Genomic DNA, 72089 nt, shown 5'->3' with positions numbered 1-72089 from the left:
TTCTCACACCCCCTGAAGAAAAAATGTGAGAGAAGTCAGAATGTGCCTCACGTAAGCACCATCCATGGAGCTACTGGTTTGCACTAACCAGTTTGATTGTTCTGTCATCATCTGCTACTTTCTTGACAGAAAAGAAAGACGTGTGACCTAAGTCCTATGCTTGTGTGAAGCGGTAAAACATTAATAATGTTTAAATGATGGTGTCATCTATCAAACATCTAAGTCCCGTAATGTGAAAAAAGGTGAATAAATCTCCTGATTAGAAATGAGTTGTGAACAACTATTCCACACATTCTTAATTTTAATAGTGTCCACACTCACTTAAAAGAAGCAGCATGTTTAGACCATTTTAACTTGAACGGCTGCCATGTTTTATTGCCCAATTAGTTTTGGGCAAATTCATCAGGGCACGGGGATGCCTCTCCACCTCACTAATGCTATTGATCTGTAGTGGTTGCTAAAAATAATAAAATAAAGAAAGAGTGATAGTGCCAGAGATAAAAAGAACAGAAATTGTAGACAGATATCATGTGTTGAGACTTTAAATTGCGACACATCTCATATTTTGTGTCTTCACAAAATGACATAGTTACCGGGTGGTTGCCAGGTGGCCTCCTACCAGCAACTCACCGAGTGGGCTCTCCCCAATCCCCGAATGGATTCAGGCAGTGTCACCGCTAAGAGGTGCTACATTTGATTGGTAGCAACGGGATCCCAAGGCAGGATTAACATAGCAGCAGTTCTTACTACACCCGAGTTGTTATGCTCGGTCATAGCGGGTGCCATCTTTTAACTGTTAAAGCGTTAACTGTTGGAGCGTTACAACTCCTGCCCTGGGAGCCCTTTGCTACCGATCAAATGTAGCACCTCTTGTTCACTTTCGGGATCGGGGAGTGGCCTCTGAGTGTGGAGAACCATCTCCCCGATGCCCGCGGTCACCAATTAGCTGTGACGCTGCCTGAATCCATCTGGGGATTGGGGAGGACCGTCCCACCGACTTCCGGGTCGTGGTCTGGGACTTCACAGTGCGCTAAATTCTAAGGCCCCTGTGGAGCATCGGAACGCATACTGTCGGCATGGCGGTAAGTGACTGACTGTGGGCTGCTGTCTGTAATATGTTCTGGGTGGCAATGCGAGACGCTTAGTCTTGTTACAACTAGCGGTTGAATGGGACTTTTTAACTAAACAGCAGGACAAACAACAGGGTAATTCTAAGTGACACACTATGGCATACATGTTTGGTCCTCACTTTAAGAATATTTTAAGTCCAGATGGCATGCAATTTGAATATACCTCTAAACCTTAATAATTAGAAGATGCTAGAGGTGAAATAAGAATCTAACCATTACGCCATCACCATTCTGGACGGTAAAAAGTATATGTGTCCATTCACAAGTACGTTGCTTTTTTGCTGCACTGTATCCTGCGGAGGAGGCTAACTTTCAGTGCCCCCTTAGTGAGTTGCTGGTAGGAGTCCACCTGGCAACCACCCGGTAATCATGTCATTTTGTGAAGACACAAAATATGAGATATGTCGCAATTTGAAAGTGTCAACACATGATAACTGTCTACAATTTCTGTTCTCTTTGTCTCTGGCACCATCACTCTTTCTTTTATTATTTCTGCCAACCACTACAGATCCATAGCATCAGTGAGGTGGAGATGCGTCCCCGTGCCCTGAAGAATTTGCCAAAATCTCTTTGGGCAATGAAAAATGTCGTCCATTCAAGTTAAAATGGTCTAAACATGCTGTTTCTTTTGACCGAGTGAGGACACTATTAAAATCAAGAATGTGTGGAATAGTTGTTCACAACTCATTTTTAATCAGGAGATTTATTCACCTTTTTTCACATTACAGGGCTTAGACATTTGATAGATGACACCATCATTTATACGTTATTATTTATTCACCACTTCACATGAGCCTAAGAGTTAGGTCACACGTCTTTCTTTTCTGTCAAGAAAGTTGCAGATGATGACAGAACGAGCAAACTGGTGAGTACCAACCAGTAGCTCCATGGTTGGTGCTTACGTGAGGCACTTTTGGACTTCTCTCACATTTATTCTTTGGTGGGTGTGAGAATAGCGATGAATGGTTGATAAGATTTAAATGAGGAACACTTACAGGTGGGCATGACTAGATAATTTAGCAGAGCCATACCTACGAGTACTTAACACCTGCTTATTAAACTTTATAAAGACTACACCGCGTTTTCATGATTTCAGTCAAAAGTGTCTATGGTGTCGCAGCACCTTCCGCAGTGAATACAGCAGGGCCCCAAAGGCTCAATTTCAGTCTTACCTTCTCTGGCGGTGTGGCAGTGTTCAGAAGTTCAGAAGTGCAGCAAAGGCCCTCTCCTCAGGTTCTCCCAAGTCTGGGTCCTGAATGGTGAAGTTGGACCGCGCACGATGGATGAGGCAGCACCCAATGGCGCAGGCTCTTCCTGTCGAGCAGCACTGCCAGTCACTTTTTAGTGATTGGAACAGCTCCTGCTCGGCGGACATAAAAGGGAAGCTGCCCTTCCCCTTAACTCCTGATGAAGGCAGTAACATTCCACCACTATAAGGGTAGTGCTTTGGGCGCCCCTCCCAGTCCAGCGGAACCACCATCTGTGAGACAGGCCTATGTCATGGTGCACAAGCATGATTCGTGTTCGCCTATGACAATAAAAAAACAGCATTGTTCATGTAAATTCACTAGAAAACAAAGACTAAGGAATTAAGAAAATATCTTTTGCCAAATGTTGTTATATACAATTACTTTTCAACACACATTTACAATATACATTTCCATCTGGAACTGTCTCTCAAATGGCAAAATCATTCAAACAGTTTGTTTTGACCACTGCAGGGATCCTCAGGGTGTCAGTCCCCAGGGCAGTGTGAGATGTAGAGCATTATATGTGATATGCTGACAGCCAATATGTTCATTCCAATAATGCACAATGTGATGCTAGTAATGTAATTACAAAAACAACAGTTGATGGACAGAATGCAGAACAATGTCATACATTCACCCCAGTACAGAGATCTGGGCCTAAATCCATAGTTTTTTTGCTCACCATGCCTGCTCCAGTTTGAACCCAGCCATATGCAAATCAGTCTTGACCCTGTGCCTCATGGGAATAGTCCAGCCCGAACTGCCAAGCCAGGTCCTCCCTGGACTGGAAACAAGCATCCTAGGACCGGTTTCGGAGTTTCACCCCTCTTTAGCCAGGATAGCTTGAATCCAGAGGCATGGAGAGTACGGGACCCACGTCTGGGAATACCCTTCCCCCTCGGGGTGACAAATGCAAAAACAACAGTTGATGGGCAGAATGCAGAACAATGTCATACATTCACCCCAGTGCAGAGATCTGGGCCTAAATCCATTGTTTTTTCGTTCACCTGCCTGCTCCAGTTTGAACCCAGCCATATGCAAATCAGTCTTGACCCTGTGCCTCATGGGACCAGTCCAGACCGAACTGCCAAGCCAGGTCCTCCCTGGACTGGAAACAAGCATCCTAGGACCGGTTTCGGGGTTTCACCCCTCTTCAGCCAGGATAGCTTGATTCCAGCGGCATGGAGAGCACGGGACCCACGTCTGGGCATACCCTTCCCACTCGGGGTGACAAATGCAAAAACAACAGTTGATGGACAGAAGGCAGAACAATGTCATACATTCACCCCAGTACAGAGATCTGGTCCTACATCCATCGTTTTTTTGCTCACCATGCCTGCTCCAGTTTGAACCCAGCCATATGCAAATCAGTCTTGACCCTGTGCCTCATGGAAACAGTCCAGCCTGAACTGCCAAGCCAGGTCCTCCCTGGACTGGAAACAAGCATCCTAGGACCTGTTTCGGGGTTTCACCCCTCTTCAGCCAGGATAGATTGATTCCAGTGGCATGGAGAGCACGGGACCCACGTCTGGGCATACCCTTCCCACTCGGGGTGACAAATGCAAAAACAGCAGTCGATGGCCAGAATGCAGAACAATGTCATACATTCACCCCAGTACAGAGATCTGGGCCTAAATCCATCGTTTTTCTGCTCACCATGCCTGCTCCAGTTTGAACCCAGCCATATGCAAATCAATCTTGACCCTGTGCCTCATGGGAACAGTCCAGCCTGAACTACCAAGCCAGGTCCTCCCTGGACTGGAAACAAGCATCCTAGGACCGGTTTCGAGGTTTCACCCCTCTTCAGCCAGGATAGCTTGATTTCAGTGGCATGGAGAGCACGGGACCCACGTCTGGGCATACCCTTCCCACTCGGGGTGACAAATGCAAAAACAACAGTTGATGGACAGAATGCAGAACGATGTCATACATTCACCCCAGTTTGTTTTGACCACTGCAGGGATCCTCAGGGTGTCAGTCCCCAGGGCAGTGTGAGATGTAGAGCATTATATGTGATATGCTGACAGCCAATATGTTCATTCCAATAATGCACAATGTGATGCTAGTAATGTAATTACAAAAACAACAGTTGATGGACAGAATGCAGAACAATGTCATACATTCACCCCAGTATAGAGATCTGGGCCTAAATCCATAGATTTTTTGCTCACCATGCCTGCTCCAGTTTGAACCCAGCCATATGCAAATCAGTCTTGACCCTGTGCCTCATGGGAATAGTCCAGCCCGAACTGCCAAGCCAGGTCCTCCCTGGACTGGAAACAAGCATCCTAGGACCGGTTTCGGAGTTTCACCCCTCTTCAGCCAGGATAGCTTGAATCCAGAGGCATGGAGAGTACGGGACCCACGTCTGGGCATACCCTTCCCCCTCGGGGTGACAAATGCAAAAACAACAGTTGATGGACAGAATGCAGAACAATGTCATACATTCACCCCAGTGCAGAGATCTGGGCCTAAATCCATCGTTTTTTTGCTCACCTGCCTGCTCCAGTTTGAACCCAGCCATATGCAAATCAGTCTTGACCCTGTGCCTCATGGGACCAGTCCAGACCGAACTGCCAAGCCAGGTCCTCCCTGGACTGGAAACAAGCATCCTAGGACCGGTTTCGGGGTTTCACCCCTCTTCAGCCAGGATAGCTTGATTCCAGCGGCATGGAGAGGACGGGACCCACGTCTGGGCATACCCTTCCCACTCGGGGTGACAAATGCAAAAACAACAGTTGATGGACAGAAGGCAGAACAATGTCATACATTCACCCCAGTACAGAGATCTGGTCCTACATCCATCGTTTTTTTGCTCACCATGCCTGCTCCAGTTTGAACCCAGCCATATGCAAATCAGTCTTGACCCCGTGCCTCATGGAAACAGTCCAGCCTGAACTGCCAAGCCAGGTCCTCCCTGGACTGGAAACAAGCATCCTAGGACCTTTTTCGGGGTTTCACCCCTCTTCAGCCAGGATAGATTGATTCCAGTGGCATGGAGAGCACGGGACCCACGTCTGGGCATACCCTTCCCACTCGGGGTGACAAATGCAAAAACAACAGTCGATGGACAGAATGCAGAACAATGTCATACATTAATCCCAGAACAGAGATCTGGGTCTAAATCCATCGTTTTTTTGCTCACCATGCCTGCTCCAGTTTCAACCCAGCCATATGCAAATCAGTCTTGACCCTGTGCCTCATGGGAACAGTCCAGCCTGAACTGCCAAGCCAGGTCCTCCCTGGACTGGAAACAAGCATCCTAGGACCGGTTTCGGGGTTTCACCCCTCTTCAGCCAGGATAGCTTGATTCCAGTGGCATGGAGAGCACGGCACCCACCTCTGGGCATACCCTTCCCACTCGGGGTGACAAATGCAAAAACAGCAGTCGATGGACAGAATGCAGAACAATGTCATACATTCACCCCAGTACAGAGATCTGGGCCTAAATCCATCGTTTTTCTGCTCACCATGCCTGCTCCAGTTTGAACCCAGCCATATGCAAATCAGTCTTGACCCTGTGCCTCATGGGAACAGTCCAGCCTGAACTACCAAGCCAGGTCCTCCCTGGACTGGAAACAAGCATCCTAGGACCGGTTACGAGGTTTCACCCCTCTTCAGCCAGGATAGCTTGATTTCAGTGGCATGGAGAGCACGGGACCCACGTCTGGGCATACCCTTCCCACTCGGGGTGACAAATGCAAAAACAACAGTTGATGGACAGAATGCAGAACAATGTCATACATTCACCCCAGTTTGTTTTGACCACTGCAGGGATCCTCAGGGTGTCAGTCCCCAGGGCAGTGTGAGATGTAGAGCATTATATGTGATATGCTGACAGCCAATATGTTCATTCCAATAATGCACAATGTGATGCTAGTAATGTAATTACAAAAACAACAGTTGATGGACAGAATGCAGAACAATGTCATACATTCACCCCAGTATAGAGATCTGGGCCTAAATCCATAGTTTTTTTGCTCACCATGCCTGCTCCAGTTTGAACCCAGCCATATGCAAATCAGTCTTGACCCTGTGCCTCATGGGAATAGTCCAGCCCGAACTGCCAAGCCAGGTCCTCCCTGGACTGGAAACAAGCATCCTAGGACCGGTTTCGGAGTTTCACCCCTCTTCAGCCAGGATAGCTTGAATCCAGAGGCATGGAGAGTACGGGACCCACGTCTGGGCATACCCTTCCCCCTCGGGGTGACAAATGCAAAAACAACAGTTGATGGACAGAATGCAGAACAATGTCATACATTCACCCCAGTGCAGAGATCTGGGCCTAAATCCATCGTTTTTTTGCTCACCTGCCTGCTCCAGTTTGAACCCAGCCATATGCAAATCAGTCTTGACCCTGTGCCTCATGGGACCAGTCCAGACCGAACTGCCAAGCCAGGTCCTCCCTGGACTGGAAACAAGCATCCTAGCACCGGTTTCGGGGTTTCACCCCTCTCCAGCCAGGATAGCTTGATTTCAGTGGCATGGAGAGCACAGGACTTACGTCTGGGCATACCCTTCCCACTCGGGTGACAAATGCAAAAACAACAGTTGATGGACAGAATGCACAACAATGTCATACATTCACCCCAATACAGAGATCTGGGACCTAAATCCATCGTTTTTTTGCTCACCATGCCTGCTCCAGTTTGAACCCAGCCATATGCAAATCAGTCTTGACCCTGTGCCTCATGGGAACAGTCCAGCCCAAACTTCCAAGCCAGGTCCTCCCTGGACTGGAAACAAGTATCCTAGCACCGGTTTCGGGGTTTCGCCCCTCTTCAGCCAGGATAGCTTCATTCCAGTGGCATGGAGAGCACGGGACCCATGTCTGAGCATACCCTTCCCACTCGGAGTGACAAATGCAAAAACAACAGTTGATTGACAGAATGCAGAACAAATGTCATACATTCACCCCAGTACTGAGATCTGGGCCTAAATCCATCGTTTTTTTGCTCACCATGCCTGCTCCAGTTTGAACCCAGCCATATGCATATCAGTCTTGACCCTGTGCCTCATGGGAACAGTCCAGCCCGAACTGCCAAGCCAGGTCCTCCCTGGACTGGAAACAAGCATCCTAGGACCGGTTTCAGGGTTTCACCCCTCTTAAGCCGGGATAGCTTAATTCCAGTGGCATGGAGAGCACAGGACCCACTTCTGGGCATACCCTTCCCACTCGGGGTGACAAATGCAAAAACAACAGTTGATGAACAGAATGCAGAACAATGTCATATATTCACCCCAGTACAGAGATCTGGGCCTAAATCCATCGTTTTTTTGCTCACCATGCCTGCTCCAGTTTGAACCCAGCGGTACAAAAGTGGGTGGTGATGGACGGAGCATCAGAACCAATCAAACACTCACACCCAGTCAACAGATCTGGGTTTGATCCATCACCGTTCTTTAGCCCACTCTGCCACCCCAGTTCAGACATGGCCAAATGCAAATCAGTCTGACCCTGTGCCTCATGGGAACAGTCCAGCCCGAACTGCCAAGCCATGCCTTCCCTAGACCGGAAACAAGCTTCCTAGGACCGGTTTCAGGGTTTCACCCCTATTCAGTCGAGATAGCTTAATTTCAGTGGCATGGAGAGCACAGGACCCACTTCTGGGCATACCCTTCCCACTCGGGGTGACAAATGCAAAAACAACAGTTGATGGACAGAATGCAGAACAATGTCATACATTTATCCCACAACAGAGATCTGGGCCTAAATCCATAGTTTTTTTGCTCACCATGCCTGCTCCAGTTTGAACCCAGCCATATGCAAATCAGTCTTGACCCTGTGCCTCATGGGAACAGTCCAGCCCGAACTGCCAAGCCAGGTCCTCCCTGGACTGGAAACAAGCATCCTAGGACCGGTTTCGGGGTTTCACCCCTCTTCAGCCAGGATAGCTTAATTCCAGTGGCATGGAGATCACGGGACCCACGTCTGGGCATACCATTCCCACTCGGGGTGACAAATGCAAAAACAACAGTTGATGGACAGAATGCAGAACAATGTCATACATTCATCCTAGTACAGAGATCTGGGCCTAAATCCATCGTTTTTTTGCTCACCTTGCCTGCTCCAGTTTGAACCCAGCCATATGCAAATCAGTCTTGACCCTGTGCCTCATGGGAACCGTCCAGCCCGAACTGCCAAGCCAGGTCCTCCCTGGACTGGAAACAAGCATCCTAGGACCGGTTTCGGGGTTTCACCCCTCTTCAGCCAGGATAGCTTAATTCCAGTGGCATGGAGAGCACAGGACCCACTTCTGGGGAAAACCCTTCCCACTCGGGGTGACAAATGCAAAAACAACAGTTGATGGACAGAATGCAGAACAATGTCATACATTCATCCTAGTACAGAGATCTGGGCCTAAATCCATCGTTTTTTTGCTCACCATGCCTGCTCCAGTTTGAACCCAGCCATATGCAAATCAGTCTTGACCCTGTGCCTCATGGGAACAGTCCAGCCCGAACTGCCAAGCCAGGTCCTCCCTGGACTGGAAACAAGCATCCTAGGACCGGTTTCGGGGTTTCACCCCTCTTCAGCCAGGATAGCTTGATTCCAGTGGCATGGAGAGCACGGGACCCACGTCTGGGTATACCCTTCCCACTCGGGGTGACAAATGCAAAAACAACAGTTGATGGACAGAATGCAGAACAATGTCATACATTCACCCCAGTTTGTTTTGACCACTGCAGGGATCCTCAGGGTGTCAGTCCCCAGGGCAGTGTGAGATGTAGAGCATTATATGTGATATGCTGACAGCCAATATGTTCATTCCAATAATGTACAATGTGATGCTAGTAATGTAATTACAAAACAACAGTTGATGGACAGAATGCAGAACAATGTCATACATTCACCCCAGTATAGAGATCTGGGCCTAAATCCATAGTTTTTTTGCTCACCATGCCTGCTCCAGTTTGAACCCAGCCATATGCAAATCAGTCTTGACCCTGTGCCTCATGGGAAGAGTCCAGCCCGAACTGCCAAGCCAGGTCCTCCCTGGACTGGAAACAAGCATCCTAGGACCGGTTTCGGAGTTTCACCCCTCTTCAGACAGGATAGCTTGAATCCAGAGGCATGGAGAGTACGGGACACAAGTCTGGGCATACCCTTCCCCCTCGGGGTGACAAATGCAAAAACAACAGTTGATGGACAGAATGCAGAACAATGTCATACATTCACCCCAGTGCAGAGATCTGGGCCTAAATCCATCGTTTTTTTGCTCACCTGCCTGCTCCAGTTTGAACCCAGCCATATGCAAATCAGTCTTGACCCTGTGCCTCATGGGACCAGTCCAGACCGAACTGCCAAGCCAGGTCCTCCCTGGACTGGAAACAAGCATCCTAGCACCGGTTTCGGGGTTTCACCCCTCTCCAGCCAGGATAGCTTGATTTCAGTGGCATGGAGAGCACAGGACTTACGTCTGGGCATACCCTTCCCACTCGGGTGACAAATGCAAAAACAACAGTTGATGGACAGAATGCAGAACAATGTCATACATTCACCCCAGTACAGAGATCTGGGCCTAAATCCATCGTTTTTTTGCTCACCATGCCTGCTCCAGTTGTAATTAGGCTGGTGCGTCCCTGGAACGTCATGCCATCTGAGCCGGATGCACTCCATGCCACTTGAAGAATGAATTTACTTCTCTATCTAAGTTTCATTCAATGGCTTTGAGACACTTTTGATGCACCAGCAGTGCACAGCTTCTCTGATATCTCTAGTTGAGCTATAACAAGATGATAAACAGGGACCAGGCTGTACTAAAATGGTGCATTTGTGAATGGGAAAACATTCCATGATTATCACAAAGAAAAGAAAACATTTTACATGGGAAAGATGTCAAAAGAATATTGCATTTGTTAATTTGAATTTCAACTTTCAAATGCATTTTTGACTCACAAAATGAGTTAAGTGTCCCATACCACATCTCAATTAGGAAAGGGTATGAAGCAATTTGTAATAATATATATCAATTGTTTTTGACCACAGTCGCGCTCAAAAGCCATTGATCAGCTACCAACACCTCAAAGGAGATTGTAACTGATTCTCAAAGAGAAAAGGTATACTTTGGGACCTCTTCTCCTTGGAGAATCATCTCTAGCGACCTCAAAAGGAGTAGGCAGTGGGCCTCCCAAATGGTAAACTTTTTTTTTTTAAAGCAGCACCTATTCCTTCAAGGAACACGGGCTACTTAGCAAAAAGCTTCCCCTTTGGCAATGCAAACACTGGGATAGTAGTATGCCTCTTGTTCCTTGCAGGCCACCATCCCTGTGTTTCTAGCAAAATATTAATATTTATGAGGTCATTCTATGAGTGGAGATTTTGTGGCATGAATTAATACTTCCACCGCATTGTAAAGCCAGAGACAGGTCGCAAAAATCGGTCCACAATTTGCAACCATTTTTGCAACTTATCTCTTCGTACATCTGGCCCGAGATTCTTAGTACCCTTTCATACATACTTTGTTCAGAAATTAAGGCTTGACATGGATACCACTAGATTTAATGATTAAGGACGTGACTCATTTGCATTACTGACAATCAGTGGAACTTAAGTGATCTGATTGAAAGCATATTTGTAAATACAAAGTTCAGTATTTTAAATCCAACAGAATATTTTAGAATAAAACAAGTGAACCTCGAAAAAACTAAAAGTTGGGATTACTTTAAAATTTAAATTTAAAAATTTAAGAAGACACCTTTGTGTTTTACAGATTGTTTAGACAGTTGTAATGGAAAAAATAGTCATTTCAACACAGATGTTTTAGCAAAATTACTTGAAGAGTCAAGAAGTGAAAACACAAATTTCACAATATTACACCACTTAGTTGTGCAAGTGCAGTTCCTGAAAATGGGCTGCTGGCGAAAACAGATGAATGTTAAAAAAAAAACTTTGAAAGTACTTGTGTATTTGTAAAACAAACTCAAAACATAACCTTGAAGACATGACTGCGTGCTTTGTAGGAGCCATGCTGCTTTAGGCCTGGGCGCTTCAGGACAAAGGCAGTGTGGAGAAACTGTGACATTTCTGGAACCAGAAAAGAGTGTATGGGAGCTTTGTGTGGGCATTATGGTGTGTTGAGGGGGTGGCTTTGAACAGGGACATGAAGTAAGGGAGTTACCTTTCTCTAAACAAATTGGGAGGAGGCAGTGACACTTCTTTTACCCCTTTTACATGAATGCCATCTAAAATGATCTCTAATATCTTAATTAAAAAAAAACATTTCAAAGTCCCATTGAATAAAAAAGAATATATTTTTGATCATTGATTTGGAGAGCAGCATTCATTTCAGATAAAATACCTAGATGGTATATGTATTACCTTGTATTGTAGGATTTTAGAGTGCTTTCTACCCCTTTGTGGGGCCCTGAAGTGATTACCCACAATGATACCAAGCTACACCCTGTTGGGTTTGTGGTTGGAAGGCTGTTTGTTTTTGCACCTATGCTGGAAGTCTATTTATGTTGTATGGGATAACCACCAACGGCGACCGGCATAGGTAACCGCGGTGAGGTGAGGCAGGGCGCGGCAGGGGCAGAGCTGACACAACGGAATAGGTGTTATTTATTTATTCAATTATACCCATTCCGTCGTCTATCGACTTCCCCCCTCTCCCTCTCCCGCTGCCCTGCCTCCCCACCGTGTATACCTGTGCCGGCCACCGCTAATAACCACAGAGTTGCAGTTATCGTCTTATGAGGCTCAGTGCCTGGTGGTATGATGAGTAAGGGTATGTGAAAGATAGATACGCAAATTATAATTGTAATAAGGTATAAAACATATAGGCAGCTACAGTGCACCAGCTTAGCCATAGGGACAATGGGATGCCGTGTGTGTGTATTCAGAGAAGACCCACTAATCCATATGACAACATTCGTGAGGCAGCGATGATGGTAACTCAGTAAAAGAATGCCAAAAGGGCAAGAATGTGAATTCTTGACATGAGCAGGAGCCAGGTAACTTTTCATTTTTGTTTTAAAGACAAAGATATTTGCCTTTAAAGATGCTGCTGAACAAATACACCTGATAAACAATGATGTAAGTGGAAGAACAGTCAAGACTGAAAAAACCAAGCATGAACCACACAATCTTTAAAAGGTCCAGATTCCACCTACTCATGCTAAGCTGGAGGAAAGGTTTGAGCAGGGGGTCATACCGCAAGCCCCTGAAGGCTTACCCCCACCCCACAAGCAACCCAGGTCCAGTTTCACCCTAGTTAGGGTTCATCAGCCAGGTATAGCTGGGTTCAGTGACACAACGTGTAGGGGACCCACGTCTTGGCATACCCTTCTCACTTAGGGAAACATACTACAGTATACAAAATAGTGATGATGGAATGCTTGAATTAATCTCAGTCATTGCTCGTGCCCCGATCGTCCCTAAGAACAATTAAGACCCACTGGTGGCCTCCCCCGAATTTGAAGACCTCTGCTTATATCATTTGTATTTATACTTTTTGCGCTTCCAATTTGAGGGATTTTACTTAGTTGATGAGGCAAGGACTTTTTGTTCTATATTGTTCTATCCCAAGAAGTTCTGTTCAGATTTTTTGCTCTTTTGCTCTGGTTTAGACATGAAAATTCTGTCCATGACAGTAAAATAATGACTAGACACAACCCTTGAGGTCTGCCCTTCCTCCCCTAGGCATTGCAGCCATAGCCCAGCACTGTGAGGCTCGGGTATCCAGGGGCTGAGAACCTTTTTCTGAGGGAGTGTTCAGTTGAGCAGCCAGGTCTTGAGCCTTTCCTGAATTCCTGCAGAGAGGATGACATGCAGTGGTGAAGGGGGGGATCATTCCAGGACTTAGACACAAGGTAGTAAATAGAGCTTCCTCCACTGTTGATTCGGTGGATGTGGGGATGTAAGCGAGGGAAAGGCATGCAGAGCACAGGTGTCTGGAGGGCAGTGGTTGATGTACGCTTGGGCTAGGTCATATAGGGCTTTGTAGTTGTGGATCAGCATCTTAAATGAACATCTCTTCTGAATGAGAAGCCAGTGGAGCTTCTTGAGGTGGGGGGTGATGTGGGTCTATTTAGGGATGTTGAGGATGAAATGGCTGCTGAGTTCCGTATGGTCTGCAGTCTTTTCAGGAGGTGTGCGGTGATTCCAACTTACAGTGTGCTGCCATAGTCCAGGCGGCTGGTGAGAAGGGCTTAAGAGACAGTCGTCTGGTGCTGATGGGGAGCCATTTTAGTTCTGACAGAGCATGCAGAGAGTGAAGAAGCATGTGGAGGGAACTGCATTGATTTGACTTTTCATGGTGAGTTTGAAAAAGTTGCCAAACAGGGAAGTGTTGTTCCCGAGGATCAGTACTTCTGTTTCTTCTGAATTAAGTTTTAGGCATTGGTTTTTCATCCAGTCAGCTATGCTCATCATGCATCTGTGGAAGTTGGCCTTCGAGGCGGCGGGGTCTTCTGATAGCGAGAGGATGAGTTGAGTATCATCTGTATATGATGTAATGCTAAGTCCTGGGGTTCTGACTATGTTGGTTGGTGGGGTTATGTAGGTGTTGAATAGTGTGCTGCTGAGGGAGGAGCCTTGCGAGAAGCTGCAGATGATATTCTTAAGTTCCGAGGTAAAAGGTGGTAGTTAGATTCTCTTGGTACTTCTGGCGAAGAAGGATGCGATCCATTTGAGGACATCTCCTTGGATTCTGATGCAGTGAAACCTCTTGATAAGAGTGTGGTGGGATACAGTGTAGAAGACTGCTGAGTGCTCGAGGAGGATCAGGGCTGCTATTTACCCCTGTCAAGGAGGGTTATGAGGTCGTTGGTGGCCCAGATCAGGGTGGTTTTGGTGCTGTAGTTGGTTGAGAAACTGGATTGAGAGGTGTCCAGAAGATTGTTCTTCTCCAGGTATTCTGTGAGTTGATGGTTGATAGCTTTTTAGAGGACTTTGGCGGGAAAGGGGAGAAGAAAGATGGGGTAGTAGTTCTTGAGGATGCTGGGGTCTGTGGGCAGTTTCTAGAGGAGGGGCTTGACTTCTGTGTGTTTCCATTCCTCAGAGAAGGTGGCAGTGGTGATAGATGTGTTGAGGATGGAGGTGAGCTCATTACAGATCACCCTGCTCCTGAGGTGGGAAATGTGGTGGGGACAGGGGTTCATGGGTGCTCCAGAGTGGATGGAGTTTATGAGTTCTGTGGTGTCTCGAGTGGTGAGCTGGGGTGAGGTGGTGAGCAGGTCATTGGGGTTAGCATGTATGGGAGCAAGGAGGCTGTTGATCTCAGCGATGGTGGGATGGGGTTCAAAGTATTTGAATATATAGTGGAGATCTTGTCATTGAAGAAGTCAGAGTTGGTGGTATTGGTTGAAGGATGTCTTGAATGCGGCTCGGTCAGTGGGCTTCTTGCTAGTGCGCGATTTTCTTTTGAGTTGTTTGCAGTTGTGTTTAGTGGTTCTCAGCTTTGTGGTGTACCAGCTGGCCTATTTAAAGGACTGCGTGAGTGTGGCAGGCTTGACAAGGGCGACCCTGTCAGCACAGACATTAATCCAGGCGTATAAGTTCTTTACAATCTGTTCTAGGTTGGTTGAGGTGTCCGGGTGGGAGGTGTTGAGGGCGTTGGTCCACTGGCCCTCTAATACTTTGTTCCAGTTGCAATGTGAGGTGCTGGGTGGCTTGGTGGCAGTGCCTGAGGGTTCCTGTGATGGTGAAATGGATGATGGCGTGGTCTGTCCAGGTGAGCTCGGTGCATGTCTATACTTGACTTTGTCGCTGGTTGTGAAGATAGGGTTGAGAGTGTGACCTACAATGTGTGTGGGGTTGGTGACTAGCTGGGTGAGGCAAATGGACTCTGGAACCATGTAAGTTTATACAAATTATTAGTATCAGAACATTTATAGCATTCAAAGGACTATGATAGAAGTGTTGTAGCAATGGCTCACGTCACATTGCCTTCAACACTTTTAGCCTCCACATGATTGCGTTTCGGTCATTTCTAGTATTTTACAGTGACTTGGGTGATGCCTTTAATAGAGGTAAAGCTGTTTTCAACTGTTTTATTTGCTTCCATATCTTTCTTACACATACCTTATATTGCACTGGAAATCTGGGAAACCATCTTTGAATTTCAATCCACACTGACACCCCTTAAGGGCATTCTAAATGCTGCAGCACACCACATTAGGGCATGAAAAAATATGACCACATCCTTCCACCATAATGAAACACCACAGTTTCCCCTTGCCAGCCCGTACAATCTTCGACCCAGCTGCATCTTCTGCAAATGATATCGCAATGCATTAACAGTCAACAAACCAGCTACCTTTCCTATCACTCCTTGAATTTATGCATGTCATTGACCATGTACAATGCTCTGCTGCCATTTTGGCTAAGTTTGCACCATACGACACCCCTGCCTTCTTGGATGGCAATCTGTCCCTCTCCAGTGGCTCTCCACATGCCCGCAGCAAGTACACATTCAGATAGAAGAAGAAAATGTTCCAAAAGGAGAAAAGCAAGCCAAAGTACTTTACCGTCTATGCACTGAGGATTTGGAATGATACCCCATATCCATCCGGAGAGTCAGAACCCCGCTCTAATTTAGAAAACAGCTGAATATTCAACTTAAAAAACAACTACATCATGATTTAGTGAAAGTCCACAAATCATCCATTCATCTAATCACAAGTTGACTGTGTCTTCCTTTTTTAACCTGCACAGCGCTTCACAGGCTTTCGGCTTGGTTTGCGCTATGTAAATACTGTATACATACATACATATTTAAATGCACTAATCTGGAAACAAATTGTTAACATTTGATTAAAATATAAGTTTGGTAAAACCTAGGCCAAACCTTTCCATCCAGTGTGACTAATATAATGCACTTCCAGTTAATCACAATTTGAAACATATGTACTTGTTTTATTAGTGTTAATATTGATATTTTTCATTGTTTTACTGATATCAACACCAAGAAAGTTGGTTCTTGCATAGTTGATCATCAATAGTCAACAGATGGCACTTCCTGTGATGTAGTTTCTAAGATTTCACATTGTATGCAAATTAGATGAGCCTCACACATTCCCTTTCTGCCCTGGGCCCCAGATGTCCTAAAAACGGCCCCGAGTATTCACATGCATAAACCTTTATGCATTTGTAACTCGTGCTTGATTTGTGCCGGTGCTTTCCAGTGCTAAGCAGCGGCACCTATTTTATAAGGCCGGTACCACATCTGAGCTTTCTCTTCATGCGGTGTCATGGTCTGTCAGGCCATCCCCAGATAAAACTTCCTCAGACCAGCCTGCCCTGTAATGTATCCGAACTTATGCCTAGTAGGACTACGTAGTTATGTGAGACACTAAGTGTGAGAGCTAAGGAACCGGCATGCTTGCATTCTGTGACAGAGCGGTACAAAAGGGGGTGGTGATGGACGGAGCATCAGAACCAATCAAACACTCACACCCAGTCAACAGATCTGGGTTTGATCCATCACCGTTCTTTAGCCCACTCTGCCACCCCAGTTCAGACATGGCCATATGCAAATCAGTCTGACCCTGTGCCTCATGGGAACAGTCCAGCCCGAACTGCCAAGCATTCTGTGACAGGACGCTACTCTGCCCACACGTTTGATTAATGTCAGGAATGCTAATCCCTGCAATGCAGCAAGTGCGCTGCTCTTCCTGCACAGGGACACTATTATGGCATTAATAAATAGGCTTGGCAAATGCTTGTATGAGCCTTAAAGTATCTAGGTTCATATGAGCATTAATATACAGGATGTACTGAACACTAATGCACTACAATGCAGGGAGCCAATAACATCATTGTTTTCAAGTTGCTGGTCACGCCCTGCACCATCTCGTGAGACTTCAGGAGTTATGGCCGCCGTTTAAATACAGATCATGCCCAGAGTCACGCGCTTGTGATTAGCGCAATTCTGGCTCTCAAGCAGTGCAGAGACTCCCGTCTGAACTAAGATAGGAAGTGTGCTTTGGTTCTCATCTTTGTTTCGGTAGCGATGATTAGAACTGCATGACTGCATATGTACATGTCCTGGAAAAAGCATTTCGCGCAAGCAAGAGTTGACAGTATTCACAAGGAGTACCTTTGAGCAGCGATAGCCAAAAGACTCCTTGATTGTTTTAAAGAGCACTGGTGGTGACAGAATGCTTTTGTTTATCGCATTGATAGTGAATGCACAAGTATTGCATATTGAGATGTGTACCACTGAGATGTAGACTTGAGGCTATAGTGAGTGCATATTATACCTTAGACAATTCCCTCCTCACTAAATCTGAAAGCACCATACCTGGGCTTCTAACTGTGCATTGGTGCTTGCCAAACGAGTGGATAGAAATCAGGTAAATGTCGCTTCCAGGCACGTGTTAACGGATTTGAGTACAAGAGACACGCTTGTTTGTTACTAACACCTTTTAATCCCTACAGGTAAGGTTTATTCTCAGGTGTTATATATATTATGCCTGCTGCAAAGAATGTGTACCATGCAGATGACAGAACAGTATTTCATTTACAATGCTCAGTGGGTTGCTGCTTTTGTCACAGAGATCCTTTTGTCACTCTCAGTTCATAAGTTACAATCATAATCTAGCACAGTGAGCTTTTTTTAAGTTCAAAAAGAAGTTTATTGAGAAAACTCAAAGTAACAATACAAAAAACCATATAAACAATAAATAATTACATAAATTACACTAAAATTCAGAATCAGAAGTATTGGGCATATGCGTCAGTTTAACATATCTTGAGAATAGAAAGATGACAAGGTATTCAAAATAATCAGTGCAGATAAAAGAAGGTTACAATTCATATGTAAATCTTAATGTAAAATGTAGAATAACCAATTAATAAAGTATCAACATGAGGAAAGTCAAGGAGGTTTAGAGACTTCCTGTTGTATTGGATTCGGGGAGAGGGAGCGTTTAGCACTAGCATCAATGAACAATGTGACAGGTAACCATAAAGTCGAGTGTTTCGCTGCCATATGGATAGGGTAAACAAAAGTTGTATCTAGTTTATGATTGTAGCAAACAGCGTACCACCATGCTTGATATGATAATTTGGTAAAATCTTTCCAATTTTGGGTGATTTTTTGTAGAGCAACTGCTCGTAAAAAGTCTATTATCTTTGTGTTGGAATCAGACTCCGTCCAAATAGGGGATACGCTTCCCAAAAATATATGAGAAGTAGATAAAGGATAACTAGAGCTAAAAATTTAATTGATTTGAGTCCAGACTTTTTTCCAGAAATTGTGGACTAGCGGACATGTAAAGACTAAATTGTATAAATCTGCATGTTGGCAGAGGCAAGTCCAGCAAGTGTGTGAGAGATCAGTGTGTCATGCATTTAGAGTAGCCGGGGATAATAGAAGTCTATTGTATGTCAAGAAAAGTGTCTGGATAGTGTTGGCTGCTCTAGAGGACTTCCTAATTTTAGTCAACAATTTGTTACACAACGCCGTGGACCAAACAACTTGTAAATCATGTTCCCATGGTAGTTCCACCTTAGTTTTTTCACGAGTTATACCTGACGTATGCAGATAGCTATAAATAACAGAGGCTTTGGGATTAGCACATAGAAGAGTATGTAAGTTGTTGGGTGTAGAGGAAGTATGATCACTGGAAGAATTTGAGAGTGTATGTTTGACATAAGCATTTAAGATGGCCTGTTTCAGAAGGAGATATTTAGGGAGATAGGATGTAGGTAAATCAAAAAATCTACTAGCTTGCAGAAAAGACATAATCTCATTTTGTACATAAAGTTGATGTATCCATATCAAACCTTTTTACCTCCAGGATTTCCAATACAAAGGCTTGTCATGTATCAAAATCATATTATTATGCCATATTGTAGACCCGGAGAAGGAAGTCCAATCCATAGGATCTAACGGTGAACTGGAATTCAAATTTTTGGATATGTGTTAAGTACGGGAGTAGATATAGATTGTGGCATATGAGAGAAGGATAAATATTCTTGAAATGAAAAAGGGGAAATAAAAGAACGTTCCAGTTCAGCCCATAAGGGACAATCCATGCTGGATTCAGCTAGCCACCTTGACGCTTGGCGAAGTAAAAAAGATTTGTGATATGAAGGAAAATCAGGAAAATTGACACCACCTTCTGATTTTGGACGAATCAATTTTGATAAGGACATGCATGATATTTTTATTACTCCATAGAAAGGAAGATAATATAGAATTAATTTTTGTAAAGAATTTTAGGGGGATTGATACTGGAATATTAGAGATTGTGTAAAGAACTATAGGAGACATCATCATCTTTATGGTATCTAGACGGCCCCACCAAGACAAATATAGAGGGTGCCATCTAGCGGACAAGGAAGATAATCTCTGTATGCAATTATCTATGCAACAGGAAATTGTACCTGAAATAGATGAGGTAAACTGTAAACCTAAATATTTAATTTGCTTAGGGCTCCAAGCGAAACCTGAGACATGGAAATCGTCTTTAAAGGTATATTTTGTTAAAGGTAAAATTTCACATTTACCTTGATTTAATTTATATCCGGATATAGCTGCAAAGGAGTCAACCTCTTGTAGGAATGCGGGGAGAGATGTTTGAGGTTGTGAAATAAATAACAAAACATCATCAGCATAAGCTGCTAGTTTGATTTGAGTGTCTTTAAAATCAAGTCCATGGATGTTTTTATTTTTACGGATTCTTGAAAGAAAAGGTTCTAGAGCTGAGTTGAAAAGGAACGGGGATAGCGGACATCCCTCTCAAACACCTCTACCTAAGTTAAAATAAGAAGATGTACTACTATAGAATTGGTATTAGAAAAATAATTTTAGGACCAAAACCAAACCACCTAAGTGTATGAAAGAGGTAGGGCCATTCCACTCTATCAAACACTTTTTCAGCATCTAAGGCTATTGCTGCCAGGGAATGTGAAGCATGGGAGGATTTGGATAAAACGTCAAAAAATAAACGAGTATTGTCTGTAATAAGACGGACTTTAACAAAACCAGATTGTTCTCTTCCAATCAAATCAGGCAAAAAAGATTCTAGACGTAAGACCAAGGCTTTTGAAAAGATTTTATAATCAATAATGACTAGGGAGATTGGCCAGTAGTTTTGGCCATTATTTAGGTCCTTGCCTTCCTTTGGGATAAAACAAATTAGGGCATCCGAGAAGGAGCCAAGGGATTCACCTGAATGTAAAAAAGAGTCTAGAAGATTATGCAGTTTGGGGATTAGCAAATGAGCAAAATGGGAGAAGAATTCGACAGTGAAACCATCTGGTCCTGGGGCTTTGTTCTTCTTAAGTGTCTGCAGTGCGATGAGGAGTTCTTTTTGTGACAGATCAAACTCTAAGGGTGTAAAATCAGGTCGAGCAATAGAGGGTTGTTGAATAACAGAAAAAAATTGAGAAATATGATGTTCTGAAGGAGGGATTTCTGTTGTGTAAAGAGTTTTATAAAATTGAGGAAATGCATTTAAAATATCAGTGTCTTTAAATTTCAGTGCTTGATGTTCATCCATAATGGAATCTATATTGAGTTTGTTATGTTTAACTTTCAAATAATTGGCTAGTACTTTCCCGGCTTTATTCTGACCTCCATAAATGTTCGCACTGGATTTTAATAAACACGTTGAAGCATTGTCTGTTGATTCCTTATTAAACTGAAATTTGATTTGTATGAGTTCTGATAAACACGTTGGGGACTTAGAAGAGTAATAAGAATGCTCCAATCTATTCATCTTGTCAAGAAGGGTTTTTGTGTATTCTTTGGATTTTTTACGCTTTTTAGAGACATAGCCAATGAGGAAATAACTGGCTGCTGCCTTGTAAGCATCCCGCACCACTTCAAAAGGTAAAGTATCAGACTGATTAAATTAAAAGTATTCATTTGAAAAGGAGACAAAAGAGGAGGTAAATGTAGGATCTAAAAGTAAGGCATCAACCCCTTCTGTGCCCATGACGAGCTGGACTCGTCATGGAGCACAGTCGCGCTGTGCCCATGACGAGTCCAGCTCGTCATGAGGCATTTCCTGGGGAATCCCTCTGGTGCGGGCACCAGAGGGATTCCCTTTTACTGAAAACAGCCTCGGGAGCTGGGGAAGAGCTTCCCCAGTTCCCGAGGCCCCCCCCCTGCTTTCAGTGTAATGACGATCGGCGCGCACGTCGCGCCGACGTCATTACACTGAAACTGAAACTGAAATGAGCCAAGGGGCTCATTTCAGTTTCACTTTGTACGTGCTCAGGGGGCTATCTCAGCCCCCTGAGCACGTAGAAAGACGGGAGAGGTATCGTTGGAAAGGGGAGAATCTCCCCTTTCCAATGGTACCCCTCCCCAGTTGATCCCTGCTTGAGGATCGCCACAGGAGGGCGATCCCCAAGCAGGGATCCACCCACTAGACACCAGGGAGGGGGGATCGGCCCCTTGGGCAAGGATCTTTGCTCCCCCCAAATGATTTTGGCCTAATTTAGTCTTTTTGCACCCCCTGGGGGGCAGATGGGGGCAGTAGCCCCCAATCTGCCCCCCCCGGGGGGCAAAAAGCCCACTAGACACCAGGGAATTTAAAAATAAATAAAAATAGGGGTGGGGGCTGCCCAAAACGGGCAGGCCCATGCCCCCACCCCACCCCCCAATTATCACAGTCTTTCTGCCCCCCCGGGGGGCAGATGGGGCATTGGCCCCTAATCTGCCCCTTCGGGGGGGCAGAAAGCCCACTATACACCAGGGATTTGTTTTCAGTTTTTTTTAGTGTGGGGGCTGCCCGAAACGGGCACGCCAATGCCCCCACCCACCGCCACCATTACAGCCTTTCTGCTCCCCCTGGTGGGCAAAAAGACCACTAGACACCAGGGAATTAAAAAAAAAAAATAGGTGTGGGGGCTGCCCAAAACGGGTAGGCCCATGCCCCCACCCCACCCCCAAATTATTACAGTCTTTCTGCCCCCCCCGGGGGGCAGATGGGGCATTGGCCCCTAATCTGCCCCTTCGGAGCGGCAGAAAGCCCACTAAACACCAGGGATTTTTTTTGCGCACTTGTTTTTAGGGTGTGGGCTGCCCGAAACGGGCACGTCAATGCCCCCACCCTGCCACCCACAAAAATGACAGTCTTTCTGCCCCCCAGGAGGCAGATGGGAGCTGTAGCCCCCAATCTGGCCCCCCCTGGGGGCACAGAATGCCCACTAGAAACCATGGATTTTTTTGTTTTATTAGTGTAGGGGTAGGGGCTCCCCAAAATGGGCATGACAATGCCCCACCCCACCCCCAGAGAAATTCCAGTCTTTCTGCCCCCCCTGGGAGGGCAGATGGTGGCAGTGGTCCCTGATCTGCCCCCTGGGGGGGCAGAAAGCCCACTAGGCGCCAGTGAGTACGCAGGCTTTTTTTATGCGTGTGGGTGGGGGCTGACCAAAATGGTCATACCAATGCCCCCACCCCCACAAAAAATAGCCACAGTCTTTCTGCCCCTTTAGGGGCATCTCAGGATGAAACCCCCTTCCCCGATTCCCCCCCAGGGCGGCAGAAAGCCCACTGGGCTCCGAATTGTTTTTAGCAATGTGCATACCTGTGGATTTTGGGCCCTAGCGCAGTTGGCACGTAGGCAAACCTAGCAAACCTGTAAATTTTTTCAAACGAGACACCGAGGGGAATCCTGGATGGGGTGACTTCACTGGCTCTCACCAGGTTCTGTTACCCAGAATCCATTGCAAACCTAAAAATGTGTCCAAAATAACACATTTTCCTCACATTTCTGTGGTGGAAAGTTCTGGAATCTGCGTGAGTCCACAAAATTCCACCCACCCTGCGTTCCCCAAAGTCTTCAGAGAAAAATGGTACCTCACTTGCGTGGGTAGGCCTAGTGCCCGCATCAGGCAAGGGCCCAAAACCTATTGAGGAGACATCAAAATTACCTATCACAAAACAACCTGGTTTTGCAAAGGGGGTCCCATGAGTTTTTGGCCCCGGGCTTGGCGGCCATCTAGGGAAACCTACCAAACCCACACATTTCTGAAAACTAGACACCCAGGGGATTCCAGGTAGGTATGGCTTGCGTGGATCCCCCAACGTTTCCTTACCCAGAATGCCCTGCAAACCTCAAATTTAGCTGAAAAAAACTCACCTTTTTCACACATTTTTGTGGGGGAAAGTTGTGGCATCACCGGGCTGACACAAATTTCCTACCACCCAGCGTTTCCCCGGGTCTCCTGATAAAAACGGTGCCTCACTCGTGTGGGAGGCCCAAGTACCCGCGACAGGAAAGGGCCCACAACGTAGTGAGTCTACATGAAATTTGCCTATCTCAAAACGACCTGGTTTTGCAAGGGGGGGTCACTTGGGTTTTTGGCCCGGTGCTCGGCGGCCACCTAGGGGAACCTACCAAACCCACACATTTCTGAAAACTAGACACCCGGGGGATTCCAGGGAGGTATGGCTTGCGTGGATCCCCCAACGTTTCCTTACCCAGAATGCCCTGCAAACCTCAAATTTAGCTGAAAAAATCACCTTTTTCACACATTTTCGTGTGGGAAAGTTGTGGCATCACCGGGCTGACACAAATTTCCTACCACCCAGTGTTCCCCCCGGGTCTCCCGATAAAAACAGTGCCTCACTCATGTGGGAGGCCCAAGTACCCGTGACAGGGAAGGGCCCAAAACATATTGAGGCGACATGAAAATTGCCTACCTCAAAACGACCTGGTTTTGCAAGGGGGGTCACCTGGGTTTTTTGCCCGGTGCTCGGCAGTCACCTAGGGGAACCTACCAAACCCACACATTTATGAAAACTAGACACCCGGGGGATTCCAGGGAGGTATGGCTTGCGTGGATCCCCCAACGTTTCCTTACCCAGAATGCCGTGCAAACCTCAAATTTAGCTGAAAAAATCACCTTTTTCACACATTTTTGTGTGAGAAAGTTGTGGCATCACCGGGCTGACACAAATTTCCTACCACCCAGCGTTCCCCGGGTCTCCTGATAAAAACGGTGCCTCCCTCGTGTGGGAGGCCCAAGTACCCGCGACAGGCAAGGGCCCAAAACCTAGTGAGGCGACATGAAAATTGCCTACCTCAAAACGACCTGGTTTTTCAAGGGGAGTCACCAGTGTTTTTGGCCCGGTGCGCGGCGGCCCCCTAGGGGAACCTACCAAACCCACACATTTCTGAAAACTAGACACCTGGGGGATTCCAGGAAGGTATGGCTTGCGTGGATCCCCCAACGTTTCCTTACCCAGAATGCCCTGCAAACCTCAAATTTAGCTGAAAAAATCACCTTTTTCACACATTTTTGTTTGGGAAAGTTGTGGCATCACCGGGCTGACACAAATTTCCTACCACCCAGCGTTCCCCTGGGTCTCCTGATAAAAACGGTGCCTCACTCGTGTGGGAGGCCTAAGGACCCGCCACGGGCAAGGGCCCAAAACGTAGTGAGGCGCACAACGTTTAGGACCCTTGCCTGTTGAGGCGCACTAAGTTTTGGACCCTTGCCTGTCGCGGGTACTTGGGCCTTCCACACGAGTGAGGCACCGTTTTTATCAGGAGACCCGGAGGAACACTGGGTGGTAGGAAATTTGTGTCATCCCTGTGATGCCACAACTTTCCCACACATTGCTTTTGTACCCATTTCTACCATTAACTGGAAGCAGGTCGAAAGCACAAAAAATTGTAAAAATAGGCTATGTCCCAGAAAAATGCCAAAACTGTGTAAAAAAGTTTGGGTTTCTGACAAATGTCTGGTATCCCCTAAAAGCTGGGAAAATTGTGATTTTAGCCCCACAAACCATTTTTTGATAACACTTGCAGGTAAAAACTCAGAAGCTTTCATTTGCAGCCCGTTTTTCCCATTCCCCCCCCCAAACACTATATTTTGCTGTATTTTGGCTCATTTCTGTGACCCCTCCAGGGGAATCCACAAACCCTGAGTACCTTCAGAATCCCCATGATGTTGGAAGAAAAGGACGCAAATTTGGCGTGGATACCTTATGTGGTCAAAAAGTTACAGGGGCCTCAGCACGCACTACCCCAAATAGCCAAAAAAGGGCGTGGCACAGGAGGGGAAAAGGCCTGGCAGCGAAGGGGTTAATACTCCCATAGAACAACAAGGTCTTCCTGCCCAAGAACCAGTGGTGTAACATAAGCCCCCAGCTCCAGTGGGCCCCCTCAGCAAAAGTGGTGGGTGGTGGGCTGGGGGGGGGGGTAGTTGTACTGTGTGAGGGGGCCCCTCAAGATTCGTTACACCACTGCAGAGACCTTGATGAGTGTAGAAACCCTGACGAGTTGTAGAAATGCCAGAACAAGTGGAATGAATACTCAGGTCCCAGAGCTGGAAAGAACAATAGACTGAAAATGGAATTGGTAGAAATGATTCTTGGAACTCTTGACATGTCCCAAATAAAATCCTATTGGGATGAAGAGTTATTGTTTATGTGTAAAGATATTACTAGATGTGCAGGACAATCTCATGAAAGATTTTCTGAAGTGGTTCACAGATATGATATTGACTTGCAAATATACAAAGCCTCACAGAGAAGTTACAGTTACGCTTTGATGACTGGGATTTTGCTAATACGAGACCTTCAGAAATGAAGTTACAGGTCAAATAATTGATTGCCTGTGTTCGAGAATAGAATAGAAGGGGTTGGAAAGGTGGGAAGGTAGATGGCCAAAGAAAAAGGATGTAACGCCCTGAACGTCTCAGGATCGTTTAACAGACACGATAATGAGAACGCAACCACTTGTGAAGGTTTAGTTATTTTAATGAAGGCAAAAATAATACAAGGAATAAACAAAGGTTATAGTCACTGGAATCCTCCAGGCTAAGTACGTTACCAGCCCACAGCACGGATGGTCCTAACCGTCCTCTGCATATACGCCGATCCCGGCGTATGCCAACAGAGGGCAGAAATGAAATGGCCGACAATGCCAATCGGTAGGCTGTGAGGGGCACGAAGAGTGTTGGGGAGAATCGAGGAGTCAGGGAAACACCCAGCCGGGGTCTCTACCTGAAGGGAGCAGCCGCTCAACCTCTTCCTCAGACTGCACCGGGACGCGGAGTCACCTCCTGGTGATGCGTCACCGATACCCCAATCACAAGCAAAGAAGACTGAACCGAGAGCAGCCGCTCGATCGATCCTGTGGACTTCCGAGTCTGTAACGCGGCAAACACCTCCTGGTGTGCGTTACAGCTGGCAGTCCCTGTATCTCTGGTCGGGCTGGGAGTTACGACTCCAACCAGCAAAAGCGCCACTGCGCTTTGACTCAGCCGAGTCAAAAAGCGAAGCTCAATGGTTATCCGGTAGAGCTTCCGGGTCCTTCACAGGTGACGATGGGGCAAGACACGGCCCAGGGAGTAACGACTCGACCTACCTCCGTTCTTGCCTTACTGGAGCACCACTCCGGAACACTGCTCTTCACTAAGCAGGTACGTCGGTTGTAAACACAATATCCGACAGCGTTGTACCTCCCGGTTCCTCCCTTTATAGGGCGTTGTTTTCCTTGAGTTATGTAACAGCTTTCCTGTTTACATAAGGGCGTGTTTTCCTTGAGTTATGTAACAGCTCTCCTGTTTACATAAGGGCGTGTTTTCCTTGAGTTATGTAACAGCTCTCCTGTTTACATAAGGGCGTGTTTTCCTTGAGTTATGTAACAGCTCTCCTGTTTTACATAAGGGCGTGTTTTCCTTGAGTTATGTAACAGCTCTCCTGTTTTACATAAGGGCGTGTTTTCCTTGAGTTATGTAACAGCTCTCCTGTTTACATAACCTCTCAACCGCTAAGCATCCTGGGAGATGTAGTCCGTTTTCGCTGGTTACCGTTTTCCTCCCCTCGCATGACAGGAATTCTTGACAAAGGAACAAAAGAAAGTTTGATTAGAATTAACTCAATCTGGAACTGAGGAAGTGGATGAGGATATACACATGCTTCCAATGAGAGAAGTTCCTGGTGGAGGTTATGTCCACATACCCTGGAGAAGTAACTGACCTTGCGTCATTCTCAAATTATTTTCGGAAATTGAGAGAGAACACAGTGGAATGGTACAGACAGGTTGATTGGTTTGTAAAGATATCAAAGGTTCGGTGGATTAATTTGAATACCTAATTTGAATTGTGGTTCCAGGTGATCTGTGGGATGAATGCAAAGTTGCCATGGATTGGTACGACAAGGAGCCAATAAGACATCCCGTTTCACATGCTCCGTCACTAGTAGTATCATCAGGTGATTACATTTTTTAAATCAAAAATTTCTACTAAAGAGATTGATGGGGTCAAGATTTACAGAACAACCCAAGAGTCCAAAAAACAATACATGCCTATCATGAGAGAGTGTTTCAGGCATTTAAGCAGTGTAGTGGGACAGAGACGATTGAGACTAAAGACATGCGACATTTTGTGTATAGTTTTGTGCATGGTTTGAAAACTGGGATTGGTTCAATGATTCAACAGCATTTGATTTTTTTTAAGAGTAAGCCCTTTGATGAGATACTGCGTAATGCCAAATACTAAAGTGCTGAATGGGAAATGGAACAAAAGAAATTGAAAATAAAGTTAATGATGGAGCAGATGATAGTTGCACAATGAGGTCTGAATCAACAGTTTGTTGGGAAGGCTGGTTCCATGCAAGGAGTGTATCAACAGATAGTGCCTGTGATGCAAGGTGGAAATGTAATTCAACAGCAAGGTAGAGGTTGTGGTGTCCAAGTTGAACCGAGCACGTGGATTGATGTGGTGAATTTGAAAAAGTTGAATCCTTGCCATGTCTGCGGCAAGTTGGGGCACTGGATGCAGGAATGTTGTTTCAATGCTGATAACACGGCAAATGGGAATCAGGTTCGGCATCGTGTATTTGTGCAATCTTAAGGTAATAACATGGCTCAGACAAAAAAAGTACAGAAACAGACAGTCCAGAGTTTTAATGTGCCCCAAGCTCAAGTAATGGAGGTTTCACAAGCTCTGATGCCACAACAAAATGCAAATGGTCAACGATGTAACACAAATCAGGTTTCTGATGTAAACACCAATTCATTCTTGAATCAGGCTACATCTCAAAAGTACTCTACGATACAAACCGACGAGGATTGCAGCTCAAACCTGTCGCAATGACGAGGCCTGAGAGGGGAGGAAAATTGCGTCCTTGGTGCAACCTTACAGATAGACCAGAGTAGTTCATTTATGGATGGTGAGGAGAATGGTTACCCTATATCATTCTTGATCGATACTGGTGCTATCCACTTTACTGTAGGAACAGCGGAGGTACCCAACCTTCCCCTCTCTGGAAAAAGAATCCAAGTTGTAGGAGTTGCAAACAAACAAATGACGAATCCCATTTCAGAAGCACTAGCTGTAAGAATAGGGTCCTTCGAGGAGAATCACCAATTTGTGTGTGATTCGAGTTCTGTAAATCTATTTGGACAAGATCTTTTGTGCAAACTGAATGATTCCATTTACTGTACCCCAAATGGCATTGCATACCGGTCTCATGATGAAAACATTGTCTTTTAACTTTTCAATCAAAAGATAGGGATTGGTCTTTACCAATGTTGACAAAAGATGATTTGCTCCCAGAGCTTAGAGACACAGTGTTACCTGAAGGAAAAATATAGGTTAAACCTGTCCGCATAACAATGAGACCCAATGCTGAGTACCTGAGAATCCCACAATACAATCTGACCCTGGAAACCGTTGATGGAATTACTCCTGTGATTGACTCAATGATAGAGCAAGGCATTCTGAAGGAGATTATGGGGAGTCCATGTACCTCACCCATTATGCGGTTGCAGAAGCTAAGTGGAAAGTATAGGATTTCCCAAGATTTAAGAAAGATCAACAACATTGTTGTCTCTTGTTGTCATGTGGTACCAAATCCAGCTGTGATTTTGTTTCAGATTCCATGTGAGGCCGAGTGGTTCTCCGTCATTGACTTATGCTAAGCCTTCGTCTCCATAGCGTTGCATGAGGATAGCCAATTCCTCTTTGCGTTTCGGCAGCCGTGTTTTGGCATGGTGCTGAGTACCACAACGGTATACGGAGAGTTTGCCTATCTTCAACTAGATACACAAGAAGAATCTGGAGTTTTTAGTAATGCTCAATCACTAAGTCCTGGTGCAATACATTGATGACCTATTGGTGAAATCAAATACACAGGAGGCTTGCAAATGAGATACAATTGCTCAGTTGAACCACTTAGCTGAGAATGGACTTAAAATGTCCATGACCAAGTTGCAGTACAATCGGAAAGAAATCCTGTAAATATGACATCACATTGAGAAAGGGGCGAGGAAGGTTTCACAATAGAAAATCTTGCGAGTTCTGAAAATGAATCCGCCAACTACCTAGAAAGAATTCAGGATGCTCTTTGGAATGGGCTACTGTTAATAGTGGATTCCCAAATTTGCCCTAGTGGCCAAGCCTTTACAGAGGCTCACACGCAGAGATGTGTCAGACTGGGTACTATGGGATGACATCTGCATGCGTGCCTTCTCAGAGTTTAGAGAATGTCTCTGCTGTGCCCCAGCACTGGAAATGCCTGATTCCAATAAACTTTTTGCTTTGTTTTGCAGTGGGAGGGAGGACTGCACTCTCTCAGTGCTAACACAGATACACGGAAATTCTCAGAGATCCATAGCATATTTTCAGCCACACTTGATCCAGTAGCTGCTGCTTTGCCCGGCTGTCTTAAAACTGTGGCTTCCTGGCGACTGGGTTATGGTATGTAGCAGTGCAAGAGCATTGTTAAGGGTCATCCATTAACCATTTTTGTTCCCCATTCTGTAGAGGTACTGTTAACCCACACCAGTACCCAGTATGTCACCAACAGTCGCCTCACTAAGTATGAACAAGTCATACTTGGTGCTGATAATGTCACCCTTAGGAGATGTGCTACACTTAACCCTGCCACTCTTTTGCCAGTACCTGGAAATCATGTCATTGAAGGTGAAGTTGAGCATGACTGAGCAGTGCACCAAGCTGAAACCTGACATACAAGATATGCCATTACCTGAAGCAGAGTGTGTGATGTTTGTTGATGGCTCCTGTTTAGGAGACCATGAAGGAACCTTGAGATCTGCTTACACAGTCTGTACTGTCTCAGGTGTGGTTGAAGCCTCCTGGCTTCAAGGAGTATTTTCTGCACAAGTGGCCAAATTGATTGCTCTCACTAGGGCATGCTATGTTTCAGACCAGCTGAAAGTGACCATTTTCACTTCTAGTCAGTATGGCTTTCGTGCTGTTCATGACTTTGGACAGTTATGGTAGCAAAGCAGATTTATGACATCTTCGGGGTCACCAATCCACAATGGTGAAAGTATGCACAGTCTGTTAAAGGCATTACAGCTACCTGCCCAGATTGCAGTCATGAAGTGCACTGCACACTGCAATGGAACTGATTATGTTACTGTGGGCAACTGATATGCAGATGAGACCACATGGTATTGTGCTCTGAATGCTTGCACCTTTAACAGAGTATACCATAATGAGAAACAGCATGAGACAAATTGCAATCTGTCGTTAACCACATTTTTTTTGTAAAATGTTTTTATTGTAATGAGAACAGAATCATGGTGTGAGGAGACAATACATACAGCACAATGTATCGATGCCTATATCCAGTCTCGCATGTCCAATAAGTGGATTGCGGCAGAACATGTCCAAATACATGTTTTTGGTACAAATTACATCTCGATAACCAGTAAAAACACTGTTGTTAACAACAGTTGTTACTTGGGAGGACATTAAGAGGTTGCAGGAGGAAGTGTCAGAGCAGAACAGCAAGGCTGGCTTAGTGCAAGTTGCGTCAAAAGAGATGAAGATGACATTTGGGTTTCAGGTGATGGAAGACCTGTGTAGCCAGATAGCTTGTTACCTCCAATGGCAAGACATTGTCATGGTGCGGTTGTTCAGGCAAATCTGGTTCAATCCAAGGTTCAGATTGATGGCTAAAGGGTTGTTTTGTAGATGTGTTGTGTGCCAGAAGCAGAATGTAGGTAGGAGACGGGCTCTAACACTGAGCTACATAGGAAGATGAGGAGGTTCGTTCAACAGGATGCAATTGAACTTTATCGAGATGCTTGTGTGCAATTGGCTGAGATATGTGTTAGCGTTTGTGGATGCAGTTTCTTACACTGGGTTGAAGCTTACCCGATTAGGAAATGTGATAGTCTCACATTTGTTAAGTTGTTGATGAGGGAGTTAATACCATGCTTCCGATTCCTGACTTCTCTGGAGTCAGACCAAGGAAATCATTTTATTAATGAAGTCCTGAAGATGTTGTGTGCAGCTTTACAAGTCGAACAGAGGCTACATTGCACTTACTGGCCGGAGACTTCTGGTATTGTGGAACAGGTCAATGGGACTTTGAAATCCAGATTTACTAAAGTGTGTTCCTTGATATCTCTGAAATGGCCTGATGCTTTGCGTCTTGTGTTGATTAGCCTACGCAGTACCCTGCATAGGAAAATTGGATTGTCTCCCCATGAAAGAATCATGGGCAGAGTCCTGAGACTACCAGTTCTGCCTGCAAATGCACTTGTGAATATTACAGATGACATGATTCTTGATTACTGTACAGGACTGCGGTGTGTATTCTGTGTCTCATCTGGTTGGAGAGTAAAGGTGGGCGGTTAACTCCACCCTGCCAGCGGAGTTTGTGGTGTTTTATAACTCCACACTCCGCTTGGAGTGCGCTGTTTAAAAAAACTCCCACTCGCAGCCGAGCGGATATTACCGTTGCAGAGGACAGGAATCTAGGACTTACCTACCTTCCAAATGGTATCCTGCTCCTGCTGCTGGCTGCACTCTGCTTCCGCTGCTCTGGTTTGGAGAATTCAATTAACAGGAAGAACTGCAAGCCACATGGCGTACTGCGTGAAGGCATCCCTGACCCGATGAAATCTCATGATAGGGACGGCCATGCCTTCATGCAATACGCCCTGCGAACTGCAGTTCTTTCTGTTAATTGAATTCTCCGAGCCGGAGCAGCGGGATCGGAGTGCAGCCAGGAGCAGGAAGGAACCAGGAACGAAGACAGTGGTGGCTAGGAGACTCGCAGCCGGGCTGCACTGCCGTGGACAGCCGGCGCTGCCATACCCACCAACCAAGAAGGAGGCTCAGGAAAGGTAAAGACAGGCCTTTCTGCGCAGGATGCGGTGGGGGCAGGAGGGTTCAGGGGTCTGTGGGGTGCAATGAATGGTGCAAGTCACTCCAACTGTCCACGGAACTCCGTGGAATTTCACTGAGTTTTCCAGTAACTCCATGAAATTCCACAGAGTACAACTCCACAAGCTCCGCCCAGGGTTATTGGAGAGGCACAGCCCCACCTCAACAGGATCTGTGCAATGACCTCAGTCCCGGCGACTGGGTTATGGTGAAGAAGCACATGCACAAATCGTGATCGGAACCTAGGTGACAAGGATCTTACCAGCTCATCTTGGTCACTACAACAGCTGTGAGGGGTGGAGGGGTCCCTAACTGGGTGCATGCTGCACATGCTCACAGAGTCCCTTGTCCCATTGATGAGATAGCAGCCCATGTCCCTGAAGTACCGGTGGTTACAGTGAGACAAAGGGATCAGGTTAGCTAAGCTGTTGGGGACCAGCAAGAAGCTGGGGCAGCACTTGTTTTGGCCTGAGTTGGGTCTGAGAGAGTCAACAGTTGAAGTCGGTACTGGAGGGTCTAATTTCTATAGTGTTGACTGCAACAGAATAGGACCGTGATGAAGGGCCTAGTGCATCAGTAACACGAGTTGTGTCTGGAGACCGTTGGTCAAGAGGACAGATGAGAGAGAGAGAGAAGCAGTTTGCCTGAAGTGCGTGTGCTATACACTTTTCCAGAAGATGCTGAAGGATGCGGTCTAAGTGACAATGATGAGGAATGGTGAGCAGCAAGGAGATCAAAGAGAGTTTGAGTACCATGTTGGAGGTATTGTTCACCTAAATGGACATACTTAGCTGTCAATGACTGGGATCATTAGTGAGTTTGAACTGAGCATTTAATAGAGAGAACTTAATAGATTTTGCCCAAACTACTAAGAAGAGTACCAAGGCCCGAGTCTGCTGAAGGAGCGTAAGGTTGTCACTTAGAAGAACATGGAGTAGGGCTAAGGAAGCCTCATGAAGATAATTTGCATGTACTGTGCTGAAAGACATTTGACCTTTGCTTTGAGCAAGTGGAAACAAACCGAGAGGACTGAGCTGCAATCTTCCATTTAAACAGTTCAACCTCAGAGAACTCATGGAGCCTAGATCAAATACTGGTAAATGTAGATGCCTATGTGTAGGAGTAATTGTGGTTGTGACATTAGTAGTAATTGCTTTGCTTGTAATGTTGAGTTTGCCTCACCTTTTTCCTGCTGAGGAGCTTAGATCTTCAAGTGCCCCTCAAAAACCACTTCCTACTGACAGTAGCTTACCTGCAATAGATGAGAAAGACTTACATGTAGATGCATCAAGAGGAGATTATTCATTGACTACTTACTCCAGATTGCTTTATGACTATGTTGCCACTAGGGATGCTAGGGATTGTTACGTATGCATTCAATTACCTGCCTCAGTTGCTGAGGGAATTACATATCACCATCTTCCCTTCACATATGGAGTCACCGGTAGTTTACTGTTGAGCTTATTTTATGGAAAGGATTATTTAGGAGTGGGCAGAGCTCACAGAGCTTCACTCTGTGGAATTCCGCAGTCAGCAAGAAATTCTGTCGAATTCCGCCGAGTTCCGTGGGCAGGTGGAGTATATATTGCTCGGCCACTGCTACATATACTCTCTGTAGTGCCAAAGTGTGGGATACGCCCACGGGAGCAGGCATTGGTGGGCAGAAGCTGCCACTGCAACAAGGAGTAGGCTCAGCCCGCTGCAAGTGGTGGTGACACTGCACTGAGTCCAGGGGGCGCCTGACACTGTTCTCATCAGCCCGGCCCTGGTGGATTGCTCTTCCGAGGGCCCTGTGTTTGCAGAGGCCACACCTGCCAATGGGGGTAATCTGATCTCCAGGCCACAGACCGACTGTGTGTTCCCAACTTCCCACCCAGACGCAACAGTGATTGTCTGCCCGGCCCCTCTCCACAGCTGCGTTGATCCGAGGTCGCTGCCCTTCTGGGCTTCAGAAATGAAGCCTGTTTTATAGAACAATGTGCAGTCATGTAGGGCATCAGACACTTTGTTTGTGATAGATAGTAGGTTCACAGGACCCGGGGTAGCAAACTCTGTCTCTCTCGCTCCTGGAGGGTGCACCGCCCTGGCATTCTAAAATATGAATGCGCATGTGTGACAGCGTGGTGGCTCTGCCCCCCCCCCCCAACACACACACACAGCAGAACCATTGCCCCTCTCTGCTGACTTCAACCACGCGCAAAATCTACAAACACAGGAATCTACAAAATAACATTTAAAATAATCTAAAACTAAAAGTCGGAGAGCGAGCTAGATTTGCATTGATAAAATAGGAAACCTACCTCCTTTCCCATGGGTACTATGATTCATTAATAAACTGCGGATGAATGCCACAATGTGTAAACACGATTTACAGAAGGAATTATTTTAAACGATTAGACAAGTATGTCCTGTGCGGCTGTGTGTGCATGTGCACCAGTAAACAAGCATTCCGCTTTCTCATTCCAGGAGTCGGTCAAAAAATGCTTATCTTTTAAATTAGGAATAGGTTTCTTCTGCCCTAATTGATACAAGGACACATGATTGTGTTTAAGATGGTTCGGCAATCAGTACTTGGGATAGTTAAAAAAAATACAGTTAATAAATAAAATGAAAGTAAAAAATCCGAACATACTTTTCTTTAGTTGACCAGCACAGCAGATGGAGGAAGCCTCTTTTCTCCATCCAGGTTATCATCTCCTTCGGCTCAGTCCCGGCTACCTTGGGATTTCTCTGAATGGCTTGTGCGTTCTTCTGAGGTCAGCCGGACTGACTCCCACAGACAAAGACAGCACACAGGGATCCCCAGAAGCACCCGTACCAAGAGATGCCTTCCAACCGTGCCACCTCAGCATCCCCAGTTCTGGGTCTCAGCAAGACAGAGGCGCTCTAAGCGTGCATTGCTTCTATCACCAGAAATTGTGTTTTCTTTTAGGAAAGCATTGGTGGCTACATGATCGGCCGGGGCTGGTGGCTCAACGTCAATGGATGCAACGTTACAAACTTGGAAGCAGTGAGAGAAGGAGAGGTAGAGGACGAGGGGAAGGAGCATGCGCAATGTCTCTCCAGCCACTTGGCCTTTTGGGCAATGTAGTGTAAAGGTTGACCATGTAGGGTGAGAAGCGCACGTGCCGGTAAACTCCACTCCTGAATTTGGGGATCTTCATAGGCTATTGAAAAATCCTCTTAGCTTGGACTTTAACTTTGACGATCCTAGATTTTACTCATGTATAGAAGTGTCTCTTACTGGTACGCCTTAACTTCTCTAGGAGGTTGGGTGTCCCAGTTGTTATTCTGTTCCTTTATATCATGGTGCTAAGATTTGTGTACCTTAACTTGACTGCTAACTTGTAATAAAGCTTCTAAACTATAGTCACTGATTCTTGGTCCTTATTGTGTAGCCAAATGGGTTACACTGTTAATTGAAATTGATTGATGTAATGCTAACTCCCATCACCTCTCAGGCGGGAAAGGAAAAAATCCATCGGAGGACAAATGGTAAGAGGGCTGGCCCAAAGCACTGCATCATCCTGTATGGTTGGCGAGAGACCTAATAAGGGTGGGCTTTTTCCAAAAGTGACGAATCTTGAAATTCCATAGCAAATTATAAAATTACTAAATCCTGGAGACTCTAATAAGAGTGTAGCATAGACAGTGAAGGTTATAAAGAAGAGAATAGGGAGAGAGAGACAAAAGTTAGGAGACGGTAATACGTGTAAGAGAGAGAAGGTCAAAAGAAAAGAGGGAGGGAAGGGAGAGGATGAGATACAGCTCATCGAACCAAGAGGAAAAGAACATGTCAGAAAGAGGGTAAGAGATCAGTTAAATAGAAAGACAGAGATAAGGAAAGAGAAAGAAAGCAAGAGATGGCGGAGGAAAGAGTAAAAGCTCTCAGCATCACAACAAAAGAATGACGGAGCAAGTGAGTGACAGAGGGAGACAATGAAAGACAGGGCGAGGGAAAAAGAGAGAGAAGTGAGAGCATGAGACAGAGAGGAGCAGTGAGAAAGATTGAGAGTAAAACAAATGTTTCAGCTTACTGAACCTTTCTTGTCAACTTGCTCTACATCCGCATTCCTCAGCAACGCGTGCAGTGACACTTGCAGTGTGAAGTGGGTGGGGCTTGAAGGGAAACGGAATTGAAAGACCTAAACAATGGAGAGCAACTCTGACTCTTAGAAAGTGTCTGTGCTCTGTACTTCCTTGTACCTTAAAAAAGACTAGGCTTTCCATAAATCACGTGCGCATTCTTTAGAGTTTCCTCCCTTTTAAGGAATGCAAAGACACTGCCACAGCATAGAATAATAAAAAGGAACTAGCTTATTTTTGTTGTCTGTTAAAGTTCAGAAGTCATTTTGCTGTGTGTGGCAGGTATGTGTCGTTAGGACTTAATTAATTCTCTGTCCTCCTAAGGCACGTCACTCCGCGACTCTACATTCTGTTTACAGGCCCAGACATGTGAAAAGTATGTAGTAATCTATATCAAGCATCTACTCTGGGGGGGAGGAGCCTAGCGCGCAACCAAGATGGCCGCGTAGGTGCGAGGCTCTCGAGGACCTCCGCAACCTCCTACGTCTATCCTGAATTCATCCTGCCTCGGTTGAGGGGACTGTGTTGGTGAGCCTGAGCTGAGGTGGTACCCGTTTTCCGTTCTCAAATCGGACCTCGGGTGCCGGAGTGAGCATCGATTGAAGTTTGCGGCCTTCTTCTCGCCGAACCCCGGATTTGCGTTGGGGGGTGGCCCAGTGGCAAAGTGAACAACAACGGCGGGCCGGGCCTGGCGAGTCGCGTACCCCGCACTTTCGCTTTCGCTTTCGCACCGTCTCTGCAAGTGAGATCGCGGAGCTTTTTGTGTTGGTGTGGCCTCGCTGGGGGACCCTGCCTGCCTGCCGGCTGTGACCCACCCCGCCGATCTGGGGTGGCCCTCCCCGGAGCTCGTGGCCCTGATTGCCTGCCCTCTACGGCGTTGCTGGTGCGATTGTGGGACCAGCGGCGATGGCCACGAAACAAGATGGAGATCGGTCAAAGACCAAGTCGACCCGGCGTGGCACCGTCCATCAGGCCAACAGCATGGACCGCTATACCCTCCAGAGGGGATCTCCCGGCGGACCGCACAAGTCCCCTGAGGGCCCTTCTGATGCCCCGGACTTGCCCACGGATCTGACTCTCCACGACGTCATGGGCGCCATTTCCGAGATGAAGGCCTCGGTGGGCCAGCGGTTCGACACCCTGGCACAGAAGATCGACGCGGTCCTTGTGGATGTTGGCCTGGTGAGGGCCGATCATTCCAAGACCAACGATCGAGTTGATTCTTTGGCCCAAACCACGTCGGGCCTTACGACTGAGGTGGCGGCACTACAACTGGAGGTGCGCCGGCTTAGTCAGGCGAGTGCACTTATGGATCGGCGCCTTGAGGATTCCGAGAGTCGGGCCCGGAGGAATAACATCCGCATCATCGGAGTACCCGAGGGACGGGAGGAAGCGGCGGCGGATCTATTTGTGGAGGACCTGATCGCTACCCATCTCCAGCCTCGGGGACTGAGTAAATTTTTTGCCGTGGAGAGGGCCCACAGAGTTCCCGGGGGAAGGCCGAAGGTCGGAGCCCCTCCGCGACCTCTCATTGCCCGGATTTTTAACTTTCGGGACAGAGACGCGATCCTGCAAGCCTCCAGACTACATGGGCCGGTTAAGCTGGAAAATATGGAGGTGAACTTTTACCCTGATTTCACCCAAGCGGTCCAGAAGCAAAGACTGAGCTTCCTGGGCGTCAAACGCCGACTTCGGGACCTGAACTTAAAATACGCCATGCTCTTCCCGGCCAAGCTGCGAGTGGAGGTGGATGGTCGCACGCACTTTTTTGATCGTCCCGAAGCGGCCGGGGACTGGCTGGACACTCAGTCTGGGGATCGTGATCGAGATGGCGGGGGGGGGGCGGCGGGAGGAGACGGCCCACTGGATCGGGACTGAGGGGTCAATATTGGGCCTCACTCTGGACGAACACGATGCTACTTTCGATCAAGCGTCTGTCTTTGTACATTCCCCTCCCATGGAGGTTGTGTGGGGTCTAGAAGGGGTACTCTTTCCTCCTCTAGGGGGTCTAGCTAGTTTCATTCTATAGGGGCGACAGACACACTGCAAGTTGGGGGGGCTGTCCGGGCTCATGCAGGGGTGCAGGGAGGGGGGAGTTTTGTTGGAGTGGGTGGGTTGGGGTGGGGTGTTGTTCGTTTACACCACAAGGCAAACGTATCATTGTGTTATCTCTACAGTGCTCTCTGGGGGACGAGTGATGACTTCTGTTTATGATGGGGGGTAGGGGACTGAGTTTGTTGTCCTGGAATGTTAATGGACTGGGGGACAGGATAAAACGAGGTGTGGTCCTGCAGTTCTTGAAGCGAATTTCGCCCGATATAGTTTTTCTGCAGGAGACGCACCTCATTGGCAACTCCTTTTGCGCTATGAATCGACGGGGCTACCGCCTTGTGGCCCATTCGGGCTTCACGTCTGGTTCAAGGGGTGTGGGCATTATGGTTAAAAACTCGCTCCCGTTGGAGATTGATGAGGTGCGCCATGACGATAGGGGACGTTACACGGTTTTGGTGGGCAGAATGGAGGGCAGAGTGGTCGTTTTTGTGTCAGTATATGTCCCGCCGGGGCTGCAGACGACCACCTTTGCGGACCTGGGGCGCCTCCTCCTTGGCCTTCCGGAGGGGATTCTAGTGGTGGGGGGGATTTTAATGCTGTAGTTTCCGGAACTGTGGATCGTCACCCCCCCAGGGATCTCCCCTGGGCCCAAGCGTGGTTATCTGGCCTCTTGGATACCCTGGGGCTGGTGGATTGTTGGCGTTTAAAACATCCCACGCAGCTACAGTACACCTTCCATTCAGGGGCTCATGGTAGTCTCTCACGGCTAGATTATGTCCTGGTCCCAGCGGCTTATGTGGGGAGGGTGGGAGAGGTGCGCCATTTGGCACGGGGTATTTCGGACCACTCCCCGCTCTTGTTGCACTTTGATATTTTGCCGAGGGGAGAGGGTAGGGTGGTCCCGATCCATCCCTGGTACCTGCGTGACCCCACCATTCGCGCAGAGCTGATTAAATCCCTTAAGCGCTATTTTGACGAGAATGTGGGGTCTGTGTCATCGGTGGTCTCACTGTGGGAGGCGTTCAAGACAGTACTCCGAGGAGAGGCCCTGTCCCTTATTTCCCACTCCCGGAGGCGCGAGCGGGAGGAGGTGACCCGTGTTGAAGCTGAGATAACCGAGTTGGAGGGTGATCTAGAATGTGGGGTGACGGATGACAAATTACATGTTCTCCAACTCAAGCAAGCGGCCTATAAGGCCCTCGTCACGGAGGCGGCCAGGGGCCTCAGTAGAGAGCAACAGGGGAGACTGTATGATGTGGGTGATAAGGCTGGTAAATTGATTGCGTGGCTGGATAGAAAAGAGAGAGCGAGTCGAGTTGTCCCGTTGATTGAGAAAACGAATGGTGTGTGTGTCACTGAACCGGAGGAAATTGTCTCCTGCTTCGCGGACTGTTTCCGTGGGGTGTATTCCCCGGTGTCTTCCCGCTCTGAAGAGGATTCCCATGCCCTGCTCAGAGATATCGCGCTGCCTTCCCTTTCGGAGGAGGACAGAGTGTCGTTGGACGCCGCTCCAACCTCCGAAGAAATTGCCCTCGCCATACGCTCGGTCGCTTCCGGCAAGGCCATGGCTCCTAATGGTCTTCCCATCGAGTTGTATAAACTGCGACCGGATACGCTGGCGCCGCATCTCCGTGCTATGTTCCTTGCGGCCCACTCGGTGGGTTCCCTCCCGCTAGACCAGCGTCTGGCTACCATCGTGGTTATCCACAAGGAGGGGAGGCCACGGGACCGGGTCACATCCTATCGACCCATTTCGTTATTGAATGCGAAGCCCAAAATTCTCGCCAAGGTGTTGGCCAATCGGCTGGTCGGCGTAGTGTGTGACTTGGTCCACCAGGACCTGTCCGGCTTTATTCCCCATCGTAACACAGCGCTTAACCTGCGGCGTTTGCATGGGGTGCTCGCACGTGTCCCGTTCATACGGGAGCCGGCCATCTTGGCGTCCTTGGACGCCACTATGGCGTTTGACACACTTGAATGGCCATATATTTGGGCGACGCTCGCGAAATTTGGGTTTGGCCCAGGGTTTATCAGCTGGGTTAAATTGTTGTACTCTGGCCCACTGGCGCAGGTGGTTGTGAACGGTAGAGTGTCGGCTCCGTTTGAGTTGGGCAGGGGCACGCGGCAGGGCTGCCCGTTATCGCCGCTCCTTTTTGCGCTTGCCTTGGAGCCCCTGGCGGAGTGGCTGCGGTGGGAACCTTCTATTCGTGGTCTCCGCTGGACCCCCGAGTATGAGGACCGCGTATCTCGATATTCTCCTGTACCTGGCTTCCCCACGTAAATCACTGATAGTACTGGTTGATGTATTGCATTCATTTGGTCGTAACTCCGGCCTTGTCATCAACTGGGCTAAATCGTGCGTGTATGTTCTCTCTGGGGAGGCTCCTATCCTTCCGCGGGGCTGTCCTATCCAGATCGCCCCGCAGGGATTTAGGTACCTGGGTGTCTTCATTACCCTGGACGCGGAGGCCCGGTATGATCGGAACTTGCTTCCCCCCCTCCAGCGCCTGAAGGAGGATGTCGCGCGTTGGCGGCGTTTGCCGCTCTCGCCGCTCGGCCGGGCGGCATTGTTTAAGATGATGTCGCTGCCGCGTTTCCTGTATGCTCTGCAGAATACAATGGACCTCGTCCCGGCGCGCTACTTCCGCGAGGTGGAGAGTTTGCAACGCCGCCTGTTCTGGGACGGGAGACCGCGTATCGCCCTGGCGAAGCTGACGCTCCCGTGGTATGACGGGGGGATTGCCCTCCCGGATATTAAACGGTATTATTGGGCCTCCCAGCTGGCTGCGATTAATCACGGCCTATACGGGCCCGCCCTAAACCCGGCCTTTGAAATGGATAAGATGCTACTGCCGGGTGGTGACTATAATCGAGCGCTCTACTCCAGCTCGCTCGACGCACGTCTGACGGGCCCCACGCGTGTCATGGTACGAGTGTGGCACGCGGCTAATGTAGCGATGGGGTGGAAGGATCGTTTGACCCGGGCGTCACCACTGTACGCATCTGAGCAGTTGGGCTCCCTGTGGACCTCGAAGGGCTTCGAGAAGTGGGACATGATAGGCATCAGCAGGGTGGGGGATCTCTGGACGAGGGGGGGATTCAAAACGTTCGAGATGCTGCAGACGGAATTCCAGTTGCAAGACAGGGAGTACTTTCGGTATATGCAGATCCGTCATGCACTATGCTCCGCCTTCCCGGACGTCGCCTCCATCCCGGAGTACTCCCCTCTGGAGGATAGAGTGCTGGATGGACATGTACCGGAAAGCACGATCTCATTAATCTATAAAAAACTGATTAATGATCGCTCGGGATTGCTGACTAATCTTCGCGAGGCTTGGGTTGCCGATGGATTGGAGCTGGACGACGAGGACTGGGTCTCTGCGGTGGCCTCCCCGAAAGAGGTGGCCATACCGGCCCGCCTTCGCTTCGTCCAGCTCAAGATACTCCATAGGGTCTACATAACGGGGCCGAGGCTATTGCGTATGGGCTATGCTGTGGACGGGTTGTGTAAGCGTGGGTGTGGTTCTTTGGGGACCTTTCTTCATATTTTGTGGGAATGCCCAGAGGTGGAGCGATTCTGGCGTGGTGTGCATGAGGTCCTGCGGGTGGTTACGCGTGTGTCGCTGCTGCCCGAAGCGAGGAGATGCCTGTTGAACGTGTGGGAACCAACCGACTATTCGGCGCCACAGACGTGGTGGGTGACTTTGGGATATATGGTGGCCAAGCGCGATATTGCTCAACTGTGGGGTTCCCAGAGGTCCCCGACTGTTTCGGCCTGGAAGGAAAATATGGACTGGTGCATGTTTCGGGAAAAGGTGGTGTATGTAGCGAGAGGTAAGCCTGGGACATGGGTGAAAGTATGGGGCCCCTGGAACGCCTACCGCGGGGGAATCTGTGCCCCGCCGTTATTGCCCGATCCATCGCCTGCCCCGTCCCCTTAGCCGGTTTAGCTCTCCGGTACCGGGCACTGAGTCCACCCAGTCCCTGTCCTGACCTTCTCCCCCCCTTGATACTCCTATGGATTGGTAGGGTCCCCCTTCTAGGGGAGCACATGCTGCTGTTTTCGATCGTGGGTTGCCTTGTGGTTTGATTTTTTGTTGTTATTTATGTTAAAAAGAAACCGTCATGTGGGGTCCGGATGGTGTGGCCATCAACGCTGCTAACTCCTGTACGTTTCCCTTTGCCGCAGCATGCGTTCTACTGTGTGTATCATATGCTCCTCTTGTTTGCTAGCGGCCGGCCTGAAGGTTGTAGGCCCATCTTTGTATATTCTTTGAACTTTGTAATAAACGGTTTAAAAAAAAAAAAAAAAAAAAAGCATCTACTCTGGAGGGGACGAAGATATATACCATTGATATGAACAGTAACATAGGTTTTCCCAACTAGCGTCCTCCCTCAGACAACTGTGGTGAAATGAAGCTCATGGAAATATTTCAGTGATGTAACTAGGGGTTTACTCCATATAACACAATGTACAGCGGGAAACTACCCAAAAAGCAGAATACCACTGCAGGATGACGTGTAAGCTTGACCAGAAGGAGCTCCTATTAGAAGAGTAGGTATAATGCAGGTAATGTAGACAGACCTTTCTGGAGACAAGCATCGTCTACCAGAACCTGTCTGTGAAATAGGGATAGAAGAAAGATAATAAGATGCAGACTCCATAGTTGGTGGCCTTATGTTTCCCCTCCATGGATGTCACAACTGATAGCAAGGAGGAGCCATACAACATCTCACCCATCCAAAATGTCCCTGCATGATGAATGTTTGACTATATCACAAGCCTCTTCCAAGCCCTTTACCTGCACAAAGCCTCATACTACCAGCCGTGACCCTGTTGCTGCACAAAGTTCCCACAGCTCCAATGGTGCTCCAATGGTGCACTTTATACAACCTGTCATTTCTAACAGCCTGTGTAGTCTAGTTTTTGTGGAATAGAGTCTGTGAAGTGTTGCGATGAAGATGAATGAAGACCCTGTCAGTGCTATTTTTTGCCATACATACATTTGGCAGCCATCTTCTAAGAAGAATTGGTAGCCTGCAACAAGTCACCCTCCACACATACCTTTCAGACTGAAAAAGGAACTGCCACAGAGACTTGTCATATAACCTGCAACTTATGTCACACATATAGGACATAGAAGTGGCTGGTCATAACCCATGCACAGCACTGGTGGCTATCTTAAGTGGTAATTAGGCATTCTCTGTTTGTTTTCCCAATTAGCAAGTCTGGTGCTGATTGCTCCTATCTGTTTGTGGAGCCTGAGACTCTATGAAGGGTGATGGCACCTGCCCCCTCCTATCCTCACTACTAGGTGCTCCTAGGAACCATTGCTGTTGAGCCTTAAATAGACTAAGTTTTTTTTATTGATGGCAAAGAGTCTTGTGAACGGAGAGGCTGTTCTTCTGCTCTAAAGGTACTTACCTGGAAGCACTGGTTGTCTGTACTACTTGAGGCCTAGTCTGCTTCCTATCTGAAGCTCTAGGCAAGGAGTAAAGAGCTGAGACATAGTTGTTTTCTGAGCCAATGCAGGGCAGCTTACAGACCGTGAGCGCATTAACAGATTGACCCATCTTGCATTGTTTAGGAACCAAAATTCCCACAGCAGGTCACGGGGGTAAGGGTATGCAGCAAACCTCCTGGGTACTATCACTGAAGTAGGGTTGGCTCCAGCCTGGGAGTGACATAGGCTGCTCATCTGCAGCGAGGATAGAAATAGGTCCGCTGGGAAGGTTGTGTGGGCCTGCTTTTCACTGAAAACAGAGTCCCCAATTATTTATGATGGATGTGCATAAAGATAAAGGAGCTACAACAATCTAACAAAATAGACCTGACTACTATGTACTCTTACAGGAAAGATGCGTATGATTGACTTGATCCTCCGCAAGGCAAAAGGGGTCCCAAAGGGCCCCTCAAAGGGACACAATGATGCAGCCTTAACTAAAGGAAATGCTGTAAAGTACTCCAGATAAGTAATCAAACAGAAAGCTGAAACTCTAACCATCCATAAAGACCCTACATAAAGGATTGGAGGGGGTTGGCCTAGCAGAAAGCGAGGTCAAGAGTCACTCAAAAGACTTAAAATCTGTGAAGGAACACAATAAAACAGTTTCAAACTGACATATAGGTCCTAGCTGCTAATGCTGAAGAGTGCACATGCAGAAATAATATTGTTAGGTTCCCAGAACAGGCTGAGGGGTCGTTGGTCAAATTGTTAATAGAATCATTCATCATTAACACTCTCCACCCAAAGGGCCTCTTCAAATACATTCCTGTGAAAAGGGCTCACCACAAACCGGTTGCTCAACCAAAACCCGGTGAGCATCCTAGAGTGATAATTATCCAACTGCTTAACTATAGGGGCTGATGTACTACACGGTAGGTATCTCAGTAGTGCAGCCTCCTGAGGTTGGAGAATGTACATGTCCTTATAGTTCCACATTTTACACAGGTGGTGCAATATCAATGAAGGATTTTTGATGCTGTCAAGAAAGAACTTATAAGCAAGGAATATCAGCTACATGATTCTATGCGATTGTCAGCAATTCTGTGAATCCTGGCTAGATGACATTTCTAGCATTTCACCTAGCCAAATGATGTGTAGACTGGCTTGAAAGGGAGCTGGCGTAGAAAGTCCTGGATGGCTTCAGAGCCAGGTTAAGATATATCTGCAATGAAGAAGCAGATGACAGCAAAAAAGTGTGTTACATGACGTTCTAGTATCTGTTCAGCAGGAAGATGAAACTCCACTGGGGCGATGCCTGATTGATAGGGCATTTCTGTTAAAAATTGTGCTTCTCAACACTGTTGTTGACATTAGGGCCGTGCACGTATAATGATCACATTTTCGCTTGAGAACATGTTATAGCAATATACCCTTGGTCCATGCTATTGTGGACCTTCAGTTCTGATCTATGCCACAGCACTGTTTACAGATCAAATATATAACTGCGTTGTTACTTATGACGGAATGATGGGAAATGCTGATTAGGGAAGTTGACTACATTTATTGTCTTCCTTCTGAGGATTCAAAACATCACCAGATGCCCTTTCCCCATATACAATGCTGTATAAAGAAAGTTGTGATGCTTAGATTGTATCACATAGGGTGGTGGCAGGATCAAACCTCTTGCACAGGGTAATGGAAAGGTGATAGTTGGGTGGGGAGGGATTTTGGCATATTATTTGTTACTCTTGATCATGTGCTGTTGATGATGTCGTTTCTTGGCTTCATGTGGGGTGGGAATACAGTTGAACTTTGGTTGGACAGTTGTCTATCTCAGTAATCTCCAAAGTCGGTCCTGGAGGGCCATATCCATGCCAGATTGTTTGCTTATCCCCTTTTAGATAAGTGTAGTTATCCTTAATATCAAGGACCGATTTTGGAGAACCCTGGTCTATTCCATACTTTGGTTATGGCTGATGTTAACCAGAACAAGCTCAAAATAATCATGTTGAATGTCAATGACTAGAAGATAAGGCTAAAAGATGTAGTAATGCAAATGCTGAATCAACATGGCCCCGATGTGGTCTTCCAACAGGAACCCAATAGGAACCTACCTTAAGGGTACAAATTGGCATATACCATGTAGAGGCAGATATACCCTGTTGGTACACTCTGGCTTCACATCAGGTTCCAAAGGGGTGGTGATTCTGATTAACAACTCCATCCCATTCGTAGTGGAACGGGCCTGGAGGGATCGCATTGATAATATGCGGCGGGGTGGGTATGTGTGGTGGCAAATGGGTTGTTCTCTTTTCTGTGTTTCCACTGACTCACTACAGTGGATCATTTGGGATGGAATTGATCTCTGTTTCTACAAACGCTAGGCAGGATCCTGGTGATGGGAGGGGATCTGAACTTCACAATGTTAGAGGAACTCGCTAGATCTGGGGTGTTATATATTTTGTCTTACATTTCTTTTAGAGGACTCCTTCATCGTGCATTTGCTCATTTGCTTAGGTCATATAAGTAATTCATTTACAATAGATGACGCATTTTTTTTCACACAACAATGCTGATTACATGCAATATGTTTATTGCGTGCTTTGATAGTATGAAGCGCTCCTAGTATATATAATAATGTATTAATTTGAATAATTGGTGCTCAGGAGAGAGCAGAACAGCTCTAGATTTTTATACGAGTGTGCAAGGCATTTCTCAGGCTAGTCTTCTATTCTTTCATCACAATCTCGAGGTTCCTTTTTCTCAAACGTTCATGATGATATAAAATAATCTTCATAGGCCTCCCAGCGAGAGGGATCGGAACTTCGAAGATATTCCAGCTAGCAGAGCACTGGCACCACGGCGGGCCCCCTTAGACCCTGATGCTGTTCGTCTCATAACATACTTCAGAGCAGAGACATAACTAAGACTTGTTCTGCAGACAACCCTGCAAACTGGATAAATATAAATGAAGTAAGGTAGGAATGTGAGTTGTTTCGATTGAAATACTTTCCCTTCTCATGGCAATACTTGTTATGTTATGTTATATAATACTTATAGCGCACACTAATACTCGAGAGTGTCCTGGCGCGGAAGCTGCGAGCAAAACCTTGTAGGGAGGCCTTTAGAGCGCACCTAAGAATAGTAAAGTTTTCAATTGCTTTTTGAAAAGCCTAAGATCTTGAATGACTCGAATACTTTGTTGCTTTACGATCCGGCATGTCGGGATTATAAAACTGTACCGTATATAATGATACAGATTTTCATAATATTTATGTTCAGCACTGACACTGTCATTACTACTTTACTGAAATCTGCAATTATGTCTTCCATTTCTTCTGCACTAAAACGGATTACAATAAAGCCTTTAAAAATAACAGTGTGGATTTCGTGTGTGTACTTGTGGTGAAAAGATACCAGAACTCACAGCAGCAGTAAATACATATGATTGACAGGTTCTGTCACTGGCACGTGCCTAATACGCTTTATCTCTAGGTAATTTGAGGGAGATGCGTGGGTTAAGATTTATCTGATCCCTCAGCCCTGAATTGGTAAATTGGTCCATATCTGCACTTGTCAAAGAGCAACAAGGGATCTACCAGGTCATGTTTACATATTTGTAAAAATGAAACGGGCAAATACTAATAATACATTGATACTTTATACCTAGAAGGTGTCCAAGGTTAAATCTTCGGCAACTGTATGGGTGTGTCAAGACCGGCTTTAGCACTGTTGGCGTCCAGTGCGGCGATCATTTTCAGCCCCCCTCCATGACCTCCTCCTCGGATTCCCTCATGACCACTGGGCAAAAGTGCCCCTCATCTGTCCATAGACCCTCTCTCACATACATTTAATTTATTTGAAAGTACCAGCAAATGCTGAGTTTATTAATAAGAATATATATCCTCCCAAACAAACTCGCTCGGATAGCTGCGCTGGCATGGAATGCATTGCCATTGGCTTTGCGCGGCGTCAAAGATTCTGCGATTTTTAAGAAAAAGTTGAAAACCTTTCTCTTTTAGCTCTGCCTTCTGACTCTTACCCCTTTTCAAGTTGACGCCGGGACACTCCTTGGAGTATCTGTGCGCGTTACAAGCTCATATAACATAACATAACATAACATAACAAACACTTTTCAGCAACATTAGGAAAGGAGAATAAAAGACTGGGGAAAAAATATAACGTCCTAAACAATTTTATGCAGTTTGCATGCAGCTCTTTGATGACTGTTCGTAACAGCCATTGTTCCATATTAGGATTGTATTTTATGAACTGTGGTGACAAAAGGGTTTCTCTGACAAAAGCAGTAATCCACTCAGCTATCCACATAAAATACACATCTGTGATCTGCATGGTACGAGTTCTTTGCAGCAGGCATACTAACCCTCTGCGCTACTTTATGGTGAGTCAAAACTGCCACTAGAATAACTCTGATCTCTCTTTCTAGCAGAACAATAATCCCAAGAGTTACCTTGACATATTTCATGCTGATTGAAAACTGGACGCACAAGGTACTCTGCCACAGGTCTTTTTAAATCATAAGTTATTGCTAAACACAGCTCTCCTCCCCCCTGAGGTCAGCCCCCCTCCCCAGTTCAATGCCCAGTGTAGCCACGCCAGTCGCACTGTCCTAAAGACGGCCCTTGGTGTGTGGCATATACAGAAAGGGCAACTAAGCTGGCATGGTCCCTTCCTTGGATGCAGCCAAGGCCTTCCATTCAGTCTACCTAGGCCATGAGTAAGTAAATAAGACTTTGTCCTATTCCTATTCCATTGTAGTGTAAAGGTGTCCTAGTCAAGGCTGTGTCTTGTTTTTTATGCTGTGTGCTCTGGACCTGGGGCCCTTGATTTACACTGCAGAGAAGGAATGCACTTGTTAGGGTCTTTTGAGACCTGACTCATGGGACAAAAAAGCGATTACTCTATTCATTTGAAATTCTCCTTTTTTATTGCTGCGTCTGAAACCACTGTTGGTAGACTGGTACAGATCTGCAAGATTTTGGGGATGTGTACCAGTTTCAAAATCAATTGGAACATATCTGTCCTATAACCAATGACTGATGGGTACCCACCACAAACCCAAGGTTACAATTCCTAATGCTAATTAATGGAAGAAGCGTTGGATACTTTAGAATACATGTGAGCTGCAGTAAAAACAAACATTTACAATGCAATAGGTCTCGCATTTGTGAGAGTTTGAGCTCTTGATATTGTACATGACAATGCCTTTTATTTACGTGTTTTGAAAACCTGCAAGTGGTGCGTAAACACACATTTTGTATTCATAGTCCTTAGTTTACAAGAAGCAAGCCTGGCAGTAAAAGAGGCACAGTTACTGTCCGTCTTGCTTCTCGGAATGAAAAAACTACTCTAAGTACAAAGTGCGCGATTAAAAAAATAAGACCTATTGGCTTTGACAGTGCATGTTCAGAAAGGCTTGACACTTCAAAAGTGGCGCCATCTGTGCTCTTCGGCTAATTTTTGGAAATGTAGAGATAAAAAACACAGAAGCAGTCAAAATATGGAGGACTTAAATTCTTTCTGAAAGCAAAGATCTTTAATCTCAGATCTTGGAGACTGATGCTTGAGCTGTGAGAAGCAGGAAGGAGTAAACACATCAAGGATGGCAGAAGGAAGACAGCTGTGCTATAGAAGGGGAGGGCCCATGTTCTTTTACTGCACCCTATTGTTCTCTAGGGGATGCAAGTCTACTCTGACTAAAAGCAAGGTGTGGGCCGTGCATGTTTAGAGGTTTTTGTGTCATCCGCAATTAGCAGCTTTGCCTTCTGCTCAATAACACTGTAAGAAAAGAAGGCTACTATTTCCTCCTTGGTTGACGTTTTGCAGAGTTTAATTGTTCAAAGACATTACTACCTGCCTGGGTGCATTTGTCGTACAAGTATAAACCCTCTTGCTTTCAAGAAAATAGGCTCCGTGTCAAGAACTGGTCAGCTTGGCGCAAAGCGTCTGAATCGCCTTCTTGCGTGGTGACAAATAACACAATGTGTAATCCCTTTCATGAGGCGGTGTTGGGGAGAAGTCAAAAGTGCCCCAGCGATCGGGGACCCTGTTCTAATTGATATAGCACAACGCTGGTGGTTCCTCACACACTCACACTGCACACCTTACAGCCACCACAATCGCAATTTACACTGAATGTTGCCACCAAACAGGGGGCCAGATTACTTTAATTTTTGTACAGGTGATTTAATGAAGCTGATGTTACACATTATCCTGTTCAATACAGTTTTCAACAAAGAAAAACCCCGACCATTGAAAAACGCAGATAAACATTGATTTGCCTCTATTTTTGTTGCGAATGCAAGAAAAAACAGGAAAACATGATGTTACCTTAAACGTAACCTGCGCTGATAGTTAAAATGTGTTTGCAGTCATTAAAAATACCATCTGTCATAAGTATTGTGCCCTAATATACTTTATCCTTTGTGGGCTGGTTGAGTCGCGGAGCGTTTTTCCGCTTTTCTGGCATTTTTACATTGCGTTTTTAAAACTCTGATATGGTCTTGTTTTATTTGCTATTTTTAAATTACTATTGAATGAAATTGAATTTGATGCTTTAATCTTACCTGCACTGCACTTTGGGACGGAGATTCCTCCCCTCCCTGCGCGCTTCTTTCCGGGGTTGATTTCCGGGCTCAAGGCTAGAGACGCCATTCTTGCAGGACGTGCTCCAGTTGTTAGGGGAGGTGGGTCTATAACAATGCGCGCCTAAGGCAAGCCCGTCTGCGTCCGTCAGCGTCCCGGAAGTGGCCAGCGCCAGCCACTATGTGCATTTCATCTCACAACCTTCTGTTGCACCCCAAAGGTATAGTAGGGCCGAGCTGTGCCTGCTTCGTACTCCTCATTGCCCGTGCCTTCCATGGGAGGTCTTGGAAAATCCCGACACTATTTGTGAGCTGTGTAACTTTTCATTACGCACCACAGACACTCCCGCCCCAGTGTTCCTGGGAGGAGACAGTCAAGCGGGCCCTTCTATCCAGGCAGCCCTTATTAACGCACGCTCCTTGGTCTGCCACTTTCAGGATGTTTAGGACCTTATCGAGGATGAGTCTCTGGATCTGCTTTTCATCACGGAGACGTGGCTCCATGAGTTTGCCAAACCCTGTTATAGAACTAGCTATTCCTAGGGGTTTTAAAGTGTCCCAGGCCGATCGTATAACGGGCAGAGGAGGCGGGTGGTGTATAAGGAGAAGTGGTCCTTTCAACTAAGTGATATTGTGAGTATTGGAGATGGAGAGGCCTTGAATTTTTCCCTTACCATCTTCCCACATTTCTCACTGGGTGGCATTTTGGTCTACAGACCTCCTGGTCCTGCAGGCACTTTTTTGACAGCATTGGATGACATTATTATCCCTCCCTCATTGCATTTCTCCCACTTTCTTCTCCTCTGGGATTTAAACATCCATTTAGACTGTACTGAGGAAGGTGGTATGAGGTAGTTCATTGATTCATTACACCTGGCCTAGCTAGTTCAATGGGTTAATTCCCCTACCCACTGATGAGGTCAGTTACTGGATACTATCTGTTCTAATTTTCCCATTATTATTAAGCCCCCTTTTCAAGTTACCTGGACTGATCATGCGGTTATTCCGTTCTCCTGGTGTCTTAAAGACCCTCTCCTCCCAAAAAGCCCACCCAGCACAGACAGGTGCCCAAAATCAATCCTGATGCCTTCAGATCAGCCTTGGCAGAGTCTAAGCAAGACTTAGCCCAAAATGTGGAGGTTGCTTGGGAAAATGTTAACAGCTGGATCATTCAGGCGGTCAAGCTTACTTTCTCTTCCTTTCCCCCTAGACGAAGCAGAGACTCCCCTTCAAAACCTTGGTTCTCTGAGGAGCTCAAAACTCATATGAGGGTATGTAAAAGATTAGCGCAGAGCTGGCATCAATCCTACTGCCCCCTGGCTAAAGTTCTATTGAGGAAAGCTCAAAAACGGTATTATGCTGCCATTCTGCAGGCTAAAAGCATGTACTATGCGGAGAGAATTGCTCTTTCAAAAAATAATGCGAAGGAAATTTTCTCAATTTTCTCCATTGTACAGAGTTTCCAGGCACCCACGGCGGAAAGTACTATTCTTCCTATGTCGGCTGCTTGGTGTGAGAAATTATCGAGCTTTTTTATCGATAAAATTCTGTCAATTAAAGAAAATTTTAAGAGATCCTCAACCATGACTTTATCAGTTGAGGGTGCTGTCTCGTCAACCACCATAGGAGGACCACATGGATCCTCTGTTTTCTCTGCTTTTTCCTCCATCACTCTGCAAGATTCCTTGACAATTGTAAAAGCTCTTAAATCTGGTTCACCGTCAGATCCCTGCGCGGCCAGGCTGCTGGCATCAGTGGCTGAGACAGTTAACCTAGAGGTTAACACTCTGATTAATCTATCCCTGAGGACAGCCAAGGTCCCTCTGATGTGGAAGCAAGCCAAACTCTTGCCTTTGCTTGATCCCCTGATTCCTACAAGTTACCGGCCTATTTTGCTTCTGCCAGCAGTGGCTAAAGTCTGTGAGAAGGCGGTAAATAGACAACTTACTGCCTTCGTGGAAGACGAAGGCCTGTTCCATCCAGCTCAATCTGGATTTAGGGCCAAGTATAGTACGGAGTCGGCCTTGGTTGAAGTGACTGAGGCCATCAGAGAGTGTTTGGATGCTGGCGGCAGAGTGGCTCTGATTTTATTAGACCTCTCTGCAGCATTCGATACCGTCCCTCACTCGCTGTTGCTGGCCCGGTTGGCTGACATTGGGGTGACAGGGTCTGCCCTGCGTTGGGTTGGTTCTTTTTTGAAGCAACGCTCACAGCAAGTCTGGTTGCCCCCGTTCATCTCTACGCCACAAGCTCTGTCCACTGGAGTTCCTCAGGGCTCTACCCTAAGCCCTCTTCTTTTTAATATTTATATGACTCCTTTGATCTACCTGGCAGAGGAGCTGGGGGCTAAGGTCATCGCCTACGCTGATGACACCCAGCTCCTTTTTACCTGGAGTAAAGATGACTCTTCTCTGGCTCAGGCCAGACCCTGCCTGTCGTCCGTTTTTAAATGGCTTCGTGCGGCGGAGCTTAAGTGCAACGGGGATAAGTCCGAAATCCTCTTGTACGGGACCTTCCCATCTCAATTCAAGGGATCCCTTTGGCGGCCAAATATCCTTTAACCAATTCAGAGGGCCAACCTGTAAAAAATCTGGCCATCTGGTTTAATGAGGATCTCAGGATTACCACCCAGATAAAAAAATTAGCCGGACAATGTTTTGGTGTCCTAAGCACTTAGGAAATTTCTGCCATTTCTACCACAGCCGGCTAATGAGATGGTCACCCACGCCCTAATATTGTCACGCATTGATTATGCGAACGCTCTTTATGTGGGCGTTCCTGGCTACCAGTTGAAAAAACGTCAGGCTATCCAGAATGCTGCAGCCAGGGTTTTATTAAATATCCCTTGAAGGTCAAGCATACGACCACATCTGCGTGATCTCCACTGGCTGCCGGTCGCAGAAAGAGTGAGATTTAAACCCCTTACCACAGTGCATGCAGCCCTGTATCAGTCTGGTCCTGGCTACCTCAGGAAGCGTTTTAAATTCTACGTGCCCTCAAGAAACCTACGTTCTATGGCACAGTTCCTCACAGTGATTCCACGTTTCTGCTGGGTGAGAATGGGCAGCAGCTCTCTGGCCTATAAATGCTGCTGTGGCTTGGAACGCACTCTCTTTGGAACTGCGCTGCATCCAAGATGCCAAGCTGTTCAGGAAACGGTTGAAAACTCTGCTCTTTGTATAGAACTCCCCTGACTCCCATTGCTCGCTAGGTACCGCACCGGGACACTCCTGAGTAACCGTGCGCGATATAAATGCATATAACATAACATAACATAAAAATATTGCTCCAGTGCCCTTAATATTCGAAAATCAGAACCCAATTGGTTAATATATTTGTAAATTATATTTATCTTACTGTTAGAAATAGGGGTCTCTAATTGGCAATGGTATCCACCTTTGTCCAAGTAGGGACCCTTGCTTCTAGTCAGGGTAAGGGACTTAGGGCCATATTATCAAGGAACGGCGATAACATTATGCCCTTGTAAATTCCCATAGAAGCCCATGTTCACACCAGAACCTGGGCTTCTATGGGAATTCACAAGGGCATATTATCAAGCCCATTATCGCCGCCTTAGCGGCAGTTTTGTGCCGCTAAAGCAGCGATAAATTTAACGCTGATCTTGATAATACGGCCCTAACACACTTTAGATAACACCTGTTCACACCCTTGGTAGCTCGGCATGAGCAGACAGGCTTATCCCAAAGGCAATGTGTAAAGTATTTGTACTCAAAACACACAGTAACACAGTGAAAACACAACAAATTGACACCACCAGTTTAGAAAAATAAAGTATCTTTATTTAAACCAAACAAGACCAAAACGACAAAAGTCCGACATATATGTATCAAATTATGAATTTAGAACAGTTATTTCAAAAATAGAACTTGTAGAAAATAAATAGCTCCAACTGGGGCTTTTACGGTGTCGTGAAAGGCATAAATCCAAAGTATGGCGCCGGCCGCTAGGTGCGCGGCGATGGGCACGGAATCACACGGACCCCCAGACAACTGTACCTTGGAAAAGAAAGTCTATGGACGATGCACGGTGTTGTGGAGGTGAGGTGTCGGTGCCGAGGTTGAGGCCGGTTCCCTGGTTGCCACAGGGGAGGCGAGGCATCGAGTCTGTGACTAGGCGAGGCTTCGAATCCAGGACAGGGGAAGTTAGGCAGCGTTGGCGGTGAGGCGTCAGTTCCGGTAAGGCAATAGGAAGTCAAAAAGTTCATAAAGTCACTCTTGTCTGTTATCAGCTCTGCGATAACTGGATGCAGGTGCTGGCAGTGACAGTGTCGGTGCGAGTGCTGGCGTCAGGCCGATAACTGCAGGTGTTGTAGAGCATTGAAGGGCGTCAAAGCTGCGGTGCAGGTAGGGTGGTGCGTTGTGCACTTCATGAGCGGCGTCCTCGGCCTCGATGCAGGTCGCGGAGTCACTGGCGGCATCACTGATGGCGTTAGAGTTGTTTTTCTAGCTTTGCAGCACAAACCACACAATTCTCAGGGCCCAGGAACTGGAATTGGTACCCTTTTGTATGCAGGAGTCCACAGATGAGTCCATGTGCCAGTCAGTGGGTTGCAGGTAAAGTCTTTGAGGCTCTGAGACTTCAGAACAGGAGGTAAGCACACACAAGGCCTTGGAGATTCTTCCTCATGAAGGTTCACATCAAAGATTCAGCCTTTGTTTTCTCCTTGGCAGGCCAACCCAGCAAAGCATCACAGCAAAGGAACATACTCTTCGTTACAGCTCTCTAGCTCTTCTTCATGGTAGAGGTTCCGCTTGAGTCCAGACCAGAAGTGATATAATTCTCTGGGGTTTAAGGTCCAATAAATATACCCCATTTCTCTTTGACCTCTTTGTGGCAAGGGTCTCTGAGCCCTTTCCAAACCAGTTCTGTCCTCTCTGGTGCAGCATGACCACCGTAGGTGGCTCAGCATTGTGTAAAGGAGACACTGCCTATTCAGGTGCAAGTGAAACTCCTCCCACCACTCTAAATGCAGCCAAGGTATATTCAGCTCAGCCATGGGTTACCCGGAAAAGGTAGGACACACCTTAACCCCCCTTGTGGCTGTCTACAATGAATGACCATCCTCAGCTTCTGTTACTCCCAAACCAGATAGTCAATACACAAAGCAGGAGAGGCACACAGGATGGTTAAACAAAATAATGCCTTCTTTCTGAAAGTGGCATTTTCAAACACACAATCTAAAAACCATATTCCTAAAAAGATGAGTTAATAAATTCTGAGTACAGAGAGCTTAAACTCCATTTCTCCATTTGGTCCCTATGGAAAGTTATACTTGTAAGAAGTTACAAAGTAACTCCCATGTTAGCCTATGGGACAGATAGCCTTTCAATAGTGAAAAACTTTGCCCATGGGGGTACCTTGTGCTTAGCTGATGGGTGCCCTGCATGTAAGAAAAGGGGAGGTGAGGTCTTGGCAAGTGTATGCACTTGCCAAGTTGACGTGGCAGTTAAAAAGTGTGTGCACAGACACTGCAGTGGCAGGTCTGAGTCACATTTGAAAAGGCTACTTGTGTGGGTGGCACAATCAGTGCTGCAGGCCCACTAGTAGCATTTGATTTACAGGCGCTGGGTACTCAAAGTGCACTGTACTAGGGACTTACCAAGTAAATCAAATATGTCAATCATGGATAACCAATCACAATAATACCTTATGCAGGGAACACTTGTGGTTTGACACTGATCAGCAGTGGCAAAGTGCCCAAAGCATCTAGCCAGCAAAAACAATATCCAGAATTCCGTCAAAAATACATGAGATAGAGGCAAAAAGTCAGGGGAAACCACACCAAGGATGTCAAGTCTAACAGGTACTCTTTAAGCCACACAAATGCTCTGTAGATAACATTCTGACATTCAACCTTCTTAATATATGCACTAGAATCCACCTAATGAATTTCTGCCGCAATAATCTCCCTATGGGTGGAAGAAAAGCAGTTGGTGGATTATGCAACATATTTAGAGATTCCACCAGAAATTGGATGAATTTTAATTCCATTCAGCAGAGAATGCGGCCCTTAATGATTCCAGTGGCAGTGCCAGTGGATCTATAAGTGTTGAAAGCCATAGCAGTAGGCACCAGAAACTTGTTGTAAAAACTCTGCAAAAGCCCTACTTATGATGGAGCAGGGTTTTTCTTTAAATCTGAATACCTGTTTCATTTTCGCATGTTATAATTAAAAGTACTACTGATTAATTATTAACTATTAAAAGTTTGTCGAGAGTTGTCTAACCAACCTTATTAACAAAAGAATTACACGTGGGAATGCTATTGTATGGCTAAAATAATAAGTGAACTAAGTTGGTGAGCAAACTGACAGAAATCGATGTTGCTTATGTGTTTGCGCTTATAATTAATATGCATTAATGGCTTCTGATGTCGCAAATGGCTAGATAAATACATACACATAAGGGTATTAGCTGGGGAATAACACTGTATAATCATTTCCGTGCAGTAATTCTGTTTTATGTCTATTTTCACTTAAGTTGACTAATGTGGCCTACCAGAAAATGGCTACCACCCGCAGCCTGCATTTGAGTAGATGGAAATTTTGCAAAAAGGCTTCGCGCTGCCTGTGACCTTGCCCACTCGACAAAACTGAAAAGCCATGATCATGACGACAAATCCAGGACGGATGCCAAGAGCCCCTGAACATGAAATTTGTTGCGAATAAGAATGCTGAACTTATGAACTGATGATCCCACCTCTGGGATACAAGTTATCTTAAAAAGACATCCGTAGATGTATCGAATTAGTCATGGACATTCAATTTTTCTATTAATTATTTGGGACAATCTAAGTGTGAGAAAATCTCGCACAGTATCGCAAATGTACCAAGATGACATTATTTCCGCCATTCATCCGTTCTGAACAATGAATTGTAACTTTACAGAATGTACATTTTAGTATAAATATTAGTAGGCTAGAGAGGTCTAGCGCCACTTCTTCCCGAACTGATGATCCGAGGTCCCTATGCTGGCGGAGAGGACGATGACTCTACATGACTGCAGGAAACTCTGTTTCTTCTACTGAGGACCGGTTCTGACTTAGGATCTGACATTTAGACAGAATAGGTAAATATGAGAGAAATAAATTTGCATTTAATTGGCTTTTCCTACAATTTTAGATAAACGAACATTCTGTTTGAATCTCTGTGTCGGGTGGTTATTCCTTGTCATGATTATTGAATTTATTTGCATATTGTGTGAAATGTTTTGCTAGATTTATAAGCAACTAGTTGGTTGCATTGACCTCAAAGTAAATGCAGATTGGTTAGGTATCAGAAAGTGTTTAACCCTTATACATGGCACGGATAAGAGTGGTAGGATGAATGTTGGTGTAATGGGCCCCACCAGCGTGTGATGTGTGTGTGCGTGTGTGACTGTGAGATCACTCCGTCCGTGGAAGTAGAGGGGATTCGGAAGCTCCGATCTGCACCAGTTTCTTGGTAGCAGAATTATGGTTAACTATTGTCTTGGTCTGGCAAAATTGCGTGTATATAGGCTTGTTGATTATTGATTGATATTTGTACTAACACTGTATGTTGAAGTCGTGTTGAGTTTTATGTATTGTGAACGACTTCTGGGACGTAGGGAGTCGGTGTCAGTTCCGTAGTAGGGCAGAGGGAGTGCTGCTCTCGGAAAAAGGCGGGATTGTTGGCCCTGTATGCAGACAGGGGAAAAACGTGTGACAATTGAAGTTGCGCATCGCATTGTCTGGGTTCGATGAGGTAGCATCGCCGTGTGTTGCCATTAGAAACGTATTTTCTGTGTGAGAGAAGTGTATATGATAGCGAAGGTTATCTGTGAAGTTCTGGTCTTAGGTCCCAGGGATCCGTATGGCATTCCGTTAAAGCTTATCACTAGAAAGGTAATAGGTATTCTCTGAGCTTGTTAGAAGGACAGGGCAGAGGTAAGCGCTGCTTTGTTAACGTGTGATATAATTCTGTAGTAGGACAGACTGTTCGCTGTTCTCGGGAAAGACAGAATTCTGTGTGGATGTACTACATTTTCTGGTGTGAAAGTGTGTGAATGAGAAGGCATTCTGGTTAATTGTGAAACTCTTAGGAGCATTCCGGAGAAAACAGTTAATTGGTGCTTGTTAGAAGGGTAGAGTAGAGGGATGTGCTACTTTATCAACGGAAGTAACGATTCTGTAGTAGGGCAGAGGTAAGCGCTGCTCTCGGGAAAGGCAGAATTCTCGTGGGAAAGGTCTTTTGCTGTTCTGTGGCTAGCGAAGCAGACAATGGAGATGTTTGTATGTTGTAACTAACAGACTCGTAGAAGTTGAAACAAAGTTTACCAAGTAATCTTGTAAAGGAGGGGTAGACGCGAGAGACAGGAGACAGGAGCAGAAGCTGCTGCAGCGACTGCTGACGTCAGGGAGACCGCGCTGTGATTGGACAGTGAGTTAGAACAGTGGAAGCACGGTGATTGGTGCGTTGGTGTGAGTCACGCTGGGATTCGTGCAATGAGTCAGTGACGCAGACGCTCCAGGATTGGTGCGTTGGTGTGAGTCGCGCTGGGATTCGTGGACTAAGACAGTGACGTAGACGTTCCAGGATTGGTGCGTTAGTGTGAGTCGCGCTGCAATTGGACAGGAGATCGTACAGTTGTAGAGAGGATAAACAGCTTGTGGAAAATAAGAAAATGTATTACCACGCTGAGGAAAAGAAAAAGAGATCCTTGTTTAGTAAGGTTAAGACCTGGTTTGACAAGGATAAGGATATCGTAACTAGGGAAGGACAGTTATTGCCCCCTATAAGAACCCCGGCATCCTTGATGGTTGCGAAGTATGGGTATCATACCTGTATTTGGTTAGATAACTGGGTGAAGTATACCAAGGAAGACGGAGTTTTAGCTTTCCCGGAACATGGCTCATTTAATCTGGCCATATTGAGGAACTTTCGGGAACGGATGATGAGTCTAGAGCCTCGGCCTAGGCCGACGCAGTTTGAGGCATTGACAGAATGGGAAGATGAACTGCATGAACGAGAAAAGCAGAGGGGTGGGGGTAGTTACAGGTATATGTTTGGGCGAAAGTATGATCGCGAAACGCATCATGACCGGATGAGAAGGTGGCGTGATGCCAGTATGACTGAGGGAATATATCCTGTAAGAACGGCAGAGGAGTCAGGAGGGAGAAAGTGTACAGAGAAAGAACATAATGTAGAGACCAGGAGATATGGGGCAAATGAGTCTGATGATGATGTCTTAGAGGACATGCTCTATAAAAGACCACCCCTGTATAGACAAGAACCAGAGGTAGGAACAGCAGTGACCCCGATGAGAGACACCCTGCGGATTATTAAAACAGAGGGTACCACCCCTGGGTTGAAAAGCAGTTGTTCTCTGGCGGAAAGAGAAAGAGAGAGAGATAGAGAGAGAGAGAAAGATAGAGAGAGAGAAAGAGAGAGAGAAAGAGAGAGAGAAAGAGAGAGAGAGAAGGAGAGAGAAAGAGAGAGAGAGAGAGAAAGAGAGATAGAAAGGGAAAATGAACTTGAGGATGAAAAGACCAGAGAACTAGCAAGAACTACCTTTGAACTGACAGAGAAAATCAGAGAGCTAACTAAAAATCTTGAGGCAGTTACAGTGCCTGTGACAATAGGCCCGGTTATGCCGATTTTTGACAAGCAGAGGACGGGCGAAAGTGGTTTGACGGTACCATATGTGGGCAATAGATTGATTGTTCCTCCGGAGCAGGCAGAAATGAGAGCAGGAGAAACTCGGTGGAGAACAGGAGAAAATCAGTGGAGACATACCATATGTGGAGGAGAATTGAGTGTGTAGACTAACTCAAGTTTGAATTCTGGATGTGTGGAAGGGAACAGAGGATCAATCTTAGAGCCACAAAGAATGACAGAACCAGGGAGTGCAGAAAAATCTGTGGGAATAACTGCTGAGGATTTGAATGATTGGCTGAAAACTTTGCAGAGGAAAGAAAAAGAATCCCAGGGAATTGATGTAGCTAGGCTACGTATGGAAATGGAGGAGCTGATTGTAGGAACAATCCCTACAGAAACGCTGAAAAATTATCAGGAAGGGGAGATCCTCTTCCTATGTAAAAGTATCACATGGAGAGCAAAGAACATACATGACAGGTTGAAAGGAATAGCCAGTGAATTGGGGATTGACATGGACAAGGTAAAAGCTTTGCAAAAGCCTTACCGAGTGGATTTTACAGATAAGGACATTGAGAATCTGAACAATGCAGGCCGAACAGGACAGATTAAGGAAATGATTGCTTTGCTGAAGAAATGGGGAGATGTAGAAAGATGGAAAGACAGATGGTACCGAAAGCGAGAGGATGGGGCAGATAGAACTTACTCGACATTCCCTCTGAAAGAAAAAGAAAAGGTAGTAACAGCTTACCCCATGAGAGAGATTCCAGGAGGTGGGTACGTACATGTCCCATGGACCAGACAGGATATTTTATCTTTTACAAATGATTTCCCTCGACTAAGGGAGAAGCCTGTCGAGTGGTATAGACAGGTCGACAGATTTGTGAAGTTGTCAAAAGTGCTGTGGATTGACCTGAATAGTCTGTTTGATATAATTGTACCAGCAGACCTGTGGGCAGAATGTAAAATATCAAAAAACAACTTAAGTTGAGCAGGTCTAATCTGACACTCACTCAGAGATAACTAGTGGACAAATAGAATTGTGACTATGAAAAATGCTTCTTTTTACTGCAGTAGTTCAACAGACTTGTGAAAGCATCCCATCAACGACCACATTGGCCAGACTCATCATTTGAGATGGTAACAACTTATATCGTCCCCACAGGTTTATGAGGAAGATTCCTCTACCGTGATGTTGACAAAGCTGTATGTATTCACAGTCAGAGTATACAAAAATGGAAGATGGGATGAGAAAAAGTGTGTTAAAAATGGCTACCATATAGCCATCATTATTTTATTGGAGCTACACTAGCGACAAAGCTAAAATGGTGTAATTGGCCTTTAACATAATAGGCCAAGATATTACTGTATGTTGTTAAAGCAAGGTCAACATGTTTCTGCCCCTCTCGACCCACTAGGTCGGGCATTCGTCAGGACCATAAAGAACATCTATACACTCAGGAAAAACGTGAAAATCATAATAGAAATGTGATACAACCGTAGTCATGCTATGCCCGTGCGTCCATTTTGACGGCCACAGGAAGGTTGTCACCTACAAATAAACACAATAATTTATATAAAGTAACAGTTGAAATATCACAGTTATTTTTAAGTCACATTCATTATTTTCTTGTGGTGGTGTATCTTAATCCATTAGCATAGCCACCACCATCAAATACTTCATGATCATGAATAATTCACAAACTTACCCTGCTTGACTAGGGTATGTGCTTCACCTCACCTATTGTATCACAAGGCGTGGAGCACCGCTCTAGAAAATAGGAGTTGATAAGACAATGTTTTAATCTTTATCCCCCTCCTTATTGCAACAACAGAACTCTAAAAACTTTGCTTCGAGTGCTCCCACAGCGTTCACCGTTTATAACCCTCTACGCTTGAAACAGAAATCAAAAATCAAAAATCAGGACCTTCTTTGGACCAGAAGGGGATTGGAGGTCCTGATACCATCGAGTCTGGTTAGGTAGTTTGTACAATCGACCTCGTAAGTCAGGATTCAACGTGGTTAGCGCTTACACAGATAGAGGCCAGGCGCTATATCAGATAATTCATTCTTTCGGGAGGCTTACCTCTCCGTCGGTTACTCCCGGCATCCAGGGATACAATCGGAGGCAAAAGCCGCCGAGTTCCCGCTGTATTTGTTTGTAACGACGCGTCGTACTTCTGACGTTGCACGGCGCGCGTCACAACCAGAACGCGTGGAACACGCTCTAGGTGCTGGGAGTTGTAGTCCATCAGTTTGATAAAGTGAAAGTCAATATTTAGACGCTCCTCTTAGTCAATTACTTTGCGGAAAGCATATAGTTTATATAGTTGGTTATAGTCATTCATAAACACCAATGAAACATCAGTCCGAGAGAGGGAGGAAAGGTGAGAAATGCTCTAGAATCGCCAGTCCTCACGTATGTTCAGACAAGGAAAATGTTGTGTATGTTGTTGTGCTAAAGACCACCGATATTAACAGGGGTTTATATTCATATATAAGAATATACAAATGTGCACGTACAGTTTAAATGGTTGGTTGAAGTTATTCCAAGATACAACTAAAACATCCGCCTGACAAAGGGAGAGGAAAAGAGGTGAGAAAAGCTCATAACTCGCCACTCCTCATGTGTGTTCGGACAAGGAAAATGCCATACATGTAATTGTGCTAACGACCACCGATATTACCAAGGGTTTATATTTGTATATATATAATAATATAAATATAAATATGCACGTAACGATGCATATGACATATCTGTCTGGCAGGGAAAAAAAGGTTTACTCCCTATTACTCCTTCTACATAGGACAAGTATACAGTTTTTCGATTTACAATGGTTTATCACAATAGGGAACACTATATTCTTGATGGCAGTCCAGGGTATGTCATCATTCAGTCCCTGTTCATTACTTCCCATTCTAAAAATCCAACGTTGCTCCTTTCTAAACAGGAATGTTTTCACATCTGTGACATGCGGGGGTATGAACGGTTTTTCAACCACCACCCATTTAATGTCTTCCACCTTATGTTTCATATTTAGGAAGTGTGATGTGAGTTTAGTTGCCTGTTTATTGCATCGTATTGTGCTCTTATGTTCAGCAATGCGGGTCTTGACCTTTCTCAGGGTCATTCCAATATACCTCAAGCCACAAGGGCATGTGATCTGGTATATCACCCGCTCACTATTGCAGTTTGTGTGACATGTCAATTTCCATAGTCTAGATGTTCCTATATCTATTTGTGTAGTTTGTTCAGTTTGTGGACAAGCCACACAAGACCCACACGGAAAATGGCCTACAACTGGTGGCATGTCCCAAAGCCTTTGTGTGTATGAGACTTGTTTACTCTGTGGTCTAGTGTGTACTAGAGTGTCTCTCAGGGACCTGTTTCTTTTAAAAGAGAACAGTGGTTTAGGAATGTTGTTATTTCCTATGTTCAAGATTTTCCAGTGTTTTAGCACTGTTTGTTGAATTCTGTTAGAAAGAGTGCTGAACGTACTGACAAAGGTCATCCTGTCCAGTGTTGGTTTCTGAACTGGTGCTTCTAATAGAGCGTACCGATTGTTATTCGCGGCTCTTTTACGAGCTTTTCTTATCAGGTGTTTAGGATAGTTTCTGGCTTCCAAATCTTTAGACAAGTTTTGTGCATGCTCCTCGTACTTAGTAATATCAGAGCAATTGCGTCGGATCCTCAGGAATTGTCCCACAGGCAAATTCTGGCGCAATGCTCATGGGTGGTAACTGTCAAATCTCAAAAGGGAATTCCTTGACATTGGTTTCTTATAAAGCTCACACTCCAAACCCCCATCCTTGGGAGATATCTTAAGGTCTAGGAAAGCAAGATGTTCTTTGCTGTGTTCCACCGTGAAATCAATGAAGGTGTTTCTCGAATTTAACCAGTTCTTGAAGTCAAGAAGACTGGAAAGGCTTCCCCGCCACTGCACAAACACATCGTCAATGTATCTTTTCCAAACTATAACCTGTTGTCGGAAAGGATTAGTGTCTGCAAAGACATAGGTTTGTTCGAACCAGTGCATGTACAAATTAGCCAGGCTCGGTGCACATACACTTCCCATGGATGTTCCAGAGATTTGAAGATATAAATTGTCACCGAATTGGAAAAAAAATTCTTTCATCACCAGTCTCGCACATTCAAGAATAAAATGTACTGGTGTGATCGAATTAGGAACAAAATTCTCAAGGAGTGCACGTATAGTTTCAAGAGTCTCATCCTGTGGAATACAGGTGTAAAGAGAGACAACATCGAAACTCACCAGATAGTCACTGTCTATTTCAAAAGAAATTTCTGGAAGCAGAGAAAGGATGTCTCTCGTGTCTTTTAGATACGTAGGCATGGCCATTACAAGTGGTCTTAAAAAGAAATCCACAAAGGTGGATAATGGCTCTAAAAGGGATCCAATACCCGAAATAATCGGGCGTCCCGGTGGCGGTCTTGTGGGCTTGTGGATTTTAGGTAAAACGTAGAAGTAGGGGGTCACGGGACTTTTGGCTTCTAGATAATTAGCCTCCTTCTGCGTTATCCAACCCTCTGCCTCAGCCTCTAGTACCAAAGATTGAATCTCCCTCATGATTCTCTCAGTGGGGTCCCTAACTAGAGGACGATACGCCTCTCTATTCCCGAGTTGTCTCAAACATTCCGCTTGATAGTCGGTTGAGTTCATGAGCACAATCGCACCGCCCTTATCTGCTGGTTTTATGACTAGCGAAGGGTTGCTAGCTAGATCTTGTGCAGCTTTCCGTTCATTAGCTGGTAGGTTCCAAAATGTTTCATGGCGAGTAGTGCATAATTTGGTGATATCGTGTACCACTGCCTTCTCAAAAGTGTTAACTTCATCCGGTATCATATGAGACGGTGGGTTAAATGTTGATTTGTTCCTTAATCCACTATTCTCATCCGGCTCATCATTGCAAGAACCTACTAGTGTCATCTCAGGTTTATTTCTAAAAAAGAAGTGTAATCTGATTTTACGAAAAAAATGGGCTAATTCCTGTCTTGTCTGAAAGGGATCAGCTTTAGATGTTGGTACGTATCCCAAACCCCAATTTAATACCTTGATCTCATCGGCGGTTGGAACATGTGTACTCAGATTCACAACTAGGTCTCTATGCTGGTCGTTGCCTGTTGACCCTTCCTCGTACTCCGTGTGTTGGGCGGGGACGTTGGCCTGCTCCATTGTACCTGTTGGGCCTGTCGTCTTTTTCCTCTGTTTTTGCCTGGGCCTCTCCCTAAAAAAGGCTCAGGATTATTAAATTGGGGGTATTGTTGGTAGGGCATTTGGGCAAAAGGTGGTTGGTAAGGAGGCACCCCATATCCCCACGGTGTCGGAGGCCACCAAGGATTGTGGGCATGATCTCTAAAACCTCTCCTACGTGAAGGTCTATTATATTGTCCTCTGCCTCTGTTGTTAGAGGGACCCATGTTGCTGTTATCTGGGATATTGTCGTCACTATCAGATCCAGATGATGAGTAGTTAGACCCATATCTCCTCCCTTTCTTGTTGAACTCGGGGGGTACGTATGTATCAGCCGTGTATGGGTAAACTCTCTCAAGTGAAAACCGTGCCAGGTCTTTCTTAAATTTATCGATCTTAGATTGTAGAATACTCTCTCGATATTCTTTGTTGATTTTATTTGATTCATCCAGATTCTTTTTATATAACCCAGTGGTCAAAGTGGTTTTTATCTGTCCTTCTAGTGCTTGTATTTCAATCAAGATGGTGTCAGCGAGGCATTTGGCTGTCTTGATAATTAAAATCAGCCAGTCTCGCGTACACCGCCAGGCTATAAGGGACCAATCTTTTATAAACTCTTTATCATTCAAAAATAGTCTCGGGCATTTGTTACAATTAAACCCATGGGGGCACAATTGCCACGCAAGTACTCGGCCATAATGGCTCCGTGTATCTGTGTACGTGTTTGTAGTTTTTTCAACCCAAGCAGAGAGTCCCAATCATCTTGTTTTGTCGGGCCGGATGTTCAACAGTATCTAGAATACTCGGTGTATCTGTAAGTATTGTTTGTAGGGTTTCATCGTCAAAGGTTATTCCTAGGAACTCAGCCATGGGAGCTGCAAAGTTCAGAGTCGTTGGAGCGAATAAAAGAGAGTCTGTGTGTTAGGAAGACTCAGAAAATCACTATACACCTCCTTTAAAAATAAAGGTGTTTTGGGACCCGCCACCTGCCGGCAGCTCTATACACACTATTAACACAATTTTAAAGAGGGTCCGCAGGGTTTATATTTATAGACCTACTATCAACTAAAACCCGCAATGAACTAATCAAAAAACAACTTAAGCTGAGCAGGTCTAATCTGACACTCACTCAGAGATAACTAATGGACAAATAGAATTGTGACTATGAAAAATGCTTCTTTTTACTGCAGTAGTACAACAGACTTGTGAAAGCATCCCATCAACGACCACATTGGCCAGACTCATCATTTGAGATGGTAACAACTTATATCGTCCCCACAGGTTTATGAGGAAGATTCCTCTACCGTGATGTTGACAAAGCTGTATGTATTCACAGTCAGAGTATACAAAAATGGAAGATGGGATGAGAAAAAGTGCGTTAAAAATGCCTACCATATAGCCATCATTATTTTATTGGAGCTACACTAGCGACAAAGCTAAAATGGTGTAATTGGCCTTTAACATAATAGGCCAAGATATTACTGTATTGTATGTTGTTAAAGCAAGGTCAACATGTTTCTGCCCCTCTCGACCCACTAGGTCGGGCATTCGTCAGGACCATAAAGAACATCTATACACTCAGGAAAAACGTGAAAATCATAATAGAAATGTGATACAACCGTAGTCATGCTATGCCCGTGCGTCCATTTTGACGGCCACAGGAAGGTTGTCACCTACAAATAAACACAATAATTTATATAAAGTAACAGTTGAAATATCACAGTTATTTTTAAGTCACATTCATTATTTTCTTGTGGTGGTGTATCTTAATCCATTAGCATAGCCACCACCATCAAATACTTCATGATCATGAATAATTCACAAACTTACCCTGCTTGACTAGGGTATGTGCTTCACCTCACCTATTGTATCACAAGGCGTGGAGCACCGCTCTAGAAAATAGGAGTTGATAAGACAATGTTTTAATCTTTATCCCCCTCCTTATTGCAACAACAGAACTCTAAAAACTTTGCATCGAGTGCTCCCACAGTGTTCACCGTTTATAACCCTCTACGCTTGAAACAGAAATAAAAAATAAAAAATCAGGCCCTTCTTTGGACCAGAAGGGGATTGGAGGTCCTGATTCCATCGAGGCTGGTTAGGTAGTTTGTACAATCGACCTCGTAAGTCAGGATTCAACGTGGTTAGCGCTTACACAGATAGAGGCCAGGCGCTATATCAGATAATTCATTCTTTCGGGAGGCTTACCTCTCCGTCGGTTACTCCCGGCATCCAGGGATACAATCGGAGGCAAAAGCCGCCGAGTTCCCGCTGTATTTGTTTGTAACGACGCGTCGTACTTCTGACGTTGCACGGCGCGCGTCACAACCAGAACGCGTGGAATGTAAAATAGTCATAGACTGGCCCACTAAGGAATACCCAAGAGATCCAAAGACAGGAGCTCCAGATCCGGAGGTAATGAAGAAATATGAGCAGGTTATGGCCTTCTTGAAAAATAAGGTACCCCCCAAGGAAACAGATTGGGTTAAAATAGATCGAACACATCAAGAATTGAAGGAATCAGTACATGCATATTATGAAAGACTAATCTTAGCTTTCAAACAGTTCAGTGGAGATGAACATCTGGGTGATAAGGACCTGAGCCATTTTGTATAGAGATTTGTGTATGGTTTGCGGCCGGAAATCAGTGAAATGATAAGGCAGCATACCGTAGATTGGCAGAGCAAGAAGATTGATGAGACATGCAAAATACTTCAGTGATGAAATTGAGGCAAAGCAGAGGAAGCTAAAAGAAAAGGCAATGTGGGCACAGGTGAAAGTTGCAGAAAGACAGGAAGCTCAGTTGGTTGAACAAGCAAATAACCCAGGAAATAAACCCAGGTTTAGTTCAGGAAAAGGGAAAGGAAATATTGAAGAAGCGAAGAAAAAGTTCCCATGCCACAACTATGGAAAATTAGGGCACTGGAAATCCGAGTGTAAGAATCCACCATCTACTAATGATGACAATCCATCATTGAATTCACAGGTGCAGAGTGAGGGGTGTGGTCAGCATCGGCAACAGCAGAAAGCTGATAAGCAGCAGAATAAGGTGCCAAAACCACCCTTGCCGCAGAGAAGAGGATCCCAGAAGTACAGCCAAGAATCGGGGTTCTACGATGAAGAACAGGTAATCAAGCCAAAACGCGCAAGCGCTGTTTCTCAGTACTGGCTGAAAAATGAGGGAAGCGACTCCGAGGGAGATTTCTGACGGTGCCGAAGAGAGGAGAAGGAGTGCGTACTTGGCGCAACTCTAGAAATAGACCAGGCAGGGCCTTTTGTAGATGGGAAAATTAATGGTCTAAGTGTTACTTTCTTAGTAGACACAGGAGCCACGAGATCAACTGTCAGGTCAGCTGATATAAAGAATCTTCCTCTCTCGGACGAAGCTATCCAAGTAGTTGGTGTGTCCAACACACAGATTAAAACTCTACTTACTGAACCAGTAAGGGTTAGAATAGGGAAATTTTCAGACATGCACCGATTTGTGGTGTGTGACACAATTCCAGTTAACTTGTTAGGCAGGGACCTGCTGTGCAAGATGAATTGCACTATATTCTGTACTCCAGATGGAATAATCTTTGAAACACCAGATGAGGATGTTTTATACAGAATGACCATGGATAACAGGGAATGTGAGGCTTTGGGGACATATGCTATATTTAATCCAGATGCGTTACCCCCAGAATTGAAAGTGAAAGCAGCAGTTTGGGATTTTACTGGAGAAGATGTGGGTCTGATGAGAAATGTAGATCCAGTGAAGATTACTGTAAAAGAGGGAGTGGCTTACCCAAACATACCGCAACACAGATTGACACCTGAAATAATTGAAGGAATAACACCCATAATTGAAAAGATGATTCAGCAGGGGGTGATAAGAGAAATATTGAGCAGCCCATGTAATTCACCAATAATGGGACTGAAGAAACCTAATGGAAAGTTCAGAATAGTACAGGATTTGAGAAAAATTAACAAGATTGTTGTGTCATGTTGTCCCATTGTGCCAAATCCATCAGTAATTTTGTATCAGATTGCCCATGATGCAGAATGGTATACTGTCATTGATTTGTGTCATGCTTTCTTTTCAATTCCATTGCATCATGACAGCCAGCCAATATTTTCTTTTAGATTTGGAGAACGGATTTTGGCATGGTGCCGAATTCCACAGGGGTATACAGAGAGCCCTTCAATATTTAATCAATTGCTGAAGAAATCTCTGGAAAGTCTAACAATGCCTGAAAATTCAGTCTTGGTCCAATATATTGATGACCTGCTTGTGGCATCAAAAACCCGTGAAGCTTGTGAAGTAGACACCATTGCATTACTGAATCACTTGGCAGATGGAGGATTAAAAGTATCTCCAGCCAAATTGCAATTCTGCAAGAAAGAAGTCCAGTATTTGGGACATAACATTGAGAAAGGTCAGAGAAAAGTGACCATTGACAGGATTAAAATCATTAGAGGGGTGAGAGCTCCAATGATACAGATAGAAGTGAGAATGTCCTTGGGAATGGTGGGTTACTGTCGTCAGTGGATAAGTAACTTTTCCCTGATTGCTAAACCATTGATTAAATTGACCAAAAGTGAGGTGAAAGACCCATAAGAGCTAAATCCAGAAGAAATGGCTGCATTTAGAGAGTTAAAGGACAGACTATGTGAAGCTCCTGCCCTAGGAATGCCCGATTATGAAAAGGAATTTGAGCTGTATTGTAGTGAGAGAAATGGATGTGCACTTTCAGTGTTAATCCAGAAACATGGACGCCTGAGGAGGCTAATTGCCTATTTCTCAGCAACACTTGACCCAGTAGCTGTGGGTTTACCAGGTTGCCTGAAAGCAGTAGCTGCTACCTGCAAAAGTCTGGAACAAGTGAGGGAATCATAATGGGATATCCTGTACGGGTATTTGTACCTCATGATGTGGCAATCCTTTTAACAAGGAGCCGGACACAGTTCATGTCTCATAGTCGGCTGACTAAATATGAGAAAGTCATTCTTGGTGCAACCAATGTAAGCCTGGAGAGATGTGTGAATGTGAATCCAGCGACACTGTTGCCTGATGCTGAATGTGTGGGAGTGAGAAATGATGTTGATCATGACTGTCTGGATGTGCTTGATTACTGTACAAAACCAAGGCCAGATATAAGAGATCTGCCACTGCCTGAAAGTGATCATGTGTTGTTTGTGGATGGATCTTGCTTGAGAACGGATGAAGGAACACTGAGTGCTGCTTATGCTGTGTGTACAGTTTCAGGAGTTGTGGAAGCATCACCTTTGAAAGGAGTTAAATCCGCTCAGGTGGCAGAATTGGTGGCACTGACAAAAGCTTGCAAGATTGGGAGGAGTGTGAGAGTGACTGTGATGACTGACAGCCAGTATGGCTTCGGAGTTGTCCATGATTTTGGCCAGCTATGGCTACAAAGAGGTTTCCTGACCTCAAGTGGAACTCCCATAAAGAATGCTGAAGTGGTTGGAAAATTGCTAGAGGCGATACAGCTGCCTAAAGAATTAGCAGTTGTAAAATGTGCTGCTCATGGTCAAGGTGATGATTTTGTTACTGTGGGAAATAAATTTGCCAATGACATAGCACAATACTGTGCAAGAAACAATCATTCCATTAACCGGGGTAAAGAGAGAGAAATATCTTCTTGTTCCTTAATGTTCACTAATGAGGTGGGAACATGGGAGGAAGTAAAACAATTGCAGGATGAGGCAGGAGACGAGGAAATGAAAGATTGGGTGAAAGCAGATTGTGCACCTAGAGAAAAGGATCATGTGTGGGTCTATAGGGATGGAAGACCAGTCATGCCAGATAGCATGCTATCAACGATGGCAAGGATGTATCATGGCCAAGGACACCTGGAGAGGGATGCTATGATAAGAGCCTTTAAGCAAACCTGGTACAGTCCAAAGTTCAGGCTGATAGCAGAAAGTCTCTGTCAGAGATGTCTGATATGTCAGCAATTCAATCCTGGAAAGAAAACAGTGGTGAGCCTAGGAACAATAGGCAGAGAGGGAGGACCCTTTACAAGAATGCAGATAGACTTCATTGAAATGCCCCCAGTCAACAGATTGAGGTATGTCCTGGTGGTGGTCTGTTTGTTCTCCAGGTGGGTGGAGGCATATCCAACAAGAAGAAATTATGGGATAACAGTGGCCAAATTACTGTTAAGAGAGTTCATCCCAAGGTGCGGGTTCCCAGTAACCATTGAATCAGACAGAGGCGGACATTTTTAAAATGAAATCATGAGTCTAATTTGTGAAGCATTGAGTGTACAGCAGAAGCTACATTGTGCTTATCGACCAGAGGCTTCTGGTGTGGTTGAACAAATGAATGGTACCATTAAAAATAGAATTGGCAAAATGTGCCTAGCCACTGGAATGAAATGGCCCGATGTCTTGCCTCTAGTCCTGATGACCATTAGGTCTACTCCGGACAGAACTACAGGTTTGAGTCCACATGAAATTATCATGGGACGTGCAATGAGACATGCATTTGTACCAGTCAACAAGTTGATGACAATAACTGATGACATGATTTTGGATTACTGTAAGGGCCTGGCTGATGCAGTTCATTCTGTGTTTCACCGGGTTGGAGAAGATGCCA

The sequence above is a fragment of the Triturus cristatus genome, chromosome 6 (genome assembly GCF_964204655.1).
Source record: "Triturus cristatus chromosome 6, aTriCri1.1, whole genome shotgun sequence".
In the NCBI taxonomy this organism is placed as follows: domain Eukaryota; kingdom Metazoa; phylum Chordata; class Amphibia; order Caudata; family Salamandridae; genus Triturus; species Triturus cristatus.
This window is presented reverse-complemented; position numbering follows the sequence as displayed.